The sequence below is a fragment of the Pongo abelii genome, chromosome 1, assembly GCF_028885655.2.
Source record: "Pongo abelii isolate AG06213 chromosome 1, NHGRI_mPonAbe1-v2.0_pri, whole genome shotgun sequence".
In the NCBI taxonomy this organism is placed as follows: Eukaryota; Metazoa; Chordata; class Mammalia; order Primates; family Hominidae; genus Pongo; species Pongo abelii.
Window position 1 is genome coordinate 1,622,182 of NC_071985.2, and position 70,556 is coordinate 1,692,737.

General features: G+C 49.0%; 1 protein-coding gene across 9 annotated transcripts; it reads left to right on the forward strand.

Moving 5' to 3' along the window:
- The first annotated feature begins 23,597 nt into the window (after positions 1-23,597).
- On the forward strand, positions 23,598-57,526 carry ZNF496 (zinc finger protein 496). 9 transcript variants are annotated; one of them, XM_063724247.1, is made up of 12 exons: positions 23,687-23,751; positions 23,894-24,109; positions 24,318-24,460; positions 24,684-24,861; positions 25,484-25,599; positions 25,949-26,375; positions 26,700-26,883; positions 32,109-32,185; positions 45,203-45,335; positions 45,852-45,959; positions 47,073-47,186; positions 54,428-57,526. In XM_063724247.1, the coding sequence occupies exons 6-12, from the start codon at positions 25,986-25,988 to the stop codon at positions 55,183-55,185; spliced, it is 1,764 nt and encodes a 587-aa protein (XP_063580317.1). In that variant the 5' UTR covers positions 23,687-23,751; positions 23,894-24,109; positions 24,318-24,460; positions 24,684-24,861; positions 25,484-25,599; positions 25,949-25,985; the 3' UTR covers positions 55,186-57,526. The 9 variants fall into 9 exon arrangements, with proteins under 9 accessions (XP_063580314.1, XP_063580317.1, XP_063580313.1 ...); XM_063724244.1 differs by lacking the exon at positions 24,684-24,861 and having other exon boundaries at positions 23,598-23,751; XM_063724250.1 differs by lacking the exons at positions 23,687-23,751; positions 24,318-24,460 and having other exon boundaries at positions 24,022-24,109.
- Positions 57,527-70,556: the final 13,030 nt, after the last annotated feature.

Sequence of the window (70,556 nt, forward strand, 5' to 3'; positions counted from 1 at the left end):
TTTCCTTTTCCTTGTCCCTGGTTTGAGGCTTGTTCCACCAAACCTGCAACAATCTCCCCAAAGGACTATCCAGGGGATGTCAGAGGGAGTCTCTTTGGCTCCCAGGCCTAGAATTCCTGTCTCCCATTTTCTGCCAGTCTGCATCTGAGTTTTTCCCTGTGTACTCAACCCCCGTTCCTGGAGGTTTCTTGCATACCCTGAGACCTCCAAAAATGCCCCACGACCAAGGCAGTACTTATAGTCCAATTTTCCTACCTTGGCCTGGTTCCCTCAGTGCCTGCTTTTCTCCCTGTGTTGCTTTTGCTGCCTCCTGAATAATAGTCTTGGGTTTGTTTATGCCTTTTATGGAAAGCTGGGATGCCCAGATAGAGCGGGCCACCTAAATTGGGTGGGACACATCTCCCCTCTCAGCCAAAGTCCCACTTCACACAGGCACATGGATCCCAGATGGGCCCCCAGCTTTGTGAGAAACACACTCACCTGTCCAAATCCAAAGAATGGACTTAGAGGCATGAAGAACAGTGAAAAGGAGACATTTAGTAACGGTCTTGCAAGATCGGGTGTCTGGTGGGCAGGCACAGCCAGGGCAGTCACAACAGGTAATTTATCTTCTAGCACACAAGTCCCTCCACTAGTTCCTCATTGGTCGAGTACTATGGGGTTACAATCTTCCCGGATGTCATCTAAGTTTCATTGTCCTCCTTGTAAGGTTATACCCCAGTCTCCTTCCCTGCTTAAGTTTCTTTTTCTTTTCTTTTCTTTTCTTTTTTTTTGAGACAGAATCTCACTCTGTCACCCCGGCTGGAGTGCAATGGCACAGTCTTGGCAAACTGCAACCTCTGCCTCCTGGGTTCAAGCAATTCTCCTGCCTCAGCCTCCTGAGTAGCTGGAATTACAGGCGCTTGCCACTACACCTGGCTAATTTTTGTATTTTTAGTAGAGATGGGGTTTCACCATGTTGGCCAGGCTAGTCTCGAACTCCTGACCTCATCTGATCCACCTGCCTCGGCCTCCCAAGATGCTGGGATTACAGGCGTGAGCCACTGCGCCCAGCTCCCACTTAAGTTTCGATTTCCCTATAACGAAACTTTCTTCCCTTTTATGGACTGACCCCTCCTCTACATTCTGTTTGCTCATTGTGACCTTCTGGGTGCATGAGCCATGTGGTTTGTTACATTTACAGACTGACTGCCAGTGCTTAGATTTTTCAGGCCTTGAAAATGGACCAGTGAAAATGTTTTGTCACACAATTGAAGCAGGATATTTCCTTGACCCTTTTGTGGGCAGAAACTGGGGTGCACAGGTGCTAGAACCAGCCAGCTGCTTTGGCACCAGCAGAGGCAAACTCCATTCACTCACTGCTCCACTGCTCGGAGAGGGAGCACCAGTGAGTGGGTGCAGAAGCCTGAGTGAGCGCTTTTGGGTGCTGGCAAAAGCGAACTGCATACCGGCCCCACAGCAGCATTTAGGGGAGAGTGCCCACAATCCCTCAAGCCCCAGAAGTGTTACAGTGCCCTTTTAGCTTTGCCGTCCATGGCCAGCTTCAGTGTTAACAGCTCAGTGGAGGGTCAGTGTGACAGCCTTTTGCACTCACACTCATGGCACCTGAGTTCTTGCCTGGTGTCCAGGAGGAATCAGGTCACGTGAATAAAAAGATGGTAAATGTGGGGGATTTTATTGCCAATGAAAGTGGCTCTCAGTGGCAAAGGGAGCTGAAAAGGGGATGGAGCAGGAAGGTAATCTTCCCTTGAAGTCTGGCCATCCCCAGCTGGACTCCTCTCTAAAAGCTATGCTGTCAAGCTGTCCCTCTGAAGTCAAGCCACTTCTCAATGATATCCAACCATAGTCTGCGATGTCCAGCTGCCTCCCCTCTCTCTGCCAGTTGAGCCTGGGGTTTTTATGGGCACGGGATGGGGGGTAGGGCAGGCCACAGGTGGTTTTGGAAAAGGCACCGTTTGAATGGGAAAACAGGGATGTAAGTTCTCACTTTGGGCGGCAGTATCAGGCTTTTCAGATTGAAGGTGGGGCCTTGGCTGGGGAACTGCCCTCCCAGAATTTCTCTGCCTTCTGTTCCTATGACAATCATGGCTGACTACAGCCTCAAACTCCCAGGCTCAGGTGATCCTCCCACCTCAGCCTCCCAATTAGCTGGGACAACAGGCGCACATCACCACACGCCTGGCTAATTTTTTTGTACCCATGGGTTTTCACCATGTTGCCCTGGCTGTTCTTAAACTCCTGGGCTCAAGTGATCCTCCTGCCTCAGCCTCCCAAAGTGCTGGGATTATAGGCATGAGTCACTGCACCCGGTCTGAGTTTACTGATATTTTTTGGCTTTTATGGGTACCAGGAGTATTTTGTATTGTAAGAGAGCACGTTACCTTTGGGTGTTATGGCTGGTGAGTCACTGGCAAGTGTAATTTTGGAGGTGGCTGACTGCAGTTGTAGCAAATGGTTACTACTATAGGGGACTACTCATTTCTTTGAACATTTAGATAAGAAATGTGAAGTTTGGAAACTTGGAGACTGTAGGAACACTTAATACTGAAAAAAAAGATACCCATGAGAGATGGGCTGATCACACAGTGGGCTGACTGGCACTGGGCCATCCACCAGCCCAGGGGGAATACCTTTGCAGCAAGGTACACTGTGGAAATGTTGCTCAGCCTGGCCCATGACATTTCCCTCTTGGGCTTTTAATACAGCTCTGAGACACCCAGGACTCCATGTAAAAACAGGGTCTTTGATTTCTGAGGATCTAGGTGTTCTGCCTTCCAGCTGTGCTTGCTTCTCAAATACCTAAGTATTAGGCCCTGAAAACTGCAAATGCTTTGTTGGCCCTATTCATTAATGGGCTCTGCACTGAGCTCAGTGGTCCAGCTGGAAAATGAAGACCAAATTGGAAACCACCCATTTGGAAATGGGAGTTCAGCTCCGTCTGAACTGGGGGAGGGATACAATGATTAAGGGAACCCATTTCTGATAGGTATTACATTGGAAACTACCTAAAATTGGTCTCCTTATATGCTCTTGTAAATTCCTATGATTCTGTGTTACCTTGGCATCCATTTTTAATCTCCCTTTACCTAACATACACAAATTTCTTCTTAAAAATGTTTAAATTTGGCCAGGTGCAGTGGCTCATATCTGTAATCCCAGCACTATGGGAGGCCAACGCAGGTGGATCACTTAAGGTCAGGAGTTCAAGACCAGTCTGACCAACATGGCGAAACCCTGTCTCTACTAGAAATACAAAAATTAGGCCGGGCATGGTGGCTCACGCCTGTAATCCCAGCACTTTGGGAGGCTAAGGAGGGCAGATCACAAGGTCAGGAGATCGAGACCATCCTGGCTAACACAGTGAAACCCTGTCTCTACTAAAAATACAAAAAAAAAAATTAGCCGGGTGTGGTGGCACGCACCTGTAATCCCAGCTACTCAGGAGGCTGAGGCAGAAGAATTGCTTGAACCCAGGAGGCAGAGGTTGCAGTGAGCCGAGATCATGCCACTGCACTCCAACCTGGGCAACAGCGTGAGATTCTGCCTCAAAAAAAACACAAAAACGAAAACAAAAATTAGCCAGGTGTGGTGGCAGGCACCTGTAATCCCAGCTACTTGGGAGGCTGAAGCAGGAGAATCACTTGAACCTGGGAGGCAGAAGTTGCAGTGAGCTGAGATCACACCACTGCACTTCAGCCTGGGTGACAGACTAAGAGTCTGTCTCACCAAAAAAAAAAAAAAAAGCTTAAATTTTCTCTCTGCGCTTTGAGGTGTAGATTTGCTGCCCTATATTCTCTACAACTCAGCTATGTGGGACAGATTAACTTGTTCCATTTACAGAGTCACAGTTTTAATCCAACTGTCCTTTCATTTATTTATTTATTTATTTTCTTTAGAAACAGAGTCTCAGTCTGTCACCCACACTGGAGTGCAGTGGTGCAATCACACCTCACTGCAACCTCCAACTTCTGGGCTGAACTGACCCCACCCACCTCAGCCCCGCAAGCAACTGGGAACGCAGGCACACACCATCACACCTAGCTTTTTTTTTTTTTTTAATTTTTTGGTAGAGATGAGGTTTGGCTATTTTACCCAGGCTGGTCTCAAACTTCAGGCCACAAGCAATCCTCCTGTCTAGGCCTCTTCAAGAGTTGATGTATTAGTCATTTTCACATAGCTGATAAAGACATACCTAAAACTGGGTAAGTTATAAAGAAAAAGAGGCTTAATGGACTCACAGTTCCACATGTCTGAGGAGGCTTCACAATCATGGTGGAAGGCAAAAGGCACATCTTACATGGCAGCAGGCAACAGAGAGAAAGAGAGCCAAGTAGAAGGGGTTTCCCTTTACAAAACCATCAGATCTCATGAGACTTATTCACTACCACGAGAATGGTATGGGGGAAAACGCCCCCATGATTCAGTTATCTCCCACCAGGTCCCTCCCACAACACGTGGGAATTATGGGAGCTACAATTCAACATCAGATTTGGGTGGGGACACAGCCAAACCATATCAGTTGGGATTACAGGTGTGAGCCACTACTCCTGGCCCCAAATTTCCCTTTAAATTAGTGAGTTTTTTCAGTCTCATGGCTAAAATTTTATTTTATTTTTGAGACAGGGTCTCACTCTGTCACCCAGGCTGGAGTGCAGTGGTGCAATCATGGCTCACTGCAGCCTCAACCTCCTGGGCTCAAGTGATCCTCCCACCTCATCCTCCCAAGTAGCTGGGACTACAGGTGGGTGCCACCATGCCTGGCTAATTCTTAAATTTTTTTGTAGAGACAGGGTCTCACTGTGTGGCCCAAGCTGGTCTAGAACTCCTGGGCTCAGGTCATCCTCCAGCTTTGGCCTCTCAAAGTGCTGGGATTACAGGTATGAGCCACCACACCCAGCCTCTGCTAGATGTTTCAAAGTCATAAAACAGTTGTTTTGTGACATTTTGAATACTTGCTTGATTTGTCCATGAGCTTATGTCTCTGGTGTTGAGCCTTTAGATTCTGGGGTCCAGACAGGTGGCCGTGGTGAGGCTTGGATTTAGTTTGGGGATCCAGCAGGAGGTAGATCTGATGAGATCTTGAGGCCGGGAGTTTAACACCAGCCAGGGCTTAGGCTTTATGGACACACAAGGCTTTGCACTGTGGACTTGCCCTGAATTCTTTCTTGCCTGAGATCCAGGAACCCTCTCTGGGAGTCTGGATTGGGACCCCTGTCCTGTAACAGATCTACCTCCTACTGGATCCCCAAACCAAAACTATTCCTAGAGAAGGATGTCTCCTTTCCTCAAAAAAGGGAGACCATAAAACTGTTGGAGGTAAGGGCTGTGCTAAAGCAAGCAGTAGTTTCTGATGGGCGGATGCTCCCCTCACGCTTCCTGCTGGCAGATGTGAAAAGCCCTCCTTCAGAAATACGTCTATGGGTTATTTCCCAGATAAGAGCAATACACTCGGCCGGGCGCAGTGGCTCATGCCTGTAATCCCAGCACTTTGGGAGGCCGAGGCAGGTGGATCACAAGGTCAGGAGTTCGAGACCAACCTGGCGGTTGGTGAAACCTGGTGAAACCTCATCTCTACTAAAAATACAAAAATTAGCTGGGCGCGGTGGTGGGTGCCTGTAGTCCCAGCTACTAGGGAGGCTAAGGCAGAAGAATCGCTTGAACCCGGGAGGCGGAGATTGCAGTGAGCCGAGATCATGCCACTGCACTCCAGCCTGGGTGACAGAGTGAGACTACATCTCAAAAAAAAAAAAAAAAAAAAAAAAAAAAAGCAATACACTCTCACATCTAATCTCCACCAGCCTCTTTCATTAAAAATATCTGTGGAGACCCACCATGTTGAATAAACCATGCAGAACTCATAGGGTGAAAAACAAGGGTGCAAGACCTGTTGAGAAGGGGGGGATTTCTTTCCAAGTTCAGAGGGGATGGATCGGAACGTCTTTGTCCAAGAGAGGTAACTGCCTATTCATTCTCTTCTCAAATGGAGTGGTACTGGACAGGCCCCAGAAGCTGGGCCCATAACAATCCAGAGAAACTGAACTCCGAATGCTTCAAAAAGCCCTCAGTAGGAAAAACACTGGGAATCAGCGACTTTTCTGGAAAAGAGAAAACGGGATTCCTCTTCCAAATTCACTGGAACCTGGTGAGGAGCCGTGGTTAAATGTCACTGAGAGCTCAGCCCCAGAAGCCACTCGCCCTCAAGCGGTGATCAACTTTTCATTTGTGAATTTAGTGCAGCAGGTCCAAGAGGTTCTCTCTGGCTTATTCATTTAATTTCTGACACAAACAAAGCACTGGAACAATTGAGGGGTGAATACGCCAATTTCCCTTTAAAGGAGGTCCTCTAGGAAAATTATTTACTGCAAAAATGTTTAAGAGAGACTTTCCGCCCTAGAAATGGGAAGACTGAGGTTCTGGTTATTCCCGATTTGAATGATCTGCACAGTAATGTGGAGATAAACGTTCACCCCTAGGCCTCTCCCATTCATTTATGCCGGGAATTGGGTGAGACCCCAGCTGCACCCCTGCAAGGGAGCCAGGGCCGCAGGTCTTCCTGGGCCAAAGCTGCTGAGCGGTGATGGGGAAGCCGGCGTCCGCTGCGGCCCAGCTGCGGCCCAGCCTGGCGGAGAGGAGCTTGCAAGACTCAACCCTACCTCCGAAATTTCTGCGCCGGTGCGCGTAGGGCGAGGCGAAATGAGCTCAGCGCCGGGCTTCAGGCCCACCTTGGAGACCCCCGCTCCAGCCGCCTGCCCCTCCTCTCCACTTCCCTGTAAGCACCAGGTGTAGGGCAGCTGCCTGCCCCGGAAAGCTGCTTGCACTTACTGGGGATGGGGAGGTGGAGGCTGGGGAGGGGGAACCGTGCGAGGCCAGGGGACCCCTGGAGAGGGTTGGGGAGGAGTGGTGCTGGAGAGCATGGAGGTCTGACCCGGACATCGAGAAGGCTCTGGAATTCTAGACAGTCTTGCACCAGTACCTGGTAGAAAGAGACCTGAAACTGGGAGAACCAAGGGTTGTGGCCCAGAAATTCTTCCAGCACTCTAGGTCCTTCCTTTCCTGGCCTTGGTTTCAACTCAATTAGATAATACGATGCTGGATAATTTCTGAGGATGTATCAGAGTCCCCAGAATTCTCAGAATTTGCTGATAGGAGCAGTTACATGGGGGGGGTGGGCAAAGGGAGGAACTTTTAAAAGAAATTATGTCAAGTAGACTGATGATGGTGAGACACAGATTTTTGAAAGTGACACGAAGGATGGAAGTAAATTCTAATTCAACACACGATAAATGAGCATGCAAAGTAACTTTTTGTTTTTGTCTTTTGAGACAGGGTCTTGCTCTGTTGTCCAGGCTGGAATAGAGTGGTGCAGTCTCGGCTCACTGCAACCTCTGCGTCCCGGGTTCAAGTGATTCTCATGCCTCAGCCTCCCAAGTAGCTGGGACCATAAGCCACACCACCACGCCAGGGTAATATTTTTTATTATTTTTTTTGTAGAGACGGGGTCTCCCTATATTGCCCAGGCTAGTCTGGAACTCATGAGCTCAAGTGATCCTCCCACACAGGCCTCCCAAAATGCTGGGATTACAGGTGTGAGCCACCACGCCCGGTCCAAACATATGAATCTAGGGGGACATAACTGGAATGAATGTTTATGTCCCCCTAGATTCCTATGTTGAGATCTTAACCCCCATTGTGATGGCATTAGGAGGTGGGGCTTTGGGAGGTGATTAGGTCATGAAGATGGAGCACTCATAAATGGAATTAGTGCCCTTATAAAAGAAACCCCAGAGAGCTCTACTCACCCCCGCCATAGAAAGATAGCCCTCTATGAACCAGGGAGGGGATCTCCACCATTTGATTATACCAGCACCTTGATTTTGGACATCTAAGCCTCCAGAAATAAATGTTTGTTCATGTCACCCAGTCTGTGGTACAGGTTGAGTATCCCTTATCCGAAATGCTTGGAAGCAGTGGTGTTTTGGATTTTGGATTTTTTTTAATTTTGGAATATTTACAAATACATAATGAGATATCTTGAAGATGGGAACCAAGCCTAAACATAAAATTCATTTTTCTTTCTTTAAAAAAAAAAAAAAAAAAAGCCAGTGTCTTGCTCTGTGGCCCAGCTGGAGTGCAGTGGTGGGGTCATAGCTCGCTGCAGTTTCAAACTCGGGCTCAGCCAGGTGCCACTGCGCCCTTTTTTTTAATGTTTATTGATACAGTCTCCCTATGTTGCCCAGACTGATCTCAAACTCCTGGCCTCAAGCAATCCTCCTGCCTTAGCCTCCCAAAGTGCTGGGATTATAGGCGTGAGCCACCACACCTGGCTCATTTATGTTTTAGATACATCTTGTAGTTATAACCCACAGCTACTTTTGTACAATATTTTAAAGAACAGGATATAACCATCACAAGGCCAAGTGTGCACTTTTCCACCTGTGGCGTCATCTTTTCTTGTCGCTTGGCCAGTGAACCAGACACCTGCACTTCTCTCTCCTGGCCTTGGGGCTACAGTTTGTCCTTCTCAAATATGCTAACTGAACCCTGCTACCTGTTAAGATGCCCTTAGCCTGATGAGAACCTTTCACTAACACCTTGTTGTCTTTTTCGTTTGTTTTCAGAGACAGGATTTTGCACTATTGCCCAGGCTAGATGCAGTGGTGCAATCATAGCTCACTGCAGCCTTGACTTCCTGAGTTTAAACAATCCTTTCAAGGCCGGACACAGTGGCTCACACCTGTAATCCCAGCACTTTGGGAGGCTGAGGCAGGTGAATCACTTGAGGTCAGGAGTTTGAAACCAGCCTGGCCAACATGGTGAAATCTCGTCTCTACTAAAAATACAAAAATTAGCCGGGCATAGTGACACGCACCTGTAATCCCAGCTACTCAGGAGGCTGAGGCAGGAGAAATGCTTGAGCTCGGGAAGCAGAGGTTGCAGTGAGCCGAGATGGTGCCACTACACTCCAGCCTGGGTGATGGAGCAAGACTCTGTCTCAAGAAAAAAAAAAATCATCTGGAGTAGCTGGGAATCTAGGTGCGAGCCACCATGCCTGCTTAATTGTTTTATTATTTGTTTTTTTGTAGAGACGGTGCCTATGCTGGTCTTTAACTCCTGGGCTCAAATGATCTGCCCGCCTTAGCCTCCCAAAGTGCTGGGATTACAGGTGTAAGCCACCATGCCTGGCCCACTTTGTTGCTTGAAAGACCCATTATAACATGTGACAGTGTTTATGAAAAAATTATGATACTACTGATTAAAGAACAGTTAGGCAGACTTTATTCAGGTGGCCAATGGAGATAAGTACAGGGACCCACCACAGCAGTGTTTTACAGTGGGGAGCAGAGATTGGGCTCAACTCTGAACACAGGTAAAGGTGGAAATTTATAGCCAGGGAGCAGGATGGGGGTCAGTAGAAAATTAATAAGAAGAAACACCACGGGTGTGGATGTTCTGGCTAAACGGACCTAACGGGACTCTTGCTGAAGGCAGGCCATGGTGATCAGACATTACCTAGGGGACGATGGAGGACAAGGAACCTGATCAGATATCACGGTGATCAGATACCACATCACCAGAGCCATGATGGAGGATAAGGAACTCAATCAGGTATCGGGGTGATCAGTATCAACGGTGCAGGATTCTGGCTAAACTGACTTAGCAGGATTAGACAATGCAGAGATAAACACAGAAGCCCAAAAATCAAGGCTTGAGAAGAGTTTAGTCGAGAAAATCTTTGTCAATAGCAGTCCTGCTTTTTTTTTTTTTTGCTTTTTTTTTTTGATACGAAGTTTCCCTCTTGTTGCCCAGGCTGGAGTACAGTGGTGCAATCTCGGCTCACTGCAACCTCCGTCTCCCAGGTTCAAAGGATTCTCCTGTCTCAGCCTCCCAAGTCGCTGGGATTACAGACATCTGACACCATGCCCAACTAATTTTCTGTATTTTTAGTAGAGACCGTGCTTCACCATGTTGGCCAGGCTGGTTTCCAACTCCTGACCTCAGGTGATCCATGTGCCTCCCAAAGTGCTGGGATTACAGGTGGGAGCCACGACACCCGGCCTAGTCCTGCCTTCTTCTAACAGAATAGAGCAGGAATTATCAGAGCATGTGCCTTTCTTGGGGATGCAGGCAAAAAATCATAAACTCCAGCCTGCAGAGTAAAAACCAAATTCTTTAGCGTGGTGTACCAGGGGGCCTCCATGTCTTATCGCCAAGTCTGTCACACAGTTCCCTCCAAATAGTGTTTTCAAGAGGCTTGGCCGGGCGCGGTGGCTGATGCCTGTCATCTCAGCACTTTGGGAGGTCGAGGTGGGCAGATTGCTTGAGGCCAGGAGTTTGAGACCAGCCTGGCCCACATGGCAAAACCCCATCTCTACTAAAATTACAAAAATTAGCCGGGCATGGTGGTGCATGTCTGTAATTCCATCTACTTGGGGGGCTTGAGAATTGCTTGCACCTGGGAGGCAGAGGTTGCAATGAGCTGATCGCACCACTGCACTCCAGCCTGGGCGACAGAGTGAGGCTCTGTCTCAAAAAAAAAAAAAAAAAAGAGGCCCCACCTTTGTGTAGGTGTCCTGGATGCCCTTGCCTCTTTCTTTTAAGCTGGTGAATCCCCAATAAGCCTGAAACAAAACCTAAAAGATGCCCCCTTGGAGCCATCCCTGGCTGATGACAGGGCAGGGAAGTCCAGAGCTAATGTGGACCTGCTGATTGTCCTGCTAGTTCTTCTCCAAATGCACTGTGCCCTAGTCACCTTTAGGCCACCCCTCCTGGCTGTGAACACGTCTGTAGGGAATGAAGCTTCTTGTTCTTGGGGTTCAGAAGATCATACCCCAAAATGAAGACCGCAGTAGCAGCCTCAGAAGCAAGTTTTCTGACCTTCTCCTGCCTTCCTGTCTCTGGCCCCTCATTTTCCCCTGAGGCCAACAATAGAAACTAGAATTCTTCTCCAAAGTGAAACCAGAACCCCCTTTTCCCTAAAGCCAGCCATTATACCTAAAAATATTAATCTAACTTCCCCCCACCTTCTGTATAAAAACTGACCATAAATAAATAATCTGACCTACCTTTTTTGATTGTAGGTCATAAGACCCCCCACCACCATACCATAGAGGGGCTGCCCCGTAACCAGAAGACATGCTGCACAGGAAAGCCAGGAAGAATCTAAGCAGATGCCCTGCTGGGTTTCCCCACTCAGCCTGTTAGCCTTAGATCATGCCCTTTTCCCCAATCATTTCTCTGCGTTGCTATCTACACTTTGTTGAACCTCAGCATAAAAATAGACAGTTTTCCCCTGGGTGCGGTGGCTCTCGCCTGTAATCCCAGCACTTTGGGAGGCTGAGGTGGGCGCATCACCAGGTCAGGAGTTCAAGACCAGCCTGACCAACATGGTGAAACCCCCATCTCTACTAAAAATACAAAAATTAGCTGGGTGTGGTGGCGTGTGCCTGTAATCCCAGCTACTCAGGAGGCTGAGGCAGGAGAATCGCTTGAACCCGGGACGTGGAGGTTGCAGTGAGCTGAGATTGTGCCATTGCAATCCAGCCTGGGTGACAGAGCGAGACTCCATCTCAAAAAAAAAAAAAAAAAAATAGACGGTTTTCCCTGTGTCTCTGGGTCTTCATTCTGAAGGCCTCTGAGTCATTTAGAACTATGAGTCATTAGAACTATGATCGAATAAATCTGTATGCCTTTTCTCCTATTCATCTGAATTTTGTCAGTTGATTTTTCAGCAGACCTTCAGAGGGCAATTCCCTTGGCTGCTACGCTGTCTTGTTGTTGGGAGGGGGGACTCACCAGGGAGGCATTTTGCTCCTCTCCCTGGGAGGTGCCGCCCACCTCTTTGCATTACTGTCAGTCTCACTTATTTCATCTTCCGATTGCACCCATGGGGTTTCCAGGTCATCTAGAATAAGCCCCACTTGCTCACGCTTGAGTGAGGCTGCTGTCTGATTTGATACCCAGTAAATGCCAAGTTGAATTAACTCAGAGGGAAAGAAAGAAAGGCACTGAGATCTGTTGGCAATTATCTCGATATTCCATGAGACAACTCAACAAAAGGCAACCAGAATTCAAAAGAGCTGATGGATCGGAGTTGGGGGACATTGTCAATTTTAACCAGTGAGGTGTGGGAACTAAAAGGCAGGGGAAAAGCTGGTCATGGGGGTGTGTGCCTGTAATCCCAGCTGCTTGGGAAAATCACGTGGGCCTAGGAGTTCAAGATTGCCTGGGCAATGTGGCAAGACCTCGTTTCAAAAAAAAAAAAAAAAGTGGGCCAGGCGCGGTGGCTCACGCCTGTAATCCCAGCACTTTGGGAGGCTGAGGTGGACGGATCACAAGGTCAGGAGTTCGAGACCAGCCTGGCCAGCATGGTGAAACCCCGTCTCCACTAAAAATACAAAAAATTAGCCGGGCGTGGTGGCGGGCGCCTGTAGTCCCAGCTACTCGGGAGGCTGAGGCAGGAGAATGGCGTGAACCCAGGAGGTGGAGGTTGCAGTGAGCCAAGATCGCGCCAGTGCACTCCAGCCTGGGAGACAGAGCGAGACTCCGTCTCAAAAAAAAAAAGTGTTGGTGGGTAAAGCTGAAGGTGACAAGCTTCAAGTCTCAGTGCAGGGTTTCAGATTTGTTTACAAGATATTTAATGTGAACAGTCTGGCAACAATCACTATAAAACAAGCAGAAAGGTAGGATGGCAGCAAGTTTCCTAAGACTGTCAGTCAAGTCAGTGGGTGTCAGAGGAAACAAGCCTCTGTTTGTTTCCTAGGGCTGGTGTCATGATTGCCATAAACTGAGTGGCCTGAAACAACAGGGTCAGAAATCAAGGCATCTGCAGGGCCATGCTGTCTCCGAAGGCTCTGAGAATGGATCCCTCCTTGCCTCCTCCTAGACTCTGGTGAGTGACAGCCATCCGTGATGTTCCTGACCTTGTACACATCCCTCCAGTCTCTGTCTCTGTCATCTCACATGGCCTTATAGGGACACCTGTCATTGGATGTTGGGCCTACTCTAACTCATGATGACCCTTATTCAGTATCATCTTAACTCGATTACGTCTGCAAATATTCCATTTCCAAATTAAGTTCACATTTTCAGGAACCAAAAGTTAGGACATAAACCTTGTTAGGGACACAATTTTACCCATTCTAAGACTCTCCCTGCTGCCCCTATTTGCACATTCAGTGAACTGGGCCTGAAGGAACGAGGACGGAAGAAGACTGGCAAAATTAAAAAAACGGTAGCTACAGAGTGCTAAGGAATTCCTGCAACAGATCATGCTATGCTTATAAGATTTAGTGGCCTGGCATGGTGGCTCACACCTGTAATCCCAAGACTTTGAGAGGCCGAGGTGAGAGGATGCCTTGAGCCCAAGAGTTCGAGACCAACCTGAGCAACATAGTGAGACCCCGCCTCTACAAAAAATTTAAAAACTTAGCAGGGCATGGTGGCACATGCCTGTAGTCCCAGCTACTTGAGAGGCTGAGGTGGGAGGATTGCTTGAGTCCAGGATGTAGAGGCTACAGTGAGCTGTGACTGTGCCGCTGTATTCCAGCCTAGGCAACAGAGATCCTGTCTCAGAGAAATAAATAAAATAAAAGACTTAGAGAAAGTACTTGGAATGTTTGGAGATAGAGAGGAATTCAGAATACTTCATGTGGGAGCACAAATAACTGGCAGGTGGCGTCTGTATTAGGGTTCTTCAGAGAAACAGAACCAGCAGGATACAGATTTTAACAGATAGATGAAGATGGTATTCATTATGGAAACTGGCTTGGATGATTACAGAGACTGAGAAGCCTCATGATATGCAATCTGCAGGCTGGAGAAACAGGGAAGCTATTTATTGGTGTAACTCTCAGTCCGAGGCTGAAGGCCTAAGAAACTGGGGGACCACTGTCAGAGTATGAAGCTGCAAGAACCTGGAGCCCCAGTGTCTAAGGCCAGGAGAAGGTGGGTGCTCCAGCTCAAGAAGAAAAGAGAATTCCTCCTTCATCTGCCTTTTCACTTTCTCTGGGCATTCAACAGATTGGATAATGCCAGCCCACATCAGTGAGGGCAAATCTTCATTACTCAGTCTGATTCAAATGCCAGTCTCTTTGGGAAACACCCTCACAGACACACCTGGAGTTACCGTTTTACCAGCTATCTGGTCATCCCTTAGCCCAGTCAAGTTGACACCGAAAATTAATTATTACAGTGTTCAATGGCAGAAGGGCAGAAGGGCAGATTAAGATACACTAAAATGAGAAATGTCAAACACTATAAAGTTTAAAAGTTTTTATGCAGCTAATAGAGGAGGAAGAAGGACTGTGAAGAGGAAGCACCTGCTAAGTATCTCGAATTCTGCGCTGGGTATTTAAGTGCCAGACTTTGTTCTATCCATTTGGGCCAGGTGTATCAACAGTTTATGTCAAGAGTTTATGAATGGAAAAATTAACCCATCATCTCCCACCACTTAAGCAATACACATAGCAAGAGGGCAGAAATAGAATTGCCCTGTATGTGGGTCTGACAGAGGGAAAAATACCCAGGGTAGGGACAGCATGGCTTAAACTGCACCTTAGTGAGCAGGCTGGAGAGAGATGCTGAGGTCAGGAAGAAGTCTGTGCTCTGAGCTGGAATCAGGACACATGTCAGGGTGTGAGATCCAGGATGAGGTCTGTGCTCTGAGCTGGAATCAGGACACACATCAGGGTGTGGGATCCAGGATGAGGTCTGTGCTATAAGGTAAAATCAGGACACATAACAGGGTGTAGCATCCAGGATGAGGTCTGTGCTATAAGGTGAAATCAGGACACACAACAGGGTCTGGGACCCAGGATGAGGTCTCTGCTATGAGATGAATCATCAGAACACATATCAGGGTGTGGGATCCAGGATGAGGCCTGTGCTCTGAGCTAGAATCAGGACACACATCAGGGTGTGGGATCCAGGACGAGGTCTGTGCTATAAGGTAAAATCAGGACACATAACAGGGTGTGGGATCCAGGATGAGGTCTGTGCTATAAGGTGAAATCAGGACACACAACAGGGTCTGGGATCCAGGATGAGGTCTCTGCTATGAGATGGAATCAGGACACACATCAGGGTGTGGAATCCAGGGTGAGGTCTGTGCTCTGAGCTGGAATCAGGACACATAACAGGGTGTGGGATCCAGGATGAGGTCTCTGCTGAGATGGAATCAAGATACATAACAGGGTGTGGGATCCAGGATGAGGCCTGTGCTCTGAGCTGGAATCAGGACACACATCAGGGTATGGGATCCAGGATGAGGTCTGTGCTATAAGGTAAAATCAGGACACACAACAGGGTCTGGGATCCAGGATGAGATCTCTGCTATGAGATGGAATCAGGACACACATCAGGGTGTGGGATCCAGGATGAGGTCTGTGCTCTGAGCTGGAATCAGGACACATAACAGGGTGTGGGATCCAGGATGAGGTCTGGGCTCTGAGCTGGAATCAGGACACACATCAGTGTGTGGGATCCAGGATGAGGTCTCTGCTATGGGATGGAATCAGGACACACATCAGGGTGTGGGATCCAGGGTGAGGTCTGTGCTCTGAGCTGGAATCAGGACACATAACAGGGTCTGGGATCCAGGATGAGGTCTCTGCTATGAGACGGAATCAGGACACACATCAGGGTGTGGGATCCAGGATGAGGTCTGTGCTCTGAGCTGGAATCAGGACACATAACAGGGTGTGGGATCCAGGATGAGGTCTGGGCTCTGAGCTGGAATCAGGACACACATCAGGGTGTGGGATCCAGGATGAGGTCTCTGCTATGGGATGGAATCAGGACACACAACAGGGTGTGGGATCCAGGATGAGGTCTGTGCTCTGAGCTGGAATCAGGACACACATCAGGGTGTGGGATCCAGGATGAGGTCTGTGCTATGCTATGAGGTGAAATCAGGATACAGGTTAGGGTTTCTAAGTGAGACTGCACAGAAAAAAATAAATCTAAGACACATTAACGCTCCCAGACTTTTTATCAATTGGCAAATACTAGATGTGAGGAGAGAAATGCAGAGTTGTCAGAGGTAACTTGAATTTCAGAAAATGCTATGGAAAGAGTAAGGTGGCATGAAGCTGAACAGAACTGATATTTACTTGTTTTGTTTGAGACAGGGTTTCGCTCTGTTGCCCAGGCTGGAGTGCAGTGGCACAATCATAGCTCAACTCCTCGGCTCAAGTGATCTTCCTGCTTCAGCCTCCCAGGCAGTTGGGACTACAAGTATGTGCAACCTTGCCCAGCCAATTTTTAAATTTTTTGTGGGGATGGGTTCTTGCTATGTTGCCTAGGCTGGTCTCAAACTTCTGGACTCAAGTGATCCTCCTGCCTTGGTCTCTCAAAGTGCTGGGATTACAGGCATGTGTGAGCCACCACACCCAGCCAGATACTTTTTAAATTTTCCTAAGTGACATGGCATACAAGGAATAGCTGGAAATAAAATTCCAGAACTGTGAGTAAGGACGTCTTCCCCCTTTACTAGATCGACCGAAACACTGTCCTACAACACCAGAGGGTCTGCATTTACTCGCCCAAGAACCAATCACCCCATTTGAGGCCTGCAGCAAACCCTTCTTTTCTGGAAGGCAGAGTCCAAACTCTACTCAGGGCTCCAACTTGCTGGGATGGTGGTGAGAATTAGGCAATACAATGCAGATAATATACCTAGCAAATGCTGAACATATTCTGGACAAAGTCTACTTCCCCATCCCTCCCTCATTCAGACACACACACATACCCCTGTAACACTGGGTTCCTGACCACTATCCTCTTTCTCTGAACATCAGTTTCCCTCCTGAAATTCCAAGGATGCTGGGATTCAATGCATTTAAGGACTGAAATTCCAAGGATGCTGGGATTCAACGCATTTAAGGAGCAGACAGCAAAGACGATCACAAAGGATCAAACTCACATTCATGGAAACATCTGCAGAACTGTAACGATCAGGGCTTTTCCCTCCTAAGAGCATCAAAACCTCTCCAGGCCGGGTGCGGTGGCTCACGCCTGTAATCCCAGCACTTTGGGAGGCCGAGACAGGCAGATCACGAGGTCAGGAGTTCAAGACCGGCCTGACCAACATGGTGATACCCCGTCTCTACTAAAAATACAAAAATTAGCCAGGCGTGGTGGCACGCACCTGTAATCCCAGCTACTCAGGAAGCTGAGGCAGGAGAATCACTTGAACCCAGGAGGCGGAGGTTGCAGTGAGCCTAGATGGCACCACTGCGCTCCAGCCTGGTGACAGAGCGAGACTCCATCTCAAAACAACAACAGCAGCAACAAAAAAAGAAAAAAAAAACCTCTCCAGGAGTGAATGTGAGAAAATCTGCAAAGATCTGCAAGGACTGAGAAAGGAGAACAGGCAGCCCTGCCTTTCATCAGGCTAAGGAGACAGACGAGTAACCCACTGTGCATTCACAGGACACATGGTTTTCCCCAAGGTCTTGCCAAAGCTTCGAAATGCCACAACGTCTGCTTGACAGACAGACTCCTGCTTTCTAACCAGGAACGCCCTAGACCCACTTGCTACACTCATTTTAACTGGGGGAATGCAATGACTAAGGCATCCTTGCCTCCTGACGGCCCATCACCCTCAGTGAACCCCTAATGCTTCTCCTGAGCCCCCCTCTAAACAACAACCAGTGCAGATGTGACTCCCACTTCCCTGATACATTATCAATTATTAAAACTTCATACTTCCATGAGGCCTCAACATCACACACAGGCTGTGAGTCCCCCAAGCAACTAGGCACACTGGTGTGATAAGCCTGCTCTCTGGCTCCAGGTCCCCTTCTTGCCTTCCCCTGACTGTGCTCCAGCGACATTCCAATGCACCAGTAAAATACCCTCATACCTTCTGTTTGTGTGCCCCACCCTGACCCCCCGACACAGGTACTTGCCCACGGGTTCTCTCTTTCTCGACCCCCCACCTGCACTGCACTGCAGAGCCTGGGCTCTAACATGGCCCCTGCACGCATGCGGTGCCTCCCTCTCCAGGACCTTGGAGCAGCATAAATCCTGTAATTTCATATCATTCTTGGACTGTAATTGCTGCAGCCACTTGGGAGTGATTCTTAAAGATCCCACAAGGGAGACTTACTCCCACACTTATATCACACCTGACATCATCCTCCTCCTCCCCTCCCCCTCCTCCTCCTCCTTCTCCATCTGGAGCCAAACCTCGCAAAAATACTTCTCCCATTATCAAGCCATGTTCCAGCCTCCTCTGGGTGCCCTCCCCCGCTCACTGCATCAAGACGATAAATCTGGTCATTTCTGCAAATCTGAATTTGTCAAGGCACAAGCTTGTCCCTGATGGTCTGGCTGAATAAGCATGAACAACCCAATGCTCAAGAATAGCTCCAAATACCAGTGTTTGGGGCCTTTGTTTTATTTTCTTGATTGTAGCATCCAACGCTGATTTCAAGGAAAAAGATGTCATCTCTTTAGTGACCACTTGGCCATTTTTAGAGGTACTTTCACTGGAGCCCCTGAGAGTGGGTTATGTCAGTCTACCTGCAAATCTCAAAGTGTTTTTGCTTTCAAAAAAAGAAAAAATAAAATAGATGAACAGGCCTCTGTGACAGTTGGGAGGCCTCTATAGTGAGAAAATGTCATCATGCAAAGCTGTTTCACCGAACAGCTTCTCGCTGACCCCTTTCCACAGGCCCCAATAAGGGACCAGATTAATGCCTTGCTGTCCATGCCCCTAGATGTCTGTGACTAACACAGTAAGAACTAGCACTACTATTCCTAGGACTGTTCCCAAAGCCACAGTTTATTGAATATCTACTATGCCCAGCTTACAACAGAGGTTCTCACACTGCAAAAAGCATACAAGTCCCTGGTGCCTGGTTAGCCACACAAGCTGTGGTTGGGGCCTGTGGGTTGTGACAGCTCCCAGGGAAGGCAGGTGCGGTTGGTCCAGTGATGGGGCTTCACATATTTGCACACCTGTATTTGTCATCAGTCTACAAGCATGTTATGCGGAATGATGACCTCCTCTACAGGGGGCGATGTCACAGTGGAATGGCTGCCCACCTGCAAAGCCCTGGGCTTTAGGTTACACATCACATTTCCCTGTGCACACTTCACTTTCCAGGTTATATATAATTCACAGTTTCCTTTGCTATCGTTCATTCACCTTTCCACTCTGCAAGATGGCCGTCTCACGCCCTCTTCCCCCTGCTCTCACATTTCACCCCCTTTCTGTCACTTAAGGGCCCTGCGTAGCAGTCAGGGTTCTCCAGACAAACGGAACAAATAGCATGTGGAGTGGGGGAAGGGAAGGGGGTGGGGGATATAGAGCTAGAGATCAATAGAGAGAGATGAGAGAGAGACTGTTTTCTTTTAAGGAACTGATTGGCTTGCAAGTCTAAAATCTGCAGGGCAGGCTGCAGATCCAGAAAGCCGAGGCTGCAGCAAGTCGGAAGGCACGCCGCAGGGGGAATTCCTTCCTCAGGAGACTGCAGTCTTTGCTCTTACGGCCTTCGACAGATTGGATGAAGCCTGCCCATGCTATGGAGGGTAACCTGCTGCATTCAAAGTCTACAAATTTAACTATTAATCACATCTAAAAAACAGCCTCACAGAAACAGCCAGACTGGTGTTTGAACAAAAACTGAGTACCACAGCTAGCCAAGTTGGCTCATAAAATAAAACGTCACACTCGCTCCTTATTTTACTGGAGTGTAGGCAAAGTTGGAAGAAGCCTGCCCCAGGCTCTGCCTGCCCAGATGCTGTGGACCTGCCTCGGGTCCAGAGGCAGCCTTCCCTACCCTCTGGCTCCCTGTGGGCCCGGGCACCAGCCCTCCCTCCTCCAGGTGATGCACTGCAATTTCTCCCATCTTTAAGATGAGACCGTTTTTCTCCACAGGGCTGTGTCCACTCTGTTATCTCCCTTCTCCTCCAGAAAGTGCCCTAGCCCAGGAGCTCCACTGTCTGCTTTGCTCAGGGGACTCTCTACCAGATTCAATGGGCAGTGTTCTTTGCTCATCGGATTTGATCTTGGGGCAGGATTTATCCCCCTGACCTCTTTCTCTCCTTGAAACACAGGTGCTCACTTGGATTCCAGGGCTCCACACCTGCAATTTTCCTTTTATCTCAAGGCGGCAGCAGCTCTCCCTACCCCCTTCTCTTGCCCTCGTCCTCCCTCACTTTCCTCCTCCACTAACCCTTGGGCTCCCACAGTCCAGGGCTGGCATTTCGCAGGGTCTGCCCTCTCTGGGGCTGCTTCTCAAAACACACTCAACCCTCTCAAGTCCCAACTCCTGCTACATACGGTGACTCCAGATTTCCACCTCCAGCCATAGCTTTCTATCCCACAGGGTCATCCCCACTCCTCTCCTGGGCATCTGAAAACCAGCAAATCCCAAATCCACCAATTCAACCCCAAACCCAACCCCTTCTGGAAACCTGCTTCCTTGCATCTGCCATCTCTAGAGGGCCTGTTCAGTCACCCAGTTTCAGCCCCAGTCACAGCTGTTCCTCACTTCTCTAACACAGGCAGCATGCCTTCAACACAGAGCCTGGATTGGGCCTACTGTTCACCAGCTGTGCCTCCACCAGTCAACTCCAGGAACCGAGCATCTCCTGCCTGGATCTCTACAGCAATTCCTAACAGGGACTCTGCTTCATCTGTTCTGCACAGTGATCTTGATAAAATCAAGATTCCGTTAGGCCACACTCCTACTTGAAACCCCTAATGACTATAAAATCTGGTGACCTGGTTCCAGCCTCACCATTCTCTCACTACTCCTCTGCCCAGCTGAGCAAGCACACGCTGTTTCCTCTGCTGGAATACTCTTCCCACACACCTCTGCTCGGGGCCCCCCACCTGCTCTCCACTCAAATGTCACCTCCTGACAGAGGCCCTACCTGAACATCCCCAGCACACTCCTCCCCACCATGTTGTATTTCTTTCATGACACCTATCACCAATGGCATTATACTGCAGAATCGCTGATTTATTATTTGATTCCCCTCCCAACTCCTTGGATCGTTCTTCTATGGTCTCCCCATGGATGGAATAATCATTGGCGCATAGCAAACATTTCATAAAAACAGATACAATTGGCAATATTATATTCATACAAACCTAATACACACACACATTGGGCATGATGATGGTGCAGTCCTTGAGCAGGATTTACAGGCAGGGTCCTCTTCCCGATGCTTCACCCGTGGTATCTGACACAACCCCCCTTCATCCAGAGGCGAACACCTTCCCCATGGGCTCCTGTGCCCCCACCCAGCTCTATACCATCCCTCTCCTCTCGTTCACCAGCCACCTTGCTTTGCACCGCTCCCCCTTAGGGCCTTTGCTGTCAAGGTGGTCTCCATGTGTCAAAGAGGGACTCTGATCAACTACTTCATCTCAAATACCATCTTCACAGTAAGGCCTGCCTGCCCTCCTCTTTAATACCACGACTGTTACCAGCCCCTCCCCAGCCCTCCTGACTTCCTGATGCCTCTCCACTTTCCTTTTCTTTTGTAGCACAGACCAAAAAGAGCAGGTCATGTTACTGATTTTGCTTCCTCCAATAGCCAGTTGTGTTCACAGATGTACCTGAGCACCTGGAAGGCTGGCTGCCTAGCACTCATGAATGCACAGTAGGTACTCGGTCTAGGTTTGCTGAATGACTGAATCTTCGATCCCGCACAACCATCAAACGAGGTAGACAGCATCATCCCTGTTTTCTGGATGAGGAAACTGAGGTACAGAAAGGTTATGTAGGCCTGAGGTCACCTGGCTAGGAATTGATGGGGCAGGATTTAATCCAGGTGCCTGACTCCAGAACGTTGACTCTTAAGCCCTGTTTTGAGCTAAATGCAGCAGCAGCATAAACAGCCTGTTTTGTGCCTCAAAAGGTGAACAGTGAGAGGCACAGCTGGGCAGGGACGTGTCAGGTCAGGGGAAGAAACTGAACTGGGTAGTGGGGATTAACTGGATGCTGTCTGCCAGCAATTTCTGCCTCTTGCATTTTATCTGCTTTAGGGTTGCAAGGGGCAGAGCTATGAACACGGATGCCCACTCAACAGCCAGTTCCTGGGCCAATCACAGGGTTGGGAGCTGTGGCACCAGGGTTCCGGAACCCCACAGACTAGGACGTTTGCCAAAGAACCTAAGCCCTACCAGCCTTTGATGACCCCTGGGTTCCTCCCAATTCCCCTCCTCCATGTCACGGTTCCTGGCTGGTGTTCCTGAAGAGTGGGCTATACATGAGTTCTGTAAATGCCAGTCCAGTTAAGTCAAAGGGGGTGGCTCCCACTTGTACCTGTAGGCTCCAGCTAAGATCTGTGTGGCCCTGCCCGGCATCTGGCTGTCATCCGGGAAACAATCACTGTTCACAAACAAGGGCTTCACTTCTTCGCTTGCTCCATCTCCTGCTAAAGTCAGAATGTGAACACTGGCAAACAGCGGCTCCCAGTAACTCTGCTAGTCAGAAGTGATTATTCCAGCAGTTCAGAGGAGGAAGTGGCGGTGCCCAGGGCCACGGGATTAGAAGAGCAACGGAGCTAAAGGATCCTGCTCAGTCCAACCACCTTGTTCCCACTTACTCAGCCGGGCCACTTTCTTTGGAGAAACTGATTTCCTTCTGCTTGCCCTTGAAAGGGGATCCGAAGGAAATCGGAGCTACCGGCAGTAGCTACCCTCCGGAAGATGGAGAATCTTCTTCACCTTCTCCTCTGCGTAGGAGAATCCAATTTCGGTGCAGAGCAGATGGAAAAGGGGCCATGGGAATCAGCCCTGCTCAGGGACCGGGTTCGCACTTTCTCTCAAGCTCTGGAGCCTGAAAAATGAGCATTCCCCGGGGACGACCCATGTAAGAATTTGGGCTATATTCAGCATAGTGCAGCGGCCAGCAGCCCTGTGTCGGGGTGGGGTCCGGAGGCCCTCATTTCTGCTTGCCCCTCACTGCCACATAACCTTGGGTCAGAGTCCCTCATCCTCTCCTCTCCCTCGGCCACTGTGCACAGCGGCAACCGTGTTCACTTCAGCGAGCAACGAGCCCCGTGACCCCCACTCAGGGCCAGGACTCACCGCAGCCCCTCTGCGCAACCCCAGGGTCGTCTCGAGGCTGGGAGTGGCCTCCGGATGCGGAGTGGCCTTTCCTAACCCGGGGACTCCGCACGTGGGCGCCAGGCCCGGAAGGCGCGGATGTGAGCGCTACCTTCGGCGTCCCGCAGCGGCAGGAGGGGCTGGGCGGCCCGGGCTTCGGCTGGCCGGGGGGTCGCAGGGGAGTCTGAAATGAGGCGGCCGACGGCGCGCGGGGCCTCCTCTCCGCTCCATCCCGCACCCCCAATTCCAGCTTCCATCCCCAGCCGCGACTCCCGGTCGGCCGTTCCGGGCGTCCACTGGCGCGCGTGTCCTGGGGGCGCCAGAGAAGGAGAACAGCGGAGAAAAGAGCCCTGGGCCGACCTTCGGGACCGGCGGGCCCGTGGGGAGGCCCGGGCGCGGCGACGTGGCTGACCCACAAAGCCCCCGGCCCGGCGGCCAGGCCCAGGCGCGCGCGGAGCGGGGCGGGCCGGGGGTGTCGGATGTCACCCCCAGCGCACACCTCGGCCGCGGGGCGGGGGAGCGAACCACTGAGATGCGGAGACCTCCCCGGTCCTAGAGCGGAGCAGGAAGTGTCCCAGGGGAGGGAGCCGGAGGGCTCCGGCCTTTCCTTTCCTCGGCGTCCGGCGGGCTCCCGCGGCGGCCAGGCCTGCGCCGCCCGCCACCAGGGACGCGCCGCGGCGGTGAGTGCACCCCGGCTCCCGCGGCCGGCCCCGCCCCGCCTTCCTCGGCCCGCGCCCGGCCTCCGCGGCGCCGCCTCCCGGCCCAGAGCCCAGCGCTCAGGAAGGTGCGGGCGGGGGAGAAAGCAACACCATTGTTTTTCAGGCGCCTCCATTTGCCCCCGAGCCGAGCCGTGGCTTTCCGGATGATCGGGAGACGCGGTCTGGACGGGCCGGGAAAGGAGCCGGGCGCCTGCGGAGACCCCGCCTCAGCGAGTACGCCCGGCCGGGCGGGCTGGGAGGATGAGGACGGCTGCCCTGGACTTCCGCCGCCACAGGAGGGCTTTCGGCCGGACGCCGGGAGGGAGCTCCAGGCTGTGAGGTGAGGAGCCCGGAGCCGGCGAGACGGGAGATGCGCGTGTGAGGGAGACCGAGGGCGCGGAGGGCGGGCTCCCCCTTCCCTGGCCCACAGCGACCTTCTCCTTCCCTTTCTGCCGATCCAGCTCCGTCCCTCCTCCGCGAAAGGCTGGGAGCTCGCTCCGCCCCTGCGGGGCCCTCCTCCGCCTCACTCACGTTAGTTCATTCATCAGGCATCTCCTCCGAGCCTCCGACGCGCCAGGTGCCGCCGTGACAAAGACAGACGCGGCCGTCTGGTTGGAGACGATCCGAGTGGCAGCCCGGGTGGGCGCCGGTGCTCCGGGGGGGCGGACCTGAGTAGTCCTGGGCGCTGCAGGTGTGTGATGGGCGCCGCAGGGGGGCCGCCGAGCAGGGCGGGTGGGGCCCACCCCGGGCTCCAGATGCCGGAGCCGCCCTGGAAGGGAATCCGGTGGTGGGGAGCGCTGTAATGCGTCCAGCCCGACGCCTCCACGGCCCCCATATGCGTTTCTGTGTATGTTGTTACTTTGGAAAGCAAAGAGAGCAGTGGGTGTTTCTGGAACCACTCCGTTTTTTCGTAGCTTTTCTGGCATCACTTGTCTTTCTGTGAAATGGGAGTGAGGCCCGAGTCCCCCTTCCCACCTTGTGAGCTGTTGGAGGTTAAGACGCGGCCACGCTGGACAACCTCGTGCAGATGGGGGAGTGGCAGGCACTGCCGGTCCTAAGGATCACAGAGACTTGATGGCAGAGAAGGGGACTGTGAGTGTCCCCATGTGCCCTTTCACGGGCCCAGTGTTCTAAAGTGGGAATCATGAACACCAGCCAGGTATACTGGTTGCTGGTCTCTTTTGCCACTCTAGTTGTGGCAGAAGTGTCGGCTAGTTGTCTGCACACCAGCGGGGAGGTGTAAGGACCCCTGAGTCCCACCTTGGGGGTGTGGCAGCTGCAGTGTCCAGGGGTTCTTTGAGGGCTAAGCTGTGCAGTGACGGACCCACTCTTCTGTCCTGGCCGAGGAAGGGCTTTGGTGGGTGTGCCATAGCCTTGGATGTGGTTTGAAGAGGGCAAGGATAGAAAATAGGGTGGAGGCGAGGTTGAAGGTCAGGGCAGAGTTGGCAGAAGGCTCATAGGAAACCATTGATACTTGCAAATGCAGTGTTATTTGTCCCTGGTAGACTGCATGTAGCTGTCTCATGTGATGTTCCCTGTCTCTGGCTGTTTTCCCTTGCCTCCCATTGCAGACTCTGCTGGGCAAAGCTGATTCTGGCTGGGTTGTCCATCTAGCACGCAGCACCATCAGCCCTCTGCCACCAGAAGGGTGGATTTTCCATTCCTGGATGTGCTTGAAGGCTCATCCGATGCATGTCTGTCGTTGTCGTTCCAGCACCATTTGTAAAGGTCTTAAGAACAAGAACAGGGACTTCGGCTCCAGAGCTTCAAGATAGTGGCCTGCTTGGCCTGCCCATCTCGGGTCTCTCCAGGAGGACCCAGCCACTCAAGGTACCAGAGCGTCTTGATTACATCTGCATGTGGCGCTGTTGGTTTCCTGGGAGGCTCAAAACAGCAGTGTCACGTTGAAATGCCACCACTTTCTCCCAGATTTCCTGTCTTGTTCATCCAGTCACCCACTTACGGGAATCCACACGTAATGGTACTGGTGAGGGGAGGACATCTTTCTGTCTGTTTCATCCTGTGTGTAAAGACCAGCCACACCAACACTCCCTACCTTTCCCAGGGCTTCTCCAAAGGGCTGGTCTCTGAGGGCATTGACAGTTTCCTTGTCACTGTCCCCCAGAAATGACCACAGGAGACCAGAACACTGAAGCCAGTGATTTCTGTTTGGAAATAGGGTCGTCTTCTGCTGCTGACCCCCATCAAATCCCATCATGCCCACAGCCCTGTGCCCCCGAGTCTTGGCTCCGAAGGAAAGTGAGGAGCCCAGGAAAATGAGGAGCCCACCTGGAGAGAACCCTAGCCCCCAGGGGGAGCTTCCCAGCCCTGAGTCCTCTCGGCGCCTCTTCCGCCGTTTCCGCTACCAGGAGGCGGCGGGCCCCCGGGAGGCCCTGCAGCGCCTCTGGGACCTGTGCCGGGGCTGGCTGCGGCCTGAGAGGCACACCAAGGAGCAGATTCTGGAGCTGCTGGTGCTGGAGCAGTTCCTGGCCATCCTGCCCCGGGAGATCCAGAGCTGGGTGCGGGCGCAGGAGCCTGAGAGCGGAGAGCAGGCTGTGGCCGCGGTGGAGGCACTGGAACGGGAGCCCGGGAGACCCTGGCAGTGGGTGAGTAGAAGGGGTGGGGCTGGGACGGGTAGAGATCTGGTACTTAGAAACACTTTGGCGGGGCCATGCGTGCGCTGGCTGGGGAATGAGGAATTCCATCCAGAGCCATGTACTTTGGTTAGGCCCAGACTAGAGTTTCCTAAGAAAGCCAGTTTTACTCTCTGAAGGCTCTAATTTGGGCATGATAGTGTCGTGCCCATTTATAGCCCAGTCCAGGGCCTAAGTTGAGCCTTTGATGGTCAGCTGTGGAGTGGATGGTCACCAGGCCCAGGGAGAGATGGGACCTCTTCACCTAGCCCTGAAAAGCTGTCTCTGGGATTGCAGCTCAAGCACTGTGAAGACCCTGTGGTGATTGATGATGGGGACAGTCCTCTGGACCAGGAGCAGGAGCAGCTGCCGGTAGAGCCCCACAGCGACCTTGCAAAGAGCCAGGATGCCCAGCCCGTAGCCCAGGCACAGTGCCTGGGGCTCCCAAGCAGACCACCAAGCCAGCTCAGCGGGGACCCAGGTATGCAGCCCAGGGGAGTGTAGCGGGGTGATTTGGGGGAGCGCACACCCCGTACTGTGCACTGGGTGCGGTTTTTGTTAAGCTGATGGCTTTTACATCAGCAGTTTTCTCCTGTCCCCGAGGAGCTATGAGCTGTTGTCAGGGTCTGAGTCTCTTCCTAGAGCAATTAAATGAGAACCTCATCAGGATGTTTGTCCTCTTCATGGTTCTAGATCCTCTCAGAGCTAACTCTTCTGTAGGTGGGTGTCATTGAGGTGGTGCCCTCTCACCTCTTTGAGGATGCATCTCTGCGGGATTTGTCAGTTTGATGACAGCTAGGGACTGCCAGTGTACAGCTAGGGCCTGCTGCATGACTGGAGCATGGCCATTTCTTGTCTCTTGGAACCTCTGTTTCCTTGGCTACCTCCTGTTTACAGGAGCATTGTGATGCTGCAAAGAGATATAGAAATATTTTGGAGGACACAGGGTAGTATCTAGTGTGTGTGGGGCCAGAACATCAGCTAGGCATAGTTTGAGTATGTATATGAAGTACATGGTAGCTACAGGAAAGTAGTTTTTTCGTCAGGTAAACTTAGATTTGAATCTTCTGGGTATGACCTGGGGCATGCTTCTAAACTCTGAAAGCCTCAGTTTCTTCCTCTGTCCAGCAGAGATAGTAATTACCTTTTTTGGGGTTTTTGGACAATTAAATGAGATACAACCTATAAATGATTGAGCACAAGGCCTGAGGTGCCCAAAACTTTAAGTACATATCATGGGAAACCAGCGCCCTTGGGTTGAAGGAAGTCTGGCACGTGGGTTCCTCTGGGTGGACTTGCCATGGTGCTTTATAGGTACAGTGGAAAGAGAGTGTCTGGGGGTCCAAGGGGACTTTCTTATGACTCTGGGTGGACTTGCAACAGTGCTCTACAGGTACAATGGAAAGAGAGTGTCTAGGGGGCCAGGGGAGACTCTTATGACTTGTAGAAGTTGTGTTTGGCGTTATGGTAAGCTTTTCAGTAATAAAACCAAAATGCCTATTAAATTTCTGTGTGTAGAAAAACTATAGTGACTTCTGTACCAATCACATAAACTCTTCAGCCTTTTCTTGCTTATAAGTCGAGATTAGTGTGTTGTTGGCTGCCATAACAAAGTACCACAGACTGGATGGCTTATGTAACAGAAATGTATTCTCTCACAGTTCAGGAGGCTGGAAGTCTGAAGTCAAAGTATCAGCAGCCTTGGGTTCTTCTGAAGCCTCTCTCCTTGGCCTGTAGACGTGCCTAATGTTAACACTAAGAGAAGTTTGCAGATAGACATTTAGAAGGAGCTGGGGCTGGGCATGGTGGCTCACACCTGTAATCCCAACACTCTGGGAGGCTGAGGCGGGCGGATCACCTGAAGTCAGAAGTTTGAGACCAGCCTGGCCAAGATGGTGAAACCCCATCTGTACTAAAAATACAAAATTAGTTGTGTGTGGTGGTGGGTGTCTATAATTCCAGCGTTTCAGGAGGCTGAGGCAGGAGAATCGCTTGAACCTGGGAGGCGGAGATTGCAGTGAGCTGAGATCACGCCATTGCATTCCAGCCTGGGTAAAAACAGTAAAACTCCATCTCAAAACAAACAAAAAAAAAAAAAAAGAAGGAGCTAGGAGGGGAAGTCTCTTATGCCACTGGCTCTCTTTGGGACCCGTGAAAACCTATGAATATCCGGCCCTGAAAGCTGACAACAAGCTTTGCACCAGGACTCTTGATGACAGGCGGTTTTCTTTCAGGGAAAGGAAGAGGAAGATGTTTACACTAAGAGAAGTTTGCAGAGCAGGTGTAACAGACACCTTCTCTCTCTGGGTCTCTTTACATGGTCTTTCCTTTGTGTGTGTCTGTGTCTTAATCTCCTCTTCTTATAAGTACACCAGTCCTATTGGATTAGGGCCCACCCATATGACCTGATTTTATCTTAATGACCTCTTTAAAGACCCTATCCCCAAATACTCAGTCGCATTCTGAGGTACCTAAGGGTTAGGGCTTCAACATGGGAATTTGAGAGGGGCGTAACTTAGCCTGTAATAACAGGCATAAGGGAAGCAGCCAGTCGCCCACATAATGCACGTGCAAGTAGCCTGGGTTATGCAGGAAGTGGGGGGCTGTGAGAGGCCTTGTAGTGGGGTCTGGGAAGGTGTGCAGGTGGAGGGGAAGAAGTTTCAGGAACTACAGCAGGCTGTGCAGTTGCTTCTTGATAAAGTTCTGAGATAAGCCAGCAACCACAGATGGGCTTTAGGAAAACAGGGCCAGCTCTCCCATTTCCATGAGCAATAATCAATAGGCAAAGTAGGTATGATGAGAGTTAGCAATCAGGAAAACCTTAACTATTAGGACAATTAATCATTGGAATGCACTACCTGTCAGAGCTGTATAGTTCCTCATCTTGAAGATCTTCCCCAAAAGCTAGATTTTGTGTAGGGTCTGCAACTCTCCGAAGTGATTCTCGAGAGGGTCCATGTGTTCATTTATCGCGGCCAAAGGTAGGGTGGGACTAGATAGTCATATATATATATATATATATATATATGACTACATATTCGTGTATATATATATATATATATATATATATATGTGAATATTTGGGATAACTACATATCCCAGAAGGTGGCAGGTGTGAGGAAGCAGAACTAAAATACCACCTCCTAGCCAGGCATGGTGGCTCATGCCTATAGTTCCAGCTACTCAGGGGGCTGAAGCAGGAGGATCGCTTGAGGCCAGGAGTTTGAGACCAGCCTGGGCAACATAGCGAGAACCCACCTCTAAAAGATAAAACTCCCCCCTGGGAGATGTCGGTCAAAGAGTACAAAGTTTCCATTAGTTAAGATGAGTAAATTCTGGAGATCTGTGGTACAGCATGGTGATGTTGATTAAAAATAAGGCGTCTTATACTTGAAAATTGCTAAGAAAGTAAATAAGAAATGTTCTCATCACAAAAATATATGAGGTGTAGATTTGTTAATTAGCTTAATTTAATCATTTCACAATGTATAGTTATATTATACAGTTTTTGTACACAAAATACATACAATTTTGGTCAATTATACCTTAATAAAACTGGGAGGTAAAAGTAAGTTAAATAAAGATGAAGATAGAAACTTAAAATAGAACATACACACGGAAAAATGCCACCTCCTCAAATCTACGCCCATCCAGCCTGAGCTTCCCTTCAGACACAGTGAAGAGGCTGCCTTCCACTGAGACCCCTAGAATGGCACTGCCATCTGTGTGGGCTCCTGGCCCCATCCTTTGTTCCATATAGCCACTCCTGCAGCTGCTGTTTCCTGCAGGCTTTGTATCCCAGGTCTGAAAGGCCAGGGACACTGGCCTCTGGGGTTTGATTTGATAATGACTTAACATGTGACCTGGGGTTAACCGGTAGACTATAGCACAGCTCTCCAAGTCTTAACCTGAGAAAGGAGTACCTTTTGAAACACAGAGCTCATTTTTACATGGCTGCACTGTTGGCAGGGGATGTGGCTGATGGCAGAAGCCTGAACAAGGGGTAGTTTCCAATTCCAGGAGAGAAGAGTGGCAGAGTCCCTGGTAGCCCAAAATAAGGCTGGTGAGATGGTCCCAAAGCCACACTTTACATTTTGTATGAGGGTCTTTAGGACACTGTGTCAGATCCTCTTTCAGGAGTACCTACAGTGGTAACAGTTTTTTGTTTAATTTCTGTTTTCAAATTGACAAAAAATTGTATGTATTTACGGTGTATAGTGTGATGTTTTGATATCTGTACACATTGTGAAATGATTAAACCAAGCTACTTAGCTGGGCATGGTGGCACACCTGTAGTCCCAGCTACTCAGGAGGCTGAGGTGGGAGGATCCCTTGAGCTCAGGAGTTCTGTTCCAGCCTAGGCAACATAGTGAGACCAGTCTCTTAAAAAAAAAAAAAAAAGTCAAGCTAATTAATATAATGCATTACCTCATATACCTATCCTTTTTCTGTGTGTGGTGAAAATACTTCAGATCTACCCTCTTAGCAATTTTCAAGTACACAGTACGTTGTTACTGCCTATAGTCACCATGTTGTGCAATAGGACTCCTGAGCTTACTCCTCTCATGTCACTGAAATTTTGTACACTTTGACCAATGTCTCCCCTGTCCCCTCATTCCCTAGCCTCTGGTAACCAGCGTTCTGATCTCTGCTTCTATGAGTTCAGCTTTTTTGGAGTCCACGTTTAAGTGAGAACATGCAGTGTTTCTCTTTTTGTGTCTGGCTTATTGCTCGTAGCATGTCTTTCAGGTTCATCCATGTCATCACAAATGACAGGATTTTCCTTCTTTTTTTATGGAGTTCCACAGTAATTCTGATTGCCAACAGCCCTTACCTTTTTTTTTTTTTCCCATTTGCGACAGAGCCATGTTCTGTCACCCAGGCTGGAGTGCAGTGGTGCAGCTGTGGCTCACTGCAGCCTCCATCTCTCAGGCTCAAGCAATCCTTCTATTTCAGCTTCCCAGTTTTTTTATTTTTAGTAGAGATGAGGTCTCGCTATGTTGCTGAGACTGGTCTTGAACTCCTGAGCTTAAGCAATCCTCCCACTTTGGCTTCCCAAGGAGCTAGGATTACAGGCATGGGCCACCACATGCAGACCCTAAGAGTCCTTATAGATTCCTCAACTCTACGGCTTTTTCTTTTTCTTCTTCTTTTTTTTTTTTTTTTTCTTTTTCTTTTCAAGAAACAAATACTCTGTGTTGTCCATGCTGGTCTGGAACTCCTGGGCTCAAGTGATTCTCCCACCTCAGTCCCCAGAATAAGAATAGCTGAGATTACAGGCATGTACCACCACACACGGCTGAACTCCATAGAGTTTTAACCTTTAGTTTCCCATAGTTTGGATAACAATGCTGAGGTCCGGGAACCTACCTGAGGTGAAAGAGTTCATTTAATTGACCGTGCCATCATGAACCCAGGCACTCTCTGTTACAGCCCCCCTTGTTATATCTGGAAACAAAGTTGCAGCAATCTTTGTGGTTTACAGAGTGCTTTTCATGTGCATCATTTTGTAATCCTCATTTTACAGTTAAGAACAGAGACTGGGGTTTTATGAAAAGCATCATGAAACAGTTCCCTGTTGGTGCCTCTCTTGTAATTTTCTTTGCTACCAAAATGGAAATGGAAGAGCCGCGGGAAGCTCAGAAGGTATCAGCACCAGGCCTGGCCCTGGCCCACTTTAGGACACCGTTTTCTGATCTCTTTCAGTTCTGCAAGATGCTTTCCTTCTTCAGGAAGAGAATGTGCGGGACACACAGCAGGTGACCACCCTTCAGCTACCCCCGGTGAGTGGTTTCTACAGGAGTCCTTGAAAATCCCGTGTTTGCCTCTGTAGGCTACAGGGCAGCTTTCCTAGGACCCCAGCCAGCTTTCTGACTGCCACACAGGATGTTCAGTCCCAGCCCAGAAAAGCTAAAATAGGCAGAGCGTGAGCTTAAGAGACGCCCCATTTCTCCTCCTGCCCTATGGTCCCCGCCGCCCACTGGGTTGACTGTCATCAGGCCACCTTCAGGAAGCTTTGTGCAGACGATGGCAGGAAACAAAGGCCCGTGAGTCCCCATTGATGGGCCTCCCAGCATGCCTAAGTTCCCCTCTTGTGAAAAAGGAGATCTCTCTGCTCTTTTATTTTACAGAGAATTTTTCAATTTAATAATCATCGCAGCAATGGTTATATTTTAGAAATGTTAGGAAGTGGAGGGAAGAAAGCACAGATAATTTCAGTCCTGTCACAGATCTACGTGGTGAGTCATTCCAGAATTTCCTCGAATGTTCTCGTTCATGTTTTTGTATAAGACTTGCTTACTCGGGCGCTCTGAGGAGTCAGTCAGGGCTGGGGGCTGGTCCAGCAGGTGATCTCACTCGCCTCTCTCTAGCCCAGTTGCTGTCTTTGGCCATGTTTTCTGGCCATATCTCCTTCACTTTGCCTCCTAACACTTTCCACTGGCTGGCACGAGATTTAGTTATGACAGCATCATCCCTTCCCATGGGAACAGGATGTGTGGCTCCTGCTTTTGTTTAGTTGCTCCTTACCCAACAGAAAACTGTGAAAAACAGTTGACACTCTATTATCATGTCTCAGCAGAATGTCGGAAGCTGAGCAGTTTGCTTTCTGCACAGTTCATTTGACATGACTTTATTTTATTTTTATTTTTAGAGACAGGGTCTTGCCTTGTCACCCAGGCTTCAATGCAGTGGCACAGTCGTAGCTCACTGCAGCCTCAAACTCCTAAGCTCAAGCCATCCTCCCACCTCGGTCTCCTGAGCAGCTGGGACTACAGGTGCATGCCACTACACCCAGCTAAGTTTTGTATTTCCTTGTAGAGACAGGGTCTCACCATGTTGCCCAGGCTGGTCTCGAACTCCTGACCTCAAGTGATTCTCCTGTCTCAGCCTCCCAAAGTGCTGGGATTATAGGCGTAAGCCACTGCCCAGCCAACATGACTTTAAACTTGGAGAAGGGAGGGCTAGGGATGGGAAGGAGTTAGCCAAGTTACCCAGTTAGGGGGCATCTCCATAACTTGCTTTTGCCCCACCAAAAATGTGGCACACGCCCGTTTACCCTGATGCTCAACACATACATGTCAGCATCTGCTGTGTACTGTGACCATTCCCAAACACAAAGGAGGTAAAACCAGTATTTCTTATTAAAATTTGGACCTTTAACCAGTGTAACACATAAGGGGATGCTGTTAATTCAGTACCTAATGAGGTTTGGTCTTCATCTTTCAATTCCTGCAGTCCCTAGTAAATGCCATAGCAAGTACAGTACAGAGATTTTGATAAGTCAGTACTGTTTTATTACTCTGATAGTTTCTTCCCAGTGTAATAAAAGTCACCATCATGAAGATCTTGTTTATAAGTGTTTTTTAATTTCTGTTTTTAATTGTGGTAATATACACATAGCATAAAATTTTCCATCTTTAAGTATGCAGTTCAGTGGTGTTAAGTATATTTACATTGTTGTACACCCAATCTATAGAACTTTTTCGTCTTCCCAAACTGAAATTGTTTATATATTAAATAATAACTCCCCATTTACCCTTTCCCTTAGCCCCTGGCAACCTCCATTCTACTTTTAGTACCTATTAATTTGACTATAAATACCTCATATAATTGGAATTATGCACTATTTGCCTTTTTGTGACTGGTTTATTTCATTCAGCATAATGTCCTCAAGGTTCGTCTATGTTGTAGCATGTGTCAGAATTCCCTTCCGTGTTTTTTTTTCCCCTGAGATGGAGTCTTGCTCTGTTGCCCAGGCTGGAGTGCAGTGGCTCGATCTCGGCTCATTGCAACCTCTGCATCCCGGGTTCAAGCAATTCTCTTGCCTCAGCCTCCCGAGTAGCTGGGATTACAGGCACCCGCAACCACGCTTGGCTAATTTTTGTATTCTTAGTAGAGATGGGGTTTCACCATGTTAGTCAGGCTCTTGAACTCGAACTCTTGACCTCGTGATCCACCCGCCTCGGCCTCCCAAAGTGCTGGGATTACAGGCGTGAGCCACCGCGCCCGGCCATGAATTCCCTTCCTTTTTAAGGTTGAATAATACTCCCATGTGTGTATATATCACATTGTTTTTGTTTGTTTTTTTTTGTTTTCCCATGTATATTTTTTGTTTTTTGTTTTTTTGCTGTAAAATGTCCCGGTTCTGCCATAACTTATAAACATGATTTATACCGAGGAGATGGGAAAGTGGACGGGGCAGGGTGGACTGACCAGGGATGGGGAAGCTCCTCTCGCTGCCCCCTCGGGGCGGGCCCAGGCCCTTTGGAGGATGGGGACGCCAGGATACTCCTCCCTGAGGCTGTCTGGCCGCCTCTGCCCCGGTGCTCAGAATCCTGCGTGCCCCTCAATTCCGGAATCCCTCCCGGGACCCCAGGCCCACTGGGCACGCTGCCCCTGCTGCTCAGAATCCCAAAGCGCCATTCAGTTCCAGAATCCCCTCCTCAGCTGCTGGGGGTGGCGGGTCCCTCCTTTCCGATGTCCCCCCAACCCCCGAGGGGGGAGGGAAGGGAGGGGGGCTCAGGTCTCCCCTCTGTGGCAGGGGGAGGTGGAGGTGGAGGTGGAATCGGAAGGGCGTGGAAGGCGGGGGCCAGGAGGGCTCGGCCAATGGTGAGGCCAAAGCCACACATTGTTTATCCATTCATCTGTCGATGGACATTTGCATTGCTTCCACATTTTGGCTTTTGTGAATAATGCTGCTACGAACATGGTACACGTGAAGTTTTGTTTTTCTTTTTAAATTAACCTTCTTATTTTTACGTAATTGTAGATTCACATGCCATTGTAAGAAATAACACAGAGATCCTGTGAACTTTTTAAACACTCAATGGTAAAATATAGAGTAAAAATCTATATTCTATAAATATAGTACAATGTCACACCCAGGGTATTGACATTGATACATGCAAGATACAGAACAGGTGCTTCATCAGAAGGATACCTCCTGTTACCTAATGTCCACATTCATTTCTTTCCTACCCTCATCCTCTCTTCAACCTCTGGCAACCACTGATCTGTTTTTCAGCTCTGTAATGTCATTTCATTTCAAGAATGTTATATAAATGGATTCATATAGTATGTAACCTTTGGGGATTGGCTGTTTTCATTCAGCGTAATTCTGTGGAGCTTCATTCAGGTTGTTGCGTGTGTTACTAGTCCATTGCTTTTCATTGCTGAGTAGTATTCCATCACATGGAAGTCCAGCAGTTCGTTTAACCATTCACTGGTTGAGGAACATCCGGGTTGTTTGGGGGTCATTATTATATAAAGCTGCTATAAATATTTGTGTGCAGGTTTTTATGTACACATCATTCTTCATTTCTCTGGGATAAATGCCCAGGTATGCAATCGTTGGTAGGTACAAAAGTTGGTAAGTTTTGTAAGAAAGCACTGTTATCTGATGTTGATATAGCTTTTTTCTTTCTTTTGATTAATAATTGCGTAATATATTTATTCCATCCTTTTACAGTCAACCTGCTTATATTATTATATTTGAAGTGAGTTACTTTTAGATAGTATATATTTGTTGTTTTATTTTGTTTGAGGCAGAGTCTCACTCTGTCACCCAGGCTGGAGTGCAGTGGTGCGATCTCAGCTCACTGCAACCCCCATCTCCTGGGTTCAAGCAATTCTCTTGCCTCAGCCTCCCCAGTAGCTGAGACTACAGGTGTGCACCACCAGGCCCGGCTCATTTTTGTATTTTTAGTAGAGACAGGGTTTCACCATGTTGGCCAGTCTGGTCTTGAACTTCTGACCTCACGTGATCCACCTGCTTCATCCTCCAAAAGTGCTGGGATTACTGGTGTGAGCCACTGCACCCGGCCTAGATAGTATATATTTGGATAATGTTTTCTAATCTACTCTGCCAGTTACTGTGTTTTGATTGATGTATGTAGACCATTTGTATTTAATGTCATTACTGACATGTTAGGGCTTAAGTCTGTCTTTCTATTTTTCTGGCTCTGTTTTTGTTTATCTGTTTCCTTTTTCCTATTTTTCTGTGCGTTACTTGAACATGTAGAATTCCATTTCGATTTACCTAGTGTGGTGTTGAGTATATGTATATTTTTGTATAGCTTTTTTAGTGGTTATTCTAAGTATTACATCATATATACATAACTTATCTAGTGAGTATCATTTTATCAGTTTGAGTGAAGTGTAGAAGCTTATTTCCTCTGTTCGGGCACCGTGGCTCACGCCTACAATCCCAGCACTTTGAGAGGCCAGGTGGGAGGAGTGCTTGAGCCCAGGAGTTTGAGACCAGCCTGGGCAACATAGCAAGACCTTGTCTCTACAAATAAGAATTCTAAAGAAATTAGCTGGGAATGGTGGTGTGCTCCTATAGTGCCAGCTACTTGGGAAGCTGAGGCAGAAGGATTGCTTGAGCCCAGGGGGTTGAGGCTGCATAGTGAGCTGTGATTGCATCACTGCACTCCAGCCTGGGTGACAGAGTGAGACCCCATCAGAAAAAAAAAGAAAAAGAAAGAAATATAATATACCTCCTTTTACATACCCTCATCCTTCTTCCCCTATTGTAATGCAGTTGTGTTAAATATTTCCTCTACATACATTTAGAACCGCATCATAGAGTGTTGTAATTTGTGCTTCAACTGTCAAACATTATTCAGAAAACTCAAAAGGAAAAAGAAAACCTATTTATTACCCATATTTTGGCTTACTGTTTTCTTTCTTCTTATGTTCCAAGGTTCCTTCTTTTTGTTTAGAGTATTTCTTTAGCCATTCTTTTAAGATAGATCTGCTGGTGATAGACTTACATATTTTTTCCTCATCTTAGTAGGTCTTCATTTCCCCATCATTCCTGAAGGATGTTTTCACCAGATGAAAGATTCACAGTTGACAGTTTTCTTTCAGCACTTGAAAAATATTATGTTATTTCCTTCTGGCCTCCATGGCTTTTGATGAGAAATCTGCTGTCATTCAAAAATTTTTTCCCTATAAGGAAGGTATTGTTTTACTCTGGCTGCCTTTAAGATTTTTTTCTTCTTTTGCCTTCAGTTTTCAGAAGTTAAATTATGCTGTGTCTTGTTGTGGATTTCTTTAGATTAACCTGTTTAGAGTTTGCTCAGCTTCTTGAATTTCTAGGTTTATTGTCTCTTTCCAAGCTTGGGAATTCTTGAGCTAGATTTTTCTAGTACTTTTTTAGTCCCTCTCTCTTTCTCCTCTCCAGAGTGCTAAGGATACAGGTTTTAGATCTCTTGTTAGAAACTGTGTAATTTATAAAGGTACCTGAGACTCTGTTCATTTTTTTTCAGCCTGTATTCTCTTTGTTGTTCAGATTGAATAACTTTATTTTTCCGTCTTCAAGTTGACTGAGTCTTCTGTCCCCTCCTCAGCTGAGCCTATTCACTGAGCTTCGTATTTCACATTGTGGTTTGTACTGTTCACATTTCCAGTTAGTTATTTTCTGTATCTTCTGTTTCTTTGCTGAGACTTTCTTTGTCTTTACAGACACTTTCTATTTTTTCTTTTGTTTGGAGTATGCTTATAATTGTTCATTGAAGCATTTTATGACGGCTTCTTTGTCAGATAGTTCTAACGTATCTGTCACCTGAGGGTTGGCATCTATTGATGGTTATCTTTTTTCATTCAGTTTCAGATCTTGGTATAGTGAGTGATTTTTACCTGCATATTTTTATATGATGCGACTCTGGACCTTAACTTCAGTGTAGCTGGTTTTTTTTGGTTGTGCTGTGTTGTTTTTGACATTGCTCCAGCAAGAGAAGGGCAGGTGGGCCACCACTTGTTATTACCTAGTGAAAGAACATCAGGTTTCCTCCTGGATCTCCACGGGCATCAAAGTGGGGATGCTCCTCACATGCCTGAGTGGGAGTGGAGTTCCAGCTCCCTACATGGTCTCCACTGGTGGCGGGGGGGGCTTGTTCTTAGCTAGCAGGGATGGAGGTCCCAGCTCCGCATTTGGCCTTCTCTGAGACCACCCCAGCAGGGGTGTTAGGGCACCTCATTGCACCTGGTGAGGGTGGAAGTCTAGGCTCCCCACTCATTCTCTGCTGGTGTTGGTAAGAAGGGGCCACAGTTTTCTTATGTGGTATCAAGTGGAGTTGAGCAGTTATTATCTGTTTGGCTGGGCTGCCCCTGTCCAGGTCCTGTGGCTTTTGTTGGAGCTTTTTTTTGGTCTATGCCCATGGGTATTTCTTGGTAGCTGGCTCCTTTGGCTTCAAGTCAGGGGAATATGTGATAGAAAGAAAAACCAGTGAACTTAGCACATGTTGTTCCAAGGTCCCTGGCCATTCTGCCACCCTCTCTCCACCTTTCAGAGTCTCCTGTGCTCATTTTATGTGCAATGTCCAGGGTTTTCATTGTACTTAGTGGGAGGCATTAGAAAAATCTCCTCTGAAGATTTAATCTTAAATAGACATGTTTATCTATTTTCCCCATCCCTTCTCGTGAAAAATTAACAAAATGTAGGAAGTGAAAAGATACCACTTATTCCCAGTCACGTGAGACGATTCTGCATGGTCTAGTGAACTTCCTTCTGGACTTTTCTCTGCCGATTTATTTGTGAGGCACACGAATAAATCGATCACAAATAAAAGGATCCTGCTGTAGATCAATGTCCTGTTTTTATGCTCCTCCCCAACATGTAAGCATTGGTCCATATGGTTCTAAAAGCTCCCTGGGGATCCTGCTAAGTGGCCGTGTCAGATTCTGTAGGTGACTGGAGTACTGTCTGTCCACCCACCTGGCCCTTGGACTTGGGTTTGCTTCTGTGATGCCATGACTGTCTAGTCAGTTTTCTGTCGCTTATAACAGAATACCTGAAACTGTAATTTATAAAAAAATAAATTGACTTCTCATATTTATGGAGGCTGAGAAGATTCAGGTTGAGGGGCTCCATCTGGTGAGAGCCTTCGTGCTGGTGGGGGCTCTGTGGTGTCCCGACGTGGGTGCAGGGCATCATGTGGCGAGGGGCTGAGTGTCCTGACATGCTTGCTCAGGTCTCTCTTCCTCCGCTTACAAAGCCACCAGTTCCACTCCCATGACAACCTGTTCATTACCTCTTAAAGGCCACCCTTTCAATGCTGCCACATGGGGGATCAAGTTTCTAGCACCTGAAATTTGAGGGACATATTCAAACTATAGCAAGTAGATCCTCAAACACCTAACCAAGGCTCAAAGGAAAAAGCAGCTAAATCTGTTGTTAATATATGCTCTCAATTTTTCCCTCAGGACCCCCACTGCACGCGCACACACACACACACACACCCCTCCCAGGAAGTCTCACACACACACACACACACACTTCCTCCCAGGAAGTCTTGTCAGAGTGATGGATTCTTTTGTATTTTTTGTCAACCGTGGCAATTACCATTTTTTTCCCCATTTAAGAAACCAACATCGAGTTGTCTCCCACAACTCCTTGTAAGGAAATCCAGTGGCTTCCCGAGGCCTGTTTTGGATTCTGTGGAACAGCCTGGGAAGACAGGCTTTTCCACACTGACCTCTTCCTAGCAGCAGATCCACTTAGGGGCTCATTCAGATACAGCCTCTGAGGCTCCACCCCTGACCTACTGAGTCAGAATTTTTACTAAGATGCCTGTGATTCATATGTACAGGCAAGAGTCCTTGTACCAAAACCCTGATTCAAATTTAGAATTTTTGAGGTATTCTCTTTATTTTTATTTTAAACTTTTTCTTTGGGATTAATTTTAAAGTTAGGGAAGATTGCAAGAACAGTACAGAGACTTCCAAATACCCTTTCCTTTACTTCCCCCATTCTCTCTCTCTCTTCCTTACCTACCCCCACCCCTTCATTCTATTTTTCCCCAAATCTTCAGTTAGATGCAGACGTTTGTGCCCCCTTATTCATGCCAAAGGAGCATATTTCCTAAACACAAGGACAATCTCTTAACCACAATACAGTTATCACGTTGAGGAAGTTTAACATTAAAACAATAATGATCCAGCATCGTTGCTTCTCATTTAGTTGTCCCATCTCTAACACTTCCTCCTTGGGTTCTCAATGTTTGTCATGCTGTGGATAGTTTTGAAGAGTAGAATATCGTGATAGGTGATACAGCTTCCTTCCTTCAGGTGGGGTTAGACTCACAGTGGCACTCAGGCCACGCGTTTTGCAGGAGAACCACACTGGGCTGTGCACTCCCCATGCAGCACATCTGGAGGCATTGAAGGTGGGGTGTCCTGCATGGGTCACGTCAGCTCTGATCACTGGGATACATATGTACAATTGATGCATAATTATTCCATAGGTGTTTTTTTTTATTAACATTCTTTTACTTTTCACCAAAATGATTCCTTTAAATGCCCTCTGCCCTCTATATTTTTGCTTTTTTTAAAAAAAAAAAAAAAAAAAAAAGACTAGTCAAGGCTGGGCTTGGTGGCTCACACCCATAATCCCACCACTTTGGGAGGCCAAGGTAGTTGAATCACTTGAGCTCAGGAGCTTGAGACCGGCCTGGCAACATGGTGAAACTCCATCTCTACTAAAAATACAAAAAAAAGTAGCTGGTCATGGTAGTGAATGCCTGTACTCCCAGCTACTTAGGGGGCTAAGGCCAAAAATCATTTGAACCTGGGAAGCGGTGGTTGCCATGAGCCAAGATTGCACCACTGAACTTCAGCCTGGGCGACAGAGCAAAAACCGATCTCAAAAAAAAGAGAAAGAAAGAAAATCACTCCTTTCCAGCCGTGTCCTGGGTGCCTGGCCCCAACACCCGGGGAAACCATCTGACAGTAACTGATAGTTTTCCAGAGAGGTAGGCAGATGCAAAGCATGTTTTAAAAATTATTCTGTTCCTTTTTTGCTTGTCACATAGATACTAGTAATATAAAAGTCATATGAGTTACTTTTCTTTTTTCCACAGAAATTTTATTTTGTGGTCCTTTCCAATTATATAAAGGACTGCTTTATTTTCCTCGTTTCCTAGTATTATATGGATATACCATCATTTTAAAAATGAAAATTAGGCCAGGCATCATGGCTCATATTGGTAATCCCAGCCCTATAGGAGGCTGAGGTGGGAGAACTGCTTGAGCCCAAGAGTTTGAGACCAGCTTGGGTAACATAGCAAGACCTCATCTTTACAAAAATAAAAAATTAGCCAGGCGTGGTGGCTCACTCCTGTAGTCCCAGCTACTTGGGAGGCTGAGCAGGAGGATTGCTTGAGCCCCGGAGGTTGAGGCTGCAGTGAGCTGTGATTGTGCCACTGCACTCCAGCCTGGGTGACAGAGTGAGACCCTGTCTAAAACAATATAAAGATAAAAATAGAAATTAAAATCAGTTTTTTGACACATTCCCATGGTCCATGATTCAAAGTTTATGAAAAAAATCTCCCTGTTACACCTAACCCCAGAGTCCCAGGTCCCTCTTGAGAAGCAGCTAACCTTCAGAACTCCTAGACGTCCTGCACTTGGTGGCTATCTGGATTCCATCATGCACAGGTGTTTTCCTGCAACAACATGCTTTGAAGAGAATTCCCTCTCAGTACAGAGAGGCCTTCATTCTTTCTGTGCATGTAGGATCATCCCTTGCGAGGTGTCTGTCGCTTACTTAATCCACTGTCTTGTTGATGTGTGTCAAGGTCTTCAGTATTTATTAGGTCAGTGCTGCAGTGAAGCAGCTTTTGTAGACTTCGCGTTGCGCATGCGCAACATCAACTTGAGGGATCTCTGCATTGAGGGGCAAGCACGCTGGTGACTTCTGGACATTGCCCAGCAGCCCACCATAGTAGTGGGGGATATGCAGCCTCCCCAGCACTGAGGAGGAAGACCTGTTTCTCCACATCCTTGGCCACCCAGCCAGGTAGCTGCCATGTGGATTTTGCCAAACAAGATAGGGATGAGGTGGATCCAAGAGCAGAAATGACAAAGCAGTGTGTCCCCTGGAGCCTGGACCTGGGATAGTCGGTCTCCTTTCTGTCTCTTCTATCTGCATATGTTGCTTTGGGCTCTTCCCTCAGCCCCAGCTTCCACACTCCCCCCTCCCCTAGTGCTATGGTCTGAATGTTTTTGTGTTCCCCTCCCCACAGCTTTGACATGTTGAAATGCTAGCCCCCAAGCTGCTGGCATTAAGAGGTGGGGCACTGGGGAGATGATCAGGTTATAAGGGCAAATCCGTCATAAATGGATTAGTGCCCTTATAAAAGAGGCCTCAGAGAGCAGCCTTGCCCCTTCCACCATGTGAGAACACAATGAAATGATGACCATCTATGGAGCAAGGAACTGGTCCCTCACTAGAACCCAACTATGCTGGTATCAGCTGGGGACTTCCTAGCCTCCAGAACTGTAAGACATACATTTATGTTGTTTATGAGTCCCCAATCTGCGGTATTTTGTTAGAGCAGCCCAAATGGATTAAGACAGAAAACTGGCACCGAACATTTTGGGTGCTACTCTAACAAATACAACGTGGAAGAAGCTTGGGAACTGGGTAATGGGTAGAGGCTAGAAGAGTTCTGAAGTGCAGGCTAGAAAAAGCCTGTGTTGCCATGAACAGACAATTTTTTCTTTTTTTTTTTTTGAGATGGAGTCCTGCTCTGTCACCCAGGCAGGAGTGCAGTGGCGCGATCTCTGCTCACTGCAACCTCAGCCTCCTGAGTAGCGGAGATTACAGACGTGCACCACCACACCTGGCTAATTTTTGTATTTTTAGTAGAGACAGGGTTTTGCCATTTTGGCTAGCTAGGCTGGTCTGGAACTCCTGACGTCAGGTGATCTGCCAGCCTCAGCCTCCCAGAGTGCTGGGATTACAAGTGTGAGCCACCATGCCCAGCCCGTGAACAGACTATTACGGGTGATTTCTAGTGAGGCTCCAAAAGAAAAGAGGAGATTTGAAATCCTCAACCAGAATGTTGGTAAAAATGTGAACAGTAAAGCTATTCTGATGAGATCCCAGATGGAAATGAGAAACGTGTGGTTGGCAATGGAGGAAAGGCCATCCTTATACTGGCCAATCCCTTGGCTGAACTGTGCTTATGTATTAGTGTTTTGTGGAAGGTAGAACTTATGAGCCACTGCAATTGGATATTTGGCTGCAGAAATATCTAAGCAAGGTTTTGAAGGTGCAGCTTGTGAAATGTGAAAAGAGAGAAGTGATTTAAAGATGGGATTGTTAATTAAAAGGGGAGCAGAACTTAAAGATCGGGAATATTTGTCAGCCTATGTTGATAAGAGTGGGCCAGCCTGTTTAGGAGAGAAGATAAAGGTTTTGCCATTGAAACTGAGGCTAGGAGCTAGTCCAAGAAAATGGAAAAATGACCCCAAAGGCAATTCAGAAATCATCAGGGCTCTTCTGCCCATCACAGGCCCAGAGCGCAAGACCCACAGCAAGCAGGGGACCACAGCAGAGAGCCCCGCTTCAGTCACCCCTGAAGCCCTAGAAGGTGGGGCCATCAGCGAAGTTCCAGCCCAAGAGAGCCTTGGGCCTCTGAAAGAGACAGAGGTGGGGCCACCACAGAGAACCACCTCGAGGGCAGGCCCTCACCAGGGGCTGCCATGAGGCGAGACCACCAAAAGCCAGGGGCAGGGCCACCCAGGGCCTTGGGGGCTCAACTCCTGCCCAGTGAAGCTGCCACCTGTGGGTTTGGAAGGCAGGGTCACCTCCCAACACAGTGGGCCTGGGGAGCACAGCATCAAGACAAAAAGGATTATTCTCCAGATTATTCTCAAGCTGTAAACCATAATGTGCTGTGACTCGTAGGTTTAGGACTTGCTTGGGACCTGTTACTCCTTTTCTTTTTTTCTATTTCCCATTTTTGGAATTGGAATGTTTATCCTGTGCCCGCCTCACCACTGTATATATGTGTGTGTGTGTGTCTGTGTGTGTGTGTGTGTGTGTGTGTTTTGTTTTGTTTTTTTTAAGACGGAGTCTCACCCTGTTGCCCAGGGTGGAGTGCAGTGGCATGATCTCAGCTCACTGCAGACTCCACCTGCCGGGTTCGAATGATTCTCCTGCCTCAGCCTCCCAAGTAGCTGGGATTACAGGCGCCCGCCACCACGCCCAGCTACTTTTTTTATTTTTGGTAGAGATGAGGTTTCACCACGTTGGCCAGGCTGGTCTCAAACTCCCGACCTCAGGTGATCTGCCTGCCTCGGCCTCCCAAGGTGCTGGGATTACAGGTGTGAGCCACTGCGCCGGCCTCACCACTATATTTGGAAGGCACATAACTTGTTTCATTTCACAGGTTCACAGCTGGAGAGAATTTTGTCTCAGGTAGAATTGTGCCTTGAGTTTCAACCGTAATTGATTTAGATGATATTTAAATGAGATGTTGGACTCCGGACTTTTGAGTTGATGCTGGAATGAATTAAGACTTTGGGGGTTATTGGGATGGAATGAATTTGTTTGGCATGTGAAAAGGATATGAATTTGGGGGAACCAGGGGCAGAATGCTATGGTTTCCGTGTTTATATCTCCCCAAAATTTGTGTTGAAATTGTAGTCCCCAAGATGATGGTATTAGGAAGTGGAGCCTTTTGGGGAGATGATCTGGTAACAAGGGCAAAGCCCTCATGAGTGGGATTAGTCCCTCCTAAAAGAGGCCCCAGAGAACTCCCTTGCCCTCTCCATCATGTGAGGACATAGAAGATGCCTGTCTTTTAACCAAGAAGTGGGCCCTTACCAGACACCCAGCCTGTTGGCACCTTGATCTTGGACGTCCAGCCTCCAGAACTGTGAGGAACAGATTTCTGTTGCGTAGAAACTGCCCGTCCTACAGCGTTGTGTTGTCACAGCCTCAATGGACTAAGACAGACACCTAGCTTGTCCTGGACTGAGGCATCCCTGTTCTCCTGTGCTTTCAGAATCGGGTTTCTCCATTCAAGGACATGATTTTATGCTTCTCTGAAGAGGATTGGTCCCTTCTAGATCCTGCCCAGACTGGCTTCTACGGAGAGTTCATCATTGGGGAGGATTACGGGGTCTCAATGCCTCCAAGTAAGACTTAACTTTCTCCCGTACCTCAAGGCCAGGGAACTGGGCAGGGGAGTTCTCTCTTGAAGTAAGAGTCAACTTCGTCCCATAAGATCAGGGAAGCGGGGCCTGCATCAGATCTCTTTGTTCACCCCCAACCTGGACAGGAGGTCATTTGCACACAGCGGCCCTACAGGCAGTGTGTCTGATTGACCATCACCTGCTGTCTCACCACATCAGGCTTATCAGAACCAAATAGAACATGTGCTGTATGTCCATTTCTCTTCCATCGTTCTTACCCTTTTGTCCCTTTATGTCTGCTTTACACCCGAAAGCCTCAGAGAGACCCCCAAGCCCATAGCTCTCCCTGCGTGTGCTGCCCCCACTGCCCCTGCACTGCCAGCTGTGGCCTTTTCACTTCTTGCCCTGATGGTGCCATGCCCGCTGGGCATCCCTCCACCTTCTCTCTTCTGGACCAGCCCTGGTTGCTGCAGGATCAGAATACTAATAAACATGTACCCTGCCTTTTTCTTTGAACAGACGACCTAGCTGCCCAGCCAGATCTGTCCCAGGGAGAGGAGAATGAGCCACGCGTTCCAGAGTTGCAGGATCTCCAGGGCAAAGAAGTGCCCCAGGTCTCCTACTTGGGTGAGTAATGATTCCAGAACTGAGTGGGCAGAGTAGGGGGAAGGGTTGCTGGCAGCCAGAGGTGAGCCCACTCGCTGGCTTCTCTCTGCGGCCCGTAATTGCCTTCTTCATGTCCCCAGACTCTATGTGGGTCTTGCGTGTCTTGTCTTGTCCCTGACTTTTCATAGAAAGAATGGGGGATCTTAATTTTGCCAGGCATTGGGATTGTACTCCCTTGGCCAAGGACTGGGAAATAATAGGAATGTCTTTCTCCTCTGCCTGTAAGTAACATCTGGTTTGTGCTGACAATGCAGCGGCCCCTCCAGGAGTGAGGTCAGATACTCATAAGAAGCCTAGTTGCAGAGGGAGTGTCTCCTCCTAACTGGGCACCGAGCACAGCCCTTTAAGGTGTCTCACCTGTCTAGTCTTCCCATCTGCCTGGTACAGGGGTGCTGTGAGGACACTGGGGTGTGGGGAGGTGCTGAGGCTCAGCAGCAGCAGTTTCCAGCCCTCCTTCAGGCTGTGTCACCAGCACTTGCACCCATGATCTCCATGCCATGGTGCTTCGAAGCATCTGCTCCTTCAGGAGGAAATAGCTTTGTACAGAATCATCAGCAGCTCCACACCTCCTTCCCCTTTGGGACCTAGAGCTGGCATGAAGCAGACAAGGTTTTGACGCACCATCCCCACCTGGAACAAGCGTTCAGAGACTTGGCATGGCGCAGTAGCTCCTGTCCCGTCTCTACCCTGTAGGCTCTGCACAAGCTGTTTGTGCAGGATGTGTGGAGTGTGCAGGAGCCTGTGGTGATGACTGTAGAAAACCCACCACAGAAAGTGGGAATAAATGCAGGGCTGGGGGAGGTGCTTGTCTCTGGCCATAGAGTAGGTGGAGTAGAACCCGGATCTGCGTCGATTCTGTCTGGCTTCAGAGCTCATGTTTGTGGAGTTGGCCCATTTTGCCTTCAGGTTCATTGACTCATCAGACACTTACTGAGTGGCCACCCCCTGCCAGTCCCCAGGAGGGAGCCCAAGGCCGCCCCCACATCGTAGCCTGGCATCTATTCGGATAGCACCCTCCCAGGTAGTGCTGTAGGTGCAAGACAAATCAATTTTTCCATTTCCTCCTCTGGAAAGACTCTCCAAGTCTCCAGCCATCCCAGGTAGAAGAAAGAAGGAAACGTGAGGAGCTGCAGGTGCCAGAGTTCCAGGCCTGCACACAGACGGTGGTGCCTCAAAACACCTACCCAGGTAAAGAAGGGTCAGGGAGGTGTGGGGTTTGTGCTTGTGTGTCTGTGTGTGCACATGTGTGTCTGTGGTGTGTCGCACGAATGTATGTGTGCATGTGTGGCATGGGGGATGGTTGTGTTGAATGCATGTGTGCGTGCATACACATAGGTGGTATATGTGGTGTGCTGCATGTGTGAGTGTGTGCATTCACGGGTGCACCTGTGTGTTGGGGGCATGTGGGTGTGTGATGTAAATGTGCAGTGGTGACAGCATGGGACAGTTAGGAACTGAACCCCTCAGGATCCCTGCTGACCTCTGCTGTGGTGTTCTTAGCTGCTTGCCCTAATTCCGTTGTGCTAGGGTCATTCTCCAGCTCACTCCCAATCCCAGGCTCACCCTCCTTGCCTTTCCCGGAGGCCAGGGAGGGTGTGTCAAAGCAGGGTGCTGCTGTAGTGCTGTTGGTGATGCGGTGAGTGTTTTTCTTCTCTCAGCATGGATGGCCAGCATCCTGGCACAGAATGTTGGAATTGGGATTAAAGAACAGGTTTCTGGCATAGTGAAGCTGCACAGGACTCTTGGAAAGTGTATGTTCCATTCCTGCTTTCAGAGAAATAGCCACAGTGTAGACTCTGAGTCGTCTTGGTAAAAGTCACCACCTCCAGAAGCAGAGGCTACCATGCTGCCATCTTTCTCTTCTAAATACCAAGCCCAAGCCTCTGATTCTTACCTGAACCCACGTGTCATTGTAGTTTTCTGCAGCTATGGAGACAAACTCATACATATTATCTCTTCTACCTGTGATGCTTTTGAAGGCAAGATTTGTGCCATTTTGACCCAGCTCCATGCATCTTGTACTTGGCCCCCTTTCATGCATGGACAAAGGGGCTTTTCTAGTGTGGGAGATCTGAAAGGATGAGATCCTGTTCCACAAGCATGGATGCCCACCCCTGGTTTTCTAAGAAGCCCACCTCTGCATGCCAAGGGTGATGCATTCATTTGGGGTCCACTTGGAGTTCAGGCGCAGGCTCGATGTTTGTGGTGCACTTTGAATCTTCTCTAGCTTCTTTCTGCCCATAGCATGTCTCTCAGCCCCAGGAATATACTTTTAGAAGGTGGATGGATGTTCATTTATACACAGGAGTTTTCAACTCCATTCTTCCCTTGCTGGACTCTGACACAGACTGCTCTGAAACAGCCAGAAGCCAAGGGTTGCTACTGAGAAAAGGGAGAGATGATAGATTTCAAAGAGTGGGCACTGTTTTTATTTTGGTAGCTCCTGCCAGCTTGCCTTCCTAAAAGGCTTTTCCTGCCAGCTGATGCCGGATAGCTGGTGATAAGGTCTGCTTCTCTATATCCATGCCCACGCAGGACACTCCCAGATGTTCAGTTTGTGCCAATCAGATACTGCTACTGCATCCGCCACTGAGGTGGAATATCTTTTCTTGTTTATTGTGTTCTATGAATTGCCTAGTTAGTATTCATTTATCCTTATTTATTTATTTTTGCACTCACACTTGTTTTCTTTATGTCCTAAACGTTGCACCAGGGTTCAGTGATTTACATGATGACATGATTCTGTGCATTGTATCTTCATGGCACCTTCTGAGATGGGTGGCGTGATGTCTCTGTATTGGAGCTGGGTCACCCGAGAGCTGAAGTCACTTGCCCAGAGTCCAGTGCTCACAAGCTGTAGGTGGTAGAGAAGATTTGAACTCAGGCTGGGCGCAGTGGTTCATGCCTGTAATCCCAGCATTTTGGGAGGCCGAGGCGGGCAGATCAGCTGAGGTTAGGAGTTCGAGACCAGCCTGGCCAACATGGCGAAACCTGTCTCTACTAAAAATACAAAAATTAGCCAGGCACAGTGGCAGACACCTGTAGTCACAGCTACTGGGGAGGCTCAGGCAGGAGAATCGCTTGAACCTGGGAGGTCAAGGCTGCAGAAATCATGACACTGCACTCCAGCCTGGACGACAGAGCGAGACTCTGTCTCAAAAAAAAAAAAAAGAAAAGAAAAAAAACGGCCAGGTGCAGTGGCTCACGCCTGTAATCCCAGCACATTGAGAGGCTGAGGCAGGCAGATCACCTGAAGTCAGGAGTTCAAGACCAGCCTGGCCAATATGGCGAAACCCCATCTCCACTAAAAAATATAAAAATTAACCAGGCGTGGTGGTGGGCACCTATAATCCCAGCTGCTCGGGAGGCTGAGGCAGGGAGAATTGCTTGAACCCAGGAGGCAGAGGTTGCAGTGAGCCGAGATCACACCACTGCGCTCCAGCCTGGGACACAGAGCAAGACTCCATCTTAAAAAAAAAAAAAAAAGATTTGAACTCAGGCCGTCAGGCTTCAGACCCATGGCTTTTACTCTACATTACCAAACCACAGTTTGCTTTTTCTGTGGATTCATGGAAACTGCCATCTTTCATAAGTTCTTCTAAATACCAAATCCAAGTCTCTGATTCTTACCTGAACCCCCGTGTCATTGTGGTTTTGGGTCTGAATCCCTTGCCTCTGCTGTATTTATACGTAGTTTCTTCCATTTCCCTCAACTTTGTTTATGTGTCTTGCAGCATATAAATGTTTTGTTTTTTTTTTTTGAAGATGGGGTCTCTTTATGTTGCCTAAACTGGTCTTGAAGTCTTGGGCTCAAGCATTCTTTCTGCTTTGGCTTCCCAAATAGCTGGGGAGACTATAGGCGTGTGCCATCATGCCTGGCTTAAATGTTTTCTTGCAGTTTTTAAATGTAGGTACACTTATTCGTCATCTTTTTGGTTTTATGCCTTGCTTAAGAAAGCTTCCCCATTCTAACTTTACAAGAATATTTTACAGTTTTTAATAATGCCTTTATCATTTTGGTTTTTCACATCCAGCTTCCTAGTCTCCCCTGCTTTTCCCTTTAACCCCCTCAGCTCGCAGGAAGTCATTCATTCCTGGCCAGAGCATCCTTCCTGAGGTGATAGTCATGGACTTACCTGCATGCTGCATGCCTTTGCCACTCCGCCTGCAACAAGCAGTTGCAGCAGCCTGGCTGCTTGCTAGCTATGTGGCCACAAGCCCTGGTCCCCATCTCCAGTGGGCTCAATTCCCTCTGAAACTTTGGGCAGTTTCACTTCTCTGCCTTAAATTTTTGATTTGTAAAACAGAAATAATAGTTAAAGCTGCCTTGTAGAGTTATTGCTAAGGATTAAATGGTTTAATGCATATACTGGCAGTTAGACCAATAGCTCTTTTCTTTTTTTTCAGACAGAGTCTAGCTCTGTCACCCAGGTTAGAGTACAGTGGCGTGATCTTGGCTTACTGCAACCTCTGCCTCCCATGTTCCAACAATTTTCCTGCCTCAGCCTCCCACCATATGTGGGAGCCTACCCACCCATATGTCCTCATATTAACTTAATTACATCTTGGAAGAGCCTGTCTTCAAATACAGTCACATTCTGAGGTCCTTAGGGTTAGGACTTCAACATGAAATTTTGGGACAACACAATTCATACCCTGTAAGACCTCACCCTCAGGACCTTCAAAATTCATGTCTCTCCCACATGCACAATCCATTCACCTCATCCCAACAGCCCCCAAATTCTCAACCTATTTCAGCATCAACTGTAAGTCCAAAATCTCATCTAAATATCAACATCTCAATCGGGTATGGGTTAGACTTGAAGTATGATTCATCCTGAGGCAAAATCCTCTCCAGCTATGAACTGTGAAACCAGATGTTTTCTGCTTCCAAAATACAACTGTGAGAAAAGCATAGCATAGACCATTCTCATTCCAAAAGAGAGAAATCCAAGAGAAGAAAGGGTAATGGGTCCCAAGCAAGTGGGTCCCAAGCAAGTCTTAAATCTAGCAGGTCAGGGCTAGGTGTGGTGGCTCGTGCCTGTAATCCCAGCACTTTGGGAGGCCGAGGCAGACGGATCACCTGAGGTCAGGAGTTCGAGACCACCCTGGCCAACATGGGGAAACCCTCTCTCTACTAAAAATACAAAAATTAGCCAGACGTGATGGCACACACCTGTAATCCCAGCTACTCGGGAGGCTGAGGCAGGAGAATTGCTTGAACCCAGGAGGCAGAGGTTGCAGTGAGCCAAGATCATGCCATTGCACTCCAGCCTGGGCAGCAAGAGTGAGACGCCATCTCAAAAAAAAAAAACAAACCTAGCAGGTCGTTTCCATGGGATTTTAAGGCTCAGCAATAACCTTTGGCTGAATTCTCTGTTCTCCAGGCCCAGCAGGCTACTGGCCCTGCTCTTTGGAACTCAGAAGGAAATGACTTCACCTCCTGAGCCTGTACTCTCTGGTCCCATGATGACAGTGGCAGTCCTGTAACTTCTGAGCCACCTTTGGAGTCATTCTTCCCTTTTCTTGAAGGATAGTACATATTCATAGCCAGATAGATCTATTGGCCAGTTTGTAGAATCCCAGAAGTCCTAGCTTTCTTTAATTTCATCTCATCCCTTTTCCTTTCAGTTCCAGCTGGCAGTGTTTCTGCTGGTGCATAATACTCAGAAACCCTGCCTTCCATGCAGTTCAAAGGGTTGCAGGCTGTCAGACGAGGGTGTCCTCCATAGACCTTCCTGGACAGCCTCATCTCTGTTCCTGGCTTCTCTTGAGATGGTTGATTGGATCCAGGAATCATACCCAGAATCTCTTCAACAAATGATGAGCCAGCCACACTCTTGGTGTCTCTCCAGTGCACACTTTCTGATTTTTTGCAGTATGGATAGACAAAATTTTCCAAATCTTGAAGTCATGGTTCCTTTTTGCTATAACAATTCCTTCTTCAGTTTATCTCTCTCATCTCACGTTTCACTATAAGCAGCAAAAAACTAGTCTTTGCCTTTGACACTTTGCTTAGATACCTCCTCAGCTCAGTATCCAAGTTCATCACTTACAACTTCTGTTTCCACAGAACAGTTGAATATGGTTTGGCCAAATTCTTTGCCGCTTTATAATTGGAGGATCTCCTTTTCGCCAATTTCCTGTAATGTCCATATTTCTACCAGCCACCTCCTCAAGGTTTTTTAAACATGCACTTCAAAACTCCTAGCCTCTACCCATGACCTAGTTCTAAAATCACTTCGACAGTTTTTGGTCTTTGTTTTAGCTGTACCCTACTTCTGGTGCCAAAGTCTGTTAGCTTACTGTGGCTACCATAACAAGGTACCACAGGCTGGGTGACTTAAACAATAGAAACTTATTTTCTTAAAATTCCAGAAGCAACAAGTCCAGAATCAAGGCTTCAGCAGAGCTGGTGTCTTCCAAGGCCTTTCTCCTTGTCTTGGAGACGGCTCCCATCTTGCTGTGTCCTCACAGGGTCCTTCCCTCTGTTGAAGTCTGCCTCCAGTCTCTTCTTAGAAGGACACCAGTGATTTTGGATTGGCCCCACCATCTGACTTCATTTTGACTTAATTACTTCTTGAAAGACCCTACTCCAAGTAATCACATTCTGAGGCCCTATGGGTTAGGGCTTCATCATGTAAATTTTCAGGGGGACACAGTTTCGCCCATAACATGCACTGTCTGTGTAACCATCTCCTCACCCAGTGAACAAGTAAGAGATCTTAGCGGTCCCCCTTGTCACTTTGTTTTCTTCTTCCACCCAAGTCCATTAACAGAAGTCACCTGCTGATCAAGTACTTTGTCATCAGCAGCCTGGTAAAAGTTACACCTTGCTCTTGTCTCCACCCCATGAGGTCCACAAAGTACATCACACACATGACCTCACCTGCCCCACCAGCAACTTAGAACGACGGGCTGCCACTGTCATGCTCACCTTGTAGACGAGGTGACCCAAGCTCAGAGAAGCTGTCTGGCTGGAACGAGTTTCCTGCAGCTAGAAAACCAAGAGTCGAGATGAGCGTCAAACATAGCCTCTCGGCAGGCACAGTGGCTCACACCTGTAATCCCAGCGCTTTGGGAGGCTGAGGCAGGTGGATCGCCTGAGATGGGCGGATCGCTTGAGCCCAGGAGTTTGAGACCAGCCTGGGCAACATAGTGCGACCCCATCTCTACAAAAAATTAAAAACACATGCATACACACACACACACACACACACACACGCACACACACACAAATCTCTGTCTTCATCTGATGATTTCCCTCCTATACTACATGGGTTCTTGGCAGACTCAGTACCCACTCCCAGACTCGTGTTCCCCCGACCCCCTTGTGACTGAGGGACAAATGCCCCCTCCGCTTCCACCGTTGCCCTTCGTCTCTCTGCTCTCCATAGCCTCTGTGTCTTCCTGCCCTGCTTCTGTTTGTCCAGCTTCTCCTGTCCTGAGCTGCTCTGACCCGTCAGGGCTCTCCTCCCCACAGCCATGAAGCCCAGACTAACCATGTTCCTGCTCTTATCTGGGAGGGCCTGGTTCACTCCCCCCAAGTTCTAGATTTGAGTTCTGCATTTCACAGCAGTGAGAAAACAGGCCACCTATGTGATGGGCTCTGCTTCATAAGCCAGGACCTCAGGCTGGGCTCTGCACTGCCCACCCAGCCCCTCCCGGTGGTTCCACCTTCCCAACATCACAGACTCAGGATGCAGGAAGTCCAGAGCAGCTTTATCCATCACCACCTGTGGCCTCAGAAATGTGGTACTACTGGGAGCCAGGGAACTGTGGGGGACCCAGGACTCTGGGCAGTCTGGGACTGTTGAGCAGCCCAGCAAGGCTGAGTAGCATTTCAGCCCTCCTTCCTGGCACAGATCACCTTAGTTTATGTGTAAACATGGCAACCAATAGGTCATCGGGTTGCGTCCAGGAGCAAATAGGATGTGCGTGTCAAGTCTAGCACAGTCCCTGGAGCATGCAGGTGCCCAGCACATGGTATGTGCAGGTTGTAGAGTCTTCCTCTCCCAAGTCCTCTCACTATCCTGTTAGAGCTTTCCCCCATGCCTCGTTAAGTGCGTGATCTGTAAATGGTCAAGTCTTTACACGGATAAATACAGACTCCTAGAGCTTGAGGGGATGAGGTGGTCTCCGTGGGTAGAGAACAAATGGGTTGGGGGTGGAGACAAGGGAAAATGGCTGGGAAGGGGGAGAGCAAGGTGCCCAGCATGCTCTGGACACAGCGTGGCCCATGCTGAAGATTTCTTCCTCACAGGCTACACCAGTGGCCCCTGCAGGGCTGGCCAGGCCGCCCCGGTCACCGAGGAACATTGTAAAAATATGGGTTTGTAAACTCCAAGCTGAGTCTTCCTCCGCCGCGGTCATAGGGGCTGGGATGTGGTCTGTGCAGCACCGCTGACCTTCATGTTGCCTTCCTGTAGCTGGCGGCAACCCGCGATCTCTAGAGAACAGCCTGGACGAAGAAGTGACCATCGAGATCGTTCTGTCCAGCTCTGGGGATGAGGACTCCCAGCACGGCCCGTACTGCACAGAAGAGCTGGGGAGCCCCACAGAGAAGCAGCGCAGCCTCCCCGCCTCCCACCGGAGCAGTGCCGAGGCCGGAGGCGAGGTGCAGACCTCCAAGAAGTCCTACGTGTGTCCAAACTGTGGGAAAATCTTCCGCTGGAGGGTCAACTTCATCCGGCACCTGCGGAGCCGCAGAGAGCAGGAGAAGCCGCACGAGTGCTCGGTGTGCGGGGAGCTGTTCAGTGACAGCGAGGACCTGGATGGGCACCTAGAGAGCCATGAGGCCCAGAAGCCTTACCGGTGTGGTGCCTGCGGGAAGAGCTTCCGCCTCAACTCCCACCTGCTCTCCCACCGGCGGATACACCTGCAGCCGGACAGACTCCAGCCGGTGGAGAAGAGAGAGCAGGAGGCATCCGAGGACGCGGACAAGGGTCCCAAAGAGCCGCTGGAAAACGGCAAGGCCAAACTGAGCTTCCAGTGCTGTGACTGTGGGAAGGCCTTCCAGCGGCACGACCACCTGGCTCGGCACCGCAGCCACTTTCACCTGAACGACAAAGCCCGGCCCTTCCAGTGCCGCTACTGCGTCAAGAGCTTCCCGCAGAACTATGACCTCCTCCGCCACGAGCGCCTGCACATGAAGCGCCGTTCCAAGCAGGCTCTGAACTCCTACTGAGCCTCCCCGCCTGGGGCGGCCTCACCCTGGCTGGTGCTGCCCCCTCACCTTGGTACTGATCAGCGCCCCCACCCAGGACGCACCTTCCCCAGGATAGAGAGCACACCTCCCTCCTGTCCTTGCTCTCAGGTAGTGAGCGTTCGGGTGGTGCCATGGGAGCACTCTCCCTCCCCCAGGTAATGAACGAGTGGCCAAGTGAGTGTTCTGTTTCTGCTGTGCCAAAAAACGGGGGAGATGTGCCACCACCAGGTTGGACATGCCAGGCGTTCTGTGTCTTAGAGACCCTCGGCCCATGCTCCCCAAGCTCGGGGAGTAAAACGGCTATCCCCCGTCAGGGCAGCACCCTGGTCACCAGCCAAACCTCAGTATACTCCCTCCCCTCCTTCCCTGTCTGAACGCTAGGATCCGCTCCTGAAGCTCCAGGGTGCCTGCACTTCCACTGAGAAGCTGCTGGTGGGTGTTGGACTGGAGGAAGGAAGAAGGCAGGGTGGGACTGATGGGCTCAGTGGGGATCAGGGCCAGGCACACTGAGCCCGACATGTCATGTCTGAGCCCCAGATTCGTGGCCATCAGGCAGGCAGGAGCGCCCCGCAGATCCAAGATGATCAGGCAGCCCTTTTGGGCTGGTGTCTGTGGCAGGGGTCTGCAGAGCTCCTTCTTGAGGTTTGGAAACAGTCATCATACCTGTTGATTTTCCTGGGGGCCAGTTACTAGGGATCTGGAGCTCACCAAAAACAAAGCTTACATTTTAATTTGTGTTGCACACCCACCCCATAATGTCTTTATACCCCAAAGATCCTTGGTAAATGCTTGTGGGTTGGAAGCTGAGTTGTCATCGTTTAAAAGGCACTTAAGTCCCTTCTTCCAATCTGTCCTGTCTAGGAATGTGGAGCTCTGCCCTCAGTGAGGGGTTCTCCTGTCTGGGTGAGCCAAGCTCCAGAACAGAACCTTGCCCAACGTCACACTTTATATATACATTAGCTTGGAGTGCTGGTGTGTCCGTTTTCTAGGTCTGTTGTTAACAAAGTACTAAACACTGGCTGGCTTAGAACAACAGGAGTGTATTCCCTGACAGTTCTGGGAGCTGCACGTCCAAGATCAGGGTGTCCTCCGAGTTGGTGCCTTCCGAGAGCTGTGCGGGAGAAGCGGCTTCGTGCCTTTGCTGGCAGTTGCCATTCCTTGGTGTGTGGAAGCGTCACCCAGTCTCTGCCTTCATCTCCACATGTCTCCAAACCTCCCTTTGTTTAAGGACACAGTCATATCGGATTAGAGCCCATCCCACCGACTCCAGTATAACCTCATCTGTATCCGCAGCAATTGTTTACCAATAAGGTCACATTCTGAGGTACTAGAGGTTGGGACTTCAACATTGGAATTTGAAAGGGATAGCATTCAGCCCACAACTCCAGATAAACGTCAGGTATGCTATCATTCATAATTTACAGATGAGTCAATACAAACTTGAGTGAGCTTGCTCACAATTCCATCAAAGGCAGGGTTCAGACCCAAGTTTCAGCATTCAGGGCAGGTGTCCTCTGCATGGAAGAATCTTACTCAGTAGCCCTAAACGCTGACATTCCCCTTCCTCCCTGCCTTCTGATGCGGGCTGGGCAGGCCAGCTGGAGCTGTGTCTCCTGCTGGGATTCTGGACTGAGAGTGACAGTAGGTAGTGAAACCTCAAGCAATTTAAAACATGGTATTGTTCCTGGAAGACTGGTTATGTTGGCTAGGGTCAGCAAGAGAGGGCATTAAGGCTGTAGTCTAGCAGTGACTTAATCTGCAAGTCAAACCAGACGGGTATTTTGTATGATTCATATGTCACATCCTACCAACAGACAGTAAGCCAGGCAAGGCTCCTGGTGCTCCTTGTCACTCATGTAATTTTCACATCAAGAAAACTCTGGGCTGGGTGCAGTGGCTCACACTTGTAATCCCAGCACTTTGGGAAACCGAGGTGGGTGGATCGCCCAGCTCAGTGACACCAGCCTGGGCCACATGGCAAAACCCCCGTCTCTACCAAAAATACAAAAAATTAGCTGGGTGTGGTGTTGACGTTTGCGGTCCCAGCTACTCTGGAGGCTGAGGTGGGAGGATTGCTTGAGTGTGGGAGGCAGAAGTTGCAGTAAGCCGAGATCGTGCCACTGCACAAGCTAGGTGACAGAATGAGACTCTGTCTCAAAAATAATTAAAAAGCCTCTGCCCCAAACTCTTTAAAAGATTTTATAACCACAACTACTGTTTCTGTGAAGATGCATCTGCATGCCAGGAGCAGTAAATGCAATAAAATCATTTGGTTATACTTTGAACACAAAATAAACAGTTGAGGCTTTTACTTTCTAAATAGTTTGTCTCTTGTATCAACATATCTGGAAAAGGGAGAAATCCGATTTTTAAGGCCAAGGGAGGGGAAAATTCCAAGTAGAAGCCAGGCTCTCTGTGTGCATTTACCTCACCTACTTGTGTGCTCCTACCTGTCCTGAGGATTCTCTCCGTAGCTCTGAGGCCTTGGGAAGGTTATTCACTTTCCTGCTTCAGACGTCTGACTCAGAGAAGAACATTGTTCTACTTACCAGAGTGTTTTCTGTGTAAAACCACATCATGAAGGAGAAAGCGACAAAGGGAATGTGAGGGGACTGGAAGCCACAGGGAGGCTGTCCCTCGAGTCCCCACCACCGATCCAGAGCCAACCAAGGCACCTCAGGAAATGGAAGGCCACGTTGCCTCTGGCTTTGGAAATCCTCTTGGGTAGTATAACTGAAACCCAGGTTGATGCCATGCAGCAGGAGCAGCAGGGGGAACCTGCTCTCAGGAGAGGTCTGCCAACCCTCCAGCCCAACACCCTTCACCACAGTGGTGGAGGAGGCTGCACCCAGGAGATCTTTGTCTCCCTTTTGGCCACTGATACCTTTGGCCTTATCTGACAACAGCTACCCCTCAGTCCTTCCCTCCCACCCCAGGGGCTGGGCAGCTGGCTGGAGCTTTGTGTCCACCTTGCTCTGGAGGTTGAGACCCCCATCTGAGCAACATCCTCCCTCTTCATTCTTCTGATCCTTTGGCATCGCCACAAACCCACAGGTGCATAATAGAAACTCGCTGAGTCAATATTCCTGTTAGGCTTTTCATTTTCATTTAAAAAGTAAAATGTGGCTGGGCGTGGCGGCTCATGGGAGGCCGAGGCAGAAGGATTGCTTGAGGTCAGGAGTTTGAGACCAGCCTGAGCAACATAGTGAGACCCCATCTCTAAGAAAAAAATAGAACAATTGGCCTGCTGTGGTGGCACATGCCTGTAGCTATTTTGGGGGCTGAGGTGGGGGAAGATCCCTTGAACCCAGGAGGCAGAGGTTGCTGTGAACGGTGGAGCGCCACTGCACTCCAGCCTGGGTGACAGAGCAAGACTTCATCTCAAAAAACAAAAAGTAAAATGTGAAGCACAGCCAAAAGATGTTTTCTAAGACCTGTAGGCTTTAGATAGTTCTGGTCACCTAATCTGGCCCCTCCCCAAAAGAAAGAAGAAGAAATAACTGTGTTTCATACACTGGGAGTAGATTGTACTCCTGGTCACACCACAGCTTTAAGCCACCCTTAGTCATTTTTCTGTTTTCTGTATCTCCCCAACTCTTGCCTCAGCTAGAAGAAGAAACAAATAAAAAAGATGAGGCCATTGGTGGGAGGGTCCCTATCAGTCCTAAATCATACTGTGGCACAAAGGGAAGACAAGGCTAGTGTTGAAGCCTGTGGAGATCTTGTCCAAGTCACTCTTCTCCTGTGAGATGGTTTCCCTTCCTCTGCCAAAAGCAGAGTTTGGATCAGACACAAGTAATTCTGCTTGCAGAGTTACGTAGACGATTCAGCGATGATGATAGTACTTCAGCAATTCCATCAAATAAGCCCCCCCTTTTTTTTTTCCTAAAGATGGGCTGTCACTATTTTGCCCAGGCTGGTCTCAGACTCCTGAGCTCCCACCATGGCCTCCCAAAGTGCTGGGATTACAAGTGTGAGCCACCACACCCAGACTCCAGACACACTTAATATTAGCAACAAACACTGATACTGTTTGGTCTTAAAAGTGATGGTCAGTGCCCACTACTAGTCCGTACAACAAGGCTAGAGGTTAGAAAACTTGCTTAGGGCAGACTGGCCACAGGAAAGGAAGTGTTGAGGGGACCACTGGAAGACCAGGTACCTCCAGCAGCCCAGACCCATATATAGGGCAGCTGGCAGAGTGCCAGTGGCCCAGCATCCGGGGGATGGTTAGTAGCGATCATGAGCTCATCAAGGGCAAAGCCCAGGGGGTCCATCTGTACCTGTTTTTCCCACCAGATACCAATTGGGAACTTTATCTTCTCTTGAAACCACAGCCTTTAACCAGGTCACCATGATTAATGTGCATATAATCACCGAAGTACAGAGAAGCCATAGAAATTCCCTGTGAGAAGATGCAAAACTCCAAGTGTGGGAAAGCAGAGTCCTCAGGAATATACAGAAGTGGGAGGAACCAGGGGCTTACCTCACACATCTTGGCCATAGCCAAAAATATCACAGGCAGGCTGACAACTGTGTGACAAAGGGCTATCTTCTAATCACACAACCAAATGGCAGGAGAACCACCCTTTTTCCATCACCTGCTTTAAAAAAAAAAAAAATTTGCTCTGGTATGGTTGTGTCTGTCCTGCCCCATTATATTGGTCTTGCTACACCTTGTCAAAATACGAAGACGTTGGATACCTGCTGTTTTGTACCTTTTTACGTGATGATCAGTTACGTATAGCCACAAGAGAAGATGGAGGAGAGTCTTAGGAAAAGATGAAGTTTATTCTACTCGCAGGTCCTAGAGACAGGAGGCCACAGCAGGCCAGGCTGTTTTTCCCACATGGGAAGCAGAAGACAGGAGCAAGGAGAAGGTTTGGGCCACCGTCTTTATTGGGGTTTCCTTTGAGAGAGTCAAAGCAGGGCAAGGTGAACAGTTTAGGATTGGTTAGTTTGAATAATTTCTGTGGGCTTTGGGTTACAGGGATGGTTCCTAATTGCCTGGCACCAGGCTCTGGGATGCGTAAGACAGAGGAATGTTGGCTCCTGGGGTGTCATGTCAGATATTGGAGGTATGGGTCCGAATGGTTTAGTTTGTGTATCAAAAGCATGCTCCTTGCTGGGCAAGGATTCACTGGCACATAAACCTCAGATAAGGGGGCCTAAGGACTAAACTCTAACTGGTATTGTCTTAAATTTCCTCCTGAGGAGCCTGGAGGAAGTCGTTCCCAAGAGCCAGGCCTAACATTCTTTTCTGCTGACCCCAAATTTTAAACAAAGATTCTCTTCTATAACCTATTGCAAATCAGAAAGTCTGAATTCTACCTATAACCTGTAAGCCTCCGCTTCAAGGTATCCTGTCCGTTTGAGGCTAAACTGATGAGTAATTTCATTGTATTGATTTACAATTTTGCTTGTAATTTCTGCTTTCCTAAAATTTACCCCTGCCTTTATTTTTCTCTTCTCCTTTCTTTTCTTTTTCTCTTTTTTTTTTTTTTTTCTTTTTTTAATGACTAGTCAGATGCAGTAGTGAGAATCGGGGGAAGAGCAGAACAAGGTGTTTGATGTGTAACTGACTGTGAACAATTGTGATAACTCATTACCTTTGCACCAGCCGCCCTGCCTTTAAAAACCCTTTCTTGCAAGCCACTGTGGAGGTCAGATATGAAGTGTGAGCTGCCTCATTCTCCTTGCTTGGCATCCTGCAAATAAACACCTTCCTTTCTCCTGCCACAAACCTCAGGGCGGGTGTTTGTCCTCATTGCACTAGACGAGTGGATCCCAGTTAGATTAAATAATGGCCAGGTGTGCAGTGTTGGGGCTCGAAGATGGTAAGTACAGACTTGCATTATAGTTGAGAAGAAGAGGACAGATGATATCCAATACATTCCTTTCTCACCACTTTCTCCACGGTTACTCACGAAGGGCAGAGACCTCTGTCTGTGTCTGCTTGCATCATCCAGCTTGCGGTCTAAGACAACATGCTCCTGCAAAATGAGAGCTTGGTATGTGTTGGACAGAGCTGCACCCCATCACTTCTGCCCTCCCAGAAGAAACATAACTCCCATCCAAGCAGGTGCTTGGAAACCAACATGTTCAGGTGCTGGGGAGAGCTGCCACTGCTCAGACACCAGTCTGTGGTATCAACTAGGTATCCCGCAAACACTCTTTCTCTGGCAATAGATATCCTGCAAACACTCTTTCCAAATACAGTCACATTCACAGGTCCCAGGGAAAGATCTTCATGGAGGCCCCATTCAAACCACTACAGTTCTTTTAAGGGGAGATTTAAATCTCACAACCAGTTAGGTAATCAATAGTGTTCTACCACTCCAGGAAACTAAAGCTGCCCTCCAGGTTCTTGTTTCTACAGTAAAGTGATTCTCCCTCAGGAAATAGTTATCTTCATGTAACCAGCTCAAGTTCAGCTGCTCACAAGAAGCCAGGTGTGGTCAAAGGAAAGCAGCTTTACTAATGAAATACTAGCAGATGGGAAATGCCAAGGCCTTAAAGAAAGCATTTCCAAAGTTTGGGCTGAGGGCAGGGGCTGAAAAAAGGGAAGCCTGATGTGAAAGTCATGCTGGAGTTGTGCAGGTGCAGGGACTGTGTCCTGCCCTGATGCCTGTCTTGAGTTATGGTCCACCTGGAGCTCAGGCTGGCACCATCTTCACAGCGGCCATGGCTATGTAACTGAGCAGCTTGGCAGCTAAGCCTCAAACCACGTTTTAAAACTTTTTTTTTCCTTTCTCCTTTCCTCCTTGAACCATCTAGTCTCAAGCTGTAATAACTTCATTATTTATTTATTTATTTATTTATTTATTTATTTATTTATTTTTGAGACAGAGTCTTGCCCTGTGCCCCCCAGGCTGGAGTGCAGTGGCATGATCTGGGCTCACTGCAGCCTCCACCTCCTGGGTTCAAGCAATTCTCATACCTCAGCCTCCCTGGTAGCTGGGATTACAGGCATGTATCACCATGCCCAGTTAATTTTTGTATTTTTTAGTAGAGATGAGGTTTCGCCATGCTGGCCAGGCTAGTCTCGAACTCCTAACCTCAGGGGACCCGCCTGCCTCAGCCTTCCAAAGTGCTGAGATTACAGGCGTGAGCCACGACGCTTGGCCAACATGTTATTATTTTGACTTCTTACCACAAGCAGCGAGCAGCCAGAGCCTTTTTTTGCTGGTTACAGTCGGGCTGTAGATTATCCATCTTGAGGCAATCTGTAAGTGGGGGCGAATTTCACAGCTGGACCTGCATGCCTGGTGTGTTTTTAATCAACCCCTGGAATTTCCTAACAAGCATATGTTAGATAAAGGTGCTTGGGGTAAGGAAGTGTGCAGTGGAAAAGGGAAGGGACTGCAGTTTCAAAGTACATTTCAAGGCTATATTTTAAGACAAAGGAAAAAAAGGTTTTTACAGTTTGTTTCAAGGTTATATCTTGAGACTGGAAAGAAAGGAAGAAAGAAATAAGTTTTAAAATGCATTTTGAAACTCAGCTATTCACATTTAGTCAAGAATCTAGAGTGTTACTGGGTGTGGTGGCTCATGCCTGTAATCCCAGCACTTTGGGAGGCTCAGGCAGGCTAATTGCTTGAGCACAGGAATTTGAGACCAGCCTGGGCAACATGGCAAAAACTTGTCTCCAAAAAAAAATACAAAAATTAACCAGGTGTGGTGGTGTGCACCTGTGGTTCCAGCTACTCAGGAGGCTTAGGCAGGAGGTTCACCTGAGCCTGGGAGGTCGAGGCTGCAATGAACCTTGATCATGCCACTGCACTCCAGCCTGTGCGACAGTAAGACCCTGTCTAAAAACAAAAAACAACAAAAAAGAATCTAGAGTGTTAAAGCTGAAAGAGACACAGTAAGTTGTCCAGAGCCCTCCTTTGGCCGGGGGGGACAACTTAGTTAAATGTTTTATCTAAGGTTACAGAGTTTGGGCTGAACCAAGTTTCCTGCAACCTCATTCAGTTCTGGGGCTGATCCCGTGGTCACCAAGGCAGGTGAGGATGTAGAGGCAGAGACTGTAAGTGCCTTGCCCTCAGACTGCCTCAGCAGGGCGGCGGTGAAGCCACGCTGCTCACCATAGACCGTACAGTGGCTTCAAGCTGGAGGAGGAGTAAGCCTCATAGATGCGGTCGCTTTTCTGAGAGAATGGGACAGTCTGAGAATACTGAATGAGTGAGTGGTTTTATCATTGTTTTTGGCAGGATGGAGGTGGGGGAAATTTTTCTGAGCTGGGTTTTAAGAAGCAGGAAGAAGCAAATTACTTTTCTGCATCTTATGGCTGGATGGGAAGAAGTTTATGACAGAGGCATGGCTGAAGCTGGGCAGTTCTACACCCCCCCCCCCCCCACCCGCCTGGGCGCCTCTCCCTCAGCTCCAGGTGGAGCCTGGAGCGCTGCTCTAGAGGCTGGGCTTTCCTCAGGCTGTGCTCAGTCTCAGGGCGTGGCTGAAGATAGGACGTCTGCTGAGCCTCAGGCCTGACAGTAACAGTGAAGTGAAGACAGATTCAGAGAAGAAAACAAAGGTTTTTAAAGGAAGACCCTGGTCTGTTTTGAAATGGGGTCGGGGAGAAGGGCCTTTGGGAGAGGACGGCTTCCCTTGCCTGGAAATGTCTAGGAGCCACTCTTGCCACCCATGCCCTCTCCTTTGCCCAGTCAGAGCCACCGCAGCCACCAGCCCCATCAGAAAGGGGCTTAGGAAAATCCAGGACACCGTGGCTCTGCTGCCCTGTGACCCTCACAGCCCCCTCCTGTCTCCTCAGAGGGGCAGCTATTTTTGCAATCCCAAAGCATCACTTTTGGGATGGGTTTAATCCAACCGTGCTGCAGCAGAGGCTCAGGCAGGGTCCAGGTCTGAGTATGGTGGTGCATCCTAGTCCATAGTTGTCTTCATAACTGAATTGACTTTCCGGCATAAGTCATGGAAACGCCATTTGTGCGCCACTGACTTGGGGGTATTCAGTTCTCCCAACTCCATTCTCCAATCTGCTTGTCTGTTTTCCAGAGAGGTCTGCAAGTGCTCTCTAGGGAGACGCAGCGGTGGGCCCTGCCCGGATTCCAGGCTCAACACTGCTGCGTGGCTCTGAGCAATTTCCTAGGAGTCTGTAGAAGCGGCTCCAGGGCACCGCCCTGGGGCTGCCTGGGCAGAGGTGCAACTGTGCCTGCAAGCCCTTAACCTGAGCTGGGGGGATGGAGGGGTGAGGGCTGGGAGTGGCGAGGGACGCTTTTTCTTCAAGATTTTATCTGTACCTCAACCCTCCCTCCCTCTGGTAGATGACGATCAGGCCAGCAGAACAAGACTCAGGAGCCTTCCTATGACTGGGAAGAAGAGACTTGCATTATTCACCTCCCGTGGCACCTGCTGAAACGCCAGGCCCTCTTGGAAGAGCTTGGCACGTAGCAGCTCACTGAATCTTCACAGTCACCCTGCAAAGGAGGCACAATCATCATGCCCATTTTACGGATGGGCCACACAGTGACAGAAGAAGTTGCTGAGGGACACACAGCAGACCCAAGATTTCAATTCAGGCAGCCTGTCCAGAGTGGGCATTTCATAGTGCGCGGAGCTGCTATATACTAACGAGTAATTAAAGGCATTGAAAGGTTTTTGTATTGGTTCGAACCCCAAGAGCGCGCCAACAGACAACACAAGGCGGTGTGGAGCAACATGCTGTTTTAATGAGCACCTGGGTGCCGGCGGGCTGAGGCCTAAAATGGTGTCAGCACCAAATGAGGACAGGGCAGGGATTTTATAGTCCTCTGCAAACAGGAAGTGTCCCAGTCTGAGGTGACTGCTACGTAGTACTCAAACGGCCTCTTTCTCGATCTTCAGGGGTACGTGTCTTCTGGCCAGGGTAGGTGTCTTCCGGCCAGCCCTCTTCCTGCTTCTGCTTCTCGCTGACGCACGCTGCTGGTGCAAGTGGCCTTGTGCCTCGGGACTGGGCCTGAGAAGGGAGGAGTTATTCATCCCCCCAAGCTTTCGGCCCCGGGGAGAATCTTTCATTCCCGTCTATTTGGTTATAGAAAAAGGGAAAAGGGGCGACTTTCTCAATAACTACTTCAAGCGTGACATGGGGGGTGGCGTGGGTACCTTGGAAACAAAAACTTAATTTTTGGGGTATTCTTGAGAGACGAGTTGGTATCCATAGTGTCGTTGTAGCAGGAGCATTGTCTGGATTGTCTGGCAGTTAACTGTAATTTCTTTTTTCTCTTCTTTTTTTTTTTTTTGAGACAGAGTCTCGCTCTGTCGCCCAGGCTGGAGGGCAGTGGTGCGGTCTCGGCTCAGTGCAAGCTCCGCCTCCCGGGTTCACGCCATTCTCCTGTCTCAGCCTCCCAATTAGCTGGGACTACAGGTGCCCGCCACCATGCCCAGCTAATTTTTTGTATTTTTAGTAGAGACGAGGTTTCACCGTGTTAGCCAGGATGGTCTCGATCTCATGACCTCTTGATCTGCCCACCTTGGCCTCCCAAAGTGCTGGGATTACAGGCGTGAGCCACCGCGCCCAGCCAACTGTAGTTTCAACAAGAGTTTTAATGGCTTTTATTATCAGTGGGATAAGACAGGGGAGAAACAGGAGGACCCCAATGATGAAGATTACTGCCCTACCAGCGTTTTAAATCCTCCTAAGTTAAAGAACCACCCTCCTAGAAGGTTGGTTGGGTCCCATCCCTTCCAGGTTTGGACTGGTACACGGCTACTTTTCTGATGTTTGAAGTGATTTCTAGAACCACTTTTCCATTACCGTCTGTGTTAAGACAGCAGTTGGAGATATTAAACTTACCACAGACCGTACCCTCTTCTGCTAATAAGTAGTCTAGTGCCAGCCTGTTTTGATAAATTGCCACATGCATTTGGTTTTGTTGTTGCGTGAGCGTTTCCAAGGCTGAGGCGGTTTGGTTAGTGATTATCTCTAGAGCAGCCTGTAGTCTAATTATTCTATTTAGCATATATATGGGAGTGCAATAACCCTGTGAACCATCCTCAGCCCAAGTGGCAGGACCGTAATATTCGATGATCCGTTGTGGAGGCCACTTGTCCTCTCGCCGTCTTTGGCTTCCTCCTAACTTTAAGGACCGTTTTTCTCTGGTTATCATACGCAGGGACTCCGAGTGTGTCGGGGTTTTCCCACGTAAAGGCAAAGAGGTTTTGGGAATCAGGGTGTAAAGGAATTGTGAAAAAAACATCCCTTAGGTTTAGAACAGAAAAATGAGTGGTATTGGAGGGAATTGTGGAAAGTAAAGTGTATGGGTTAGGAGCTACTGGACATACTGGGAGTACAGCTTGGTTAATGAGCCTGAGGTCCTGGACTAAACGATAAGTTCCATCTGGTTTTTTAACAGGTAGAATTGATATGTTAAAAGGGGAGTCTATTGGGCGGAGTAGGTGACTGACGAGAAGGAGAGAAACGATAGGCTTTAGGCCTATGAGAGCTGCTTGGGGGATGGGATACTGCTTCTGTGATAGGAACTGGGTGGGCTCTTTAAGGGTAATGCAGACAGGGGTGTGGTGTTTTGCAACTGAGGGTGTGGAAGTATCCCAAACAGCGGGGTTAGCTACGGATGGGGGATAAGGAAAGGTTGCATGTTTTAGGGTGGGAGGTTGGAGGAGTAGAAGAAAGCTAGAAGTACCGGAGGGGTCTGGGTGGATGCGTTGGGTACCATGGGGAATGTGGAAGTGGAGAGTAGTGGAGAGTTTTGAAAGGATGTCTCTGCCTGGAAGCAGAGTTGGGCATGAGGGCAGGACTAAGAGTGAGTGAGGGAAAAGGCGTGAAGGGAGCAGAAGAGTGGAGGGTGGTTCACGGTTTGGAGACTTGTCCATCAATTCCCACAACAGAGACTTGGGAGGACTGGGTGGGTCCTGAAAAAATTAGGTAAAGCAGAGTAGGTTGCCCGGTATTAATTTAAAAAACATACTGACCTACCTGCCACCATCAGGGTTACCCTTGGCTCGGATGAAGCGACGGTAGTTGCTGGGGCGTCCATTCCAGGGCACCGTCAGTCTTCAGCAGCAAAGCCAATGAGAGTAGGAAGTTTTGGCTGGCTCAGGAAGGGATGGGGGCGGTCCTTACAGGGGCAGTTAACAGTCCAACTTCCAGTGGGGTTTTCTGCAGAGGGGGCATGGCCTGGTGGGCTTACCCGGGTTTGGGCATTGTCTGGACCAGTGGCCTACATTGCCACACTTGAAACAGGTGCCAGGTGGAGGTGGATTACCAGAAGGCTTCCGTGTGGAGCCACAGCCCCGTGGGCCTGCAGGGCCCCTGATGGCAGAGGCAAGCATTTGAAACTCTCCCTGTTTTTGCCTTTTACTTTCCTTATCATGATTGTTAAAGACTTTGAAGGCTAAATTAAGAAAGTCTAGTTGTGGGGTTTGAGGGTCGTTGTCAACCTTATGAAGCTTGTGCCAGGTATCGGGGTGGATTGGGAGATGAATCGAAGGTTTAAAATAGTGGTTCCTTCTGGGCTGGCTGGGTCTAGGTTGGTATACTTTCTCACGGCTTCAGTTAAACGACAGAGAAAAAGGGCTGGGTTTTCGTGGGGACCTTGGGTGATTTCTGAAAGTTTTTCATAGTTGACTGCTTTATGGGCACCCTTTTTGAGTCCTGCAAGGAGACACACAATCATGTGGTCTCGATGGCAGCATCCAGAAGCCCTGTCTTGATAATTCTAGAGGGGGTCCTGTTTGGGGACTGCCTCTGCACCAGTGGGCTGGGCAGGAGCCTGGTGATGAATTGTATCAGCATGTGCGTGAGTTAGGGTCCAGATATGGTCTCAGTCTTCTGGGGTGAGGGTGGAAGAGAGGATAATGTAGAGGTCATGCCAGGTTAGTTCATAAGACTGGGTGAGGTATGAAACTCTAATATAAGAGGCGGGGTCTTCTGGAAATGAATCAAGTCTTCTGTTAATTTGAGAGAGATTGGTGAAGGAGAAGGGAACATGAACTCTAACGATACCTTCAGTTCCTGCTACTTCCCGAAGGGGGCGCTGAAGTAAGGGCGGGGCATGGGCTGAAGATGGCGCCCAAGCGAGTATGGGCGGGAGAGAAGGAAAAGCCGGAAGTGGTTCCTGCTGAGGGTTTGAAGGGGGAAGGGGGGTTGAGTTAATAGGCAGCGGAGGATAGATAGGGGCCTAAGGTGGCGGGATGGGTTTACAGGCCTCAGGAGAGAGGGCAGTGATGAAGGAGAATGGGGACAGGCAACACTAGAATTGTCCTGAGGAGGGGACGGTGTCGGAAGAGAAGTGGATACTGCTGACTGGGAAGATGGCGGCTGAGAAGATAAAGAGGAGGCTTCGGGGTTAAAGAAGACGGTTGAGAGGGAGAGGAAGGGGCTGGGAGGGGTGGGCAGCAGCCTGCTGGATTAAACGAGGAAGAAGAGGTAGGGTTGGGAGGAAAAACGCGATCAAGGTGGCGAGAATGGAGGAGAAGAAACAGGTAAGCAAGAACTGCAGAGGTCGGGCTGTGATCTGAGTGCAAAAAGGCCTGGACAGAAGGACATAAGGAATCTCTCCCCATTTCTCCAGTCGTCGGCAATAATTGCTTAAGTCAGGTAAAACTGTAAAGTCTAATGTTCCATTTGCGGGCCATTTGGACCCGTTATCTAATTTGTACTGTGGCCAGACTGAATTGAAAAAAAGACAAGGCGCTTAGGGCGGATATCTTGCCTGAGGCCTAAGGTTTGCAGGTTTTTATGAGGTAGCCTAGCGGGCTGTCCTTTGGAAAGGAAGACTGAGAATTTCCCATAACAGAGGGTAGGCTCAGGAGAACAGGGAAAAGGAGACCGTCCTAGATGGCCAGAGGGAGACGATAAAAGGAGCAGTCATCACCGCTGCCTTTTTCGTTCCTGGAACGGGATCAAATGGCTTAGAGGCGACCCCCTAAGACCAGATGATCAGCGAGTGCCTGGCACATGCCGGAGCCTTCTTGGACCAACGCTGGATTTTCGAGCCAGAGAAACCAAGAGAAGACCTGTGGATTTTTCCCTGTTAATGTGGCTCCAGGGAAACTTACAAGTAGGCAAGATCAGTGACTGATGTGCATGCACAGAGAGGCGACTGGAGACTGAGGAGCTTCCTTTGTCCAGCGGCTGTGGCCTCCTCTCCGGGGTGCAGGGGTATGCCCACGGGGACACAGACCTGAGCCCCTCCTGGGCTTCGGCACCAGATTAAAGGTTCTTGTATCTGTTTGAACCCCGGGAGCGCGCCAACAAACAACACAAGGTGGTGTGGAGCAACATGCTGTTTTATTGGACGCCTGGGTGCAGACGGTATGAGGCCTAAAATGGCGTCAGCACCAAATGAGTACGGGGCAGGGGTTTTATAGTGTCCTGTAAACAGGAAGTGTCCCAGTCTGACGGGACTGCTACGTAGTAACCGGATGGCCTCTCGATCCTCAGGGGTACGTGTCTTCTGGCCAGGGTAAGTGTCTTCCGGCCAGCCCTCTTCCTGCTTCTGCTTCTCGCTGACGCACGCTGCTGGCGCAAGTGGCCTTGTGCTTCGGGACTGGGCCTGAGGAGGGAGGAGTTATTCATCCCCCCAAGCTTTCAGGCCCTGGGGAGAATCTTTCAGGCATAAAGTAATGAACACTAATAAGTGATTTTTAAATTACCCCTGTGATAAGGGCTACAGATTAGGAATACATAGAGAATGTATCAGGGAATTTTCCCTTAGTCTGTAGGGTCAGAGAAGCCTTCCAAGAGAAGTAACTTTGAAAGGTAGATGTGGAAGAGGAAGAAAAGGCAGCACAGGAAAGGGAGGAGGCAGGGCTGTCCATGGGTGGCAGGACTTCAGGAGGACCCGTGTAGCTTTGGGAATAAGGGACAGAGTGGCAACAGGTCTTGTTGGAATGTACCTTGAGAGCCTGTCACAGCAGGAAGGTGGCAGAACCAGGTTTGCATTTTCACTTTATTTATTTATTTTTAATTTTTTTTTTTTTTTTGAGGCGCAGTCTTGCTTCGCCCAGGCTGGAGTGCAGTGGTGCAATCTCGGCGCACTGCAAGCTCCGCCTCCCGGCTTCACTCCATTCTCCTGCCTCAGCCTTCCGAGTAGCTGGGACTACAGGCGCCCACCACCACGCCCGGCTAATTTTTTGTATTTTTAGTAGAGACGGGATTTCACTGTGTTAGCCAGGATGGTCTCCATCTCCTGACCTCATGATCTGCCCGCCTCGGCCTCTCAGAGTGCTGGGATTACAGGCATGAGCTACCGCGCCCGGCCACTTTATTTATTTTTTGAGACAGAGTCTCATTCTCTCATCCAGGCTGGAGTGCAGTGGCACCATCATAGCTCATTGCAGCCTTGAACTCCTGGGCTCAAGCTATCCTCCTACCTCAGCCTCCCAAGTAGCCG

What these genes read in the sequence shown, in the direction of transcription:
- ZNF496 (XM_063724244.1), top strand. Translation starts at nt 25,986, where the DNA reads ATGCCCACAGCCCTGTGCCCCCGAGTCTTGGCTCCGAAGGAAAGTGAG. An exon ending in CCAGCTCAGCGGGGACCCAG is followed by an intron (nt 26,884 to 32,108) that starts GTATGCAGCCCA and finishes GATCTCTTTCAG; the next exon opens with TTCTGCAAGATGCTTTCCTT. An exon ending in CGGGGTCTCAATGCCTCCAA is followed by an intron (nt 45,336 to 45,851) that starts GTAAGACTTAAC and finishes TTCTTTGAACAG; the next exon opens with ACGACCTAGCTGCCCAGCCA.